This window comes from Vitis vinifera, chromosome 7 (assembly GCF_030704535.1).
Source record: "Vitis vinifera cultivar Pinot Noir 40024 chromosome 7, ASM3070453v1".
NCBI classification, from domain to species: Eukaryota; Viridiplantae; Streptophyta; class Magnoliopsida; order Vitales; family Vitaceae; genus Vitis; species Vitis vinifera.
The window spans coordinates 27,100,632-27,158,007 of record NC_081811.1 but is presented as its reverse complement, the minus strand read 5'-3'; the positions used below and the strand labels follow the sequence as shown (position 1 = coordinate 27,158,007).

At 37.0% G+C, this 57,376-nt stretch overlaps 6 protein-coding genes across 12 annotated transcripts; 3 read left to right on the top strand and 3 right to left on the bottom strand.

The window, feature by feature from the left end:
- Positions 1 to 5,494: 5,494 nt before the first annotated feature.
- On the bottom strand, positions 5,495 to 7,092 carry LOC132254050 (uncharacterized acetyltransferase At3g50280-like). The gene has a single exon (XM_059737774.1). The coding sequence runs from the start codon at positions 6,956 to 6,958 to the stop codon at positions 5,612 to 5,614; it is 1,347 nt and encodes a 448-aa protein (XP_059593757.1). The 5' UTR covers positions 6,959 to 7,092; the 3' UTR covers positions 5,495 to 5,611.
- Positions 7,093 to 11,054: 3,962 nt separating this feature from the next.
- On the bottom strand, positions 11,055 to 12,700 carry LOC100245729 (uncharacterized acetyltransferase At3g50280). Its single transcript, XM_019221009.2, has one exon. It carries the CDS (start codon positions 12,561 to 12,563, stop codon positions 11,238 to 11,240), a length of 1,326 nt encoding a protein of 441 aa, XP_019076554.2. The 5' UTR covers positions 12,564 to 12,700; the 3' UTR covers positions 11,055 to 11,237.
- A 7,712-nt stretch (positions 12,701 to 20,412) lies between these two features.
- On the top strand, positions 20,413 to 23,953 carry LOC100268130 (protein IN CHLOROPLAST ATPASE BIOGENESIS, chloroplastic). Of its 2 annotated transcripts, none has more exons than XM_002278274.4 (11): positions 20,413 to 20,635; positions 20,921 to 21,004; positions 22,055 to 22,129; positions 22,232 to 22,274; positions 22,355 to 22,412; positions 22,503 to 22,670; positions 22,747 to 22,809; positions 22,895 to 22,989; positions 23,120 to 23,201; positions 23,334 to 23,444; positions 23,560 to 23,953. In XM_002278274.4, the coding sequence occupies exons 1-11, from the start codon at positions 20,512 to 20,514 to the stop codon at positions 23,698 to 23,700; spliced, it is 1,044 nt and encodes a 347-aa protein (XP_002278310.2). In that variant the 5' UTR covers positions 20,413 to 20,511; the 3' UTR covers positions 23,701 to 23,953. The 2 variants fall into 2 exon arrangements, with proteins under 2 accessions (XP_002278310.2, XP_019076850.1); XM_019221305.2 differs by having other exon boundaries at positions 20,886 to 21,004.
- Positions 23,954 to 24,155: 202 nt separating this feature from the next.
- Positions 24,156 to 31,078, bottom strand: LOC100262983 (filament-like plant protein 7). 2 transcript variants are annotated; one of them, XM_010654491.3, is made up of 6 exons: positions 30,771 to 31,078; positions 29,971 to 30,125; positions 28,660 to 28,804; positions 25,976 to 28,502; positions 25,819 to 25,879; positions 24,156 to 24,976 (listed from the first exon to the last, which is right to left on the bottom strand). In XM_010654491.3, the coding sequence occupies exons 2-6, from the start codon at positions 30,067 to 30,069 to the stop codon at positions 24,434 to 24,436; spliced, it is 3,375 nt and encodes a 1,124-aa protein (XP_010652793.1). In that variant the 5' UTR covers positions 30,070 to 30,125; positions 30,771 to 31,078; the 3' UTR covers positions 24,156 to 24,433. The 2 variants fall into 2 exon arrangements, with proteins under 2 accessions (XP_010652793.1, XP_010652794.1); XM_010654492.3 differs by having other exon boundaries at positions 28,660 to 28,798.
- Positions 31,079 to 34,756: 3,678 nt separating this feature from the next.
- LOC100257852 (OVARIAN TUMOR DOMAIN-containing deubiquitinating enzyme 7) lies at positions 34,757 to 44,743 on the top strand. 4 transcript variants are annotated; one of them, XR_009466251.1, is made up of 13 exons: positions 34,757 to 34,879; positions 35,080 to 35,186; positions 35,277 to 35,352; positions 36,284 to 36,433; positions 37,488 to 37,549; positions 39,161 to 39,245; positions 39,358 to 39,507; positions 39,699 to 39,819; positions 41,720 to 41,847; positions 41,934 to 42,028; positions 43,622 to 43,764; positions 43,873 to 43,924; positions 44,465 to 44,743. XR_009466251.1 is itself a non-coding variant. In XM_059738683.1 (11 exons), exons 1-11 carry the CDS (start codon positions 34,829 to 34,831, stop codon positions 43,749 to 43,751), a joined length of 1,158 nt encoding a protein of 385 aa, XP_059594666.1. In that variant the 5' UTR covers positions 34,758 to 34,828; the 3' UTR covers positions 43,752 to 44,743. The 4 variants fall into 4 exon arrangements, 1 of the variants encoding a protein (XP_059594666.1); XR_009466249.1 differs by having other exon boundaries at positions 34,758 to 34,879; positions 41,931 to 42,028; XR_009466252.1 differs by lacking the exon at positions 34,757 to 34,879 and having other exon boundaries at positions 35,070 to 35,186; positions 35,270 to 35,352; positions 41,931 to 42,028.
- A 483-nt stretch (positions 44,744 to 45,226) lies between these two features.
- LOC100252430 (probable E3 ubiquitin ligase SUD1) lies at positions 45,227 to 56,433 on the top strand. Of its 2 annotated transcripts, none has more exons than XM_010654486.3 (9): positions 45,227 to 45,608; positions 50,543 to 51,208; positions 51,430 to 52,194; positions 52,301 to 52,512; positions 52,635 to 52,997; positions 54,110 to 54,303; positions 54,394 to 54,557; positions 54,643 to 54,789; positions 55,478 to 56,433. In XM_010654486.3, the coding sequence occupies exons 1-9, from the start codon at positions 45,408 to 45,410 to the stop codon at positions 55,871 to 55,873; spliced, it is 3,108 nt and encodes a 1,035-aa protein (XP_010652788.1). In that variant the 5' UTR covers positions 45,227 to 45,407; the 3' UTR covers positions 55,874 to 56,433. The 2 variants fall into 2 exon arrangements, with proteins under 2 accessions (XP_010652788.1, XP_002278365.1); XM_002278329.3 differs by having other exon boundaries at positions 45,244 to 45,608; positions 54,113 to 54,303.
- The last annotated feature ends 943 nt before the right edge of the window (positions 56,434 to 57,376 follow it).

The window sequence follows — 57,376 nt, the reverse complement described above, 5'->3', positions numbered from 1 at the left end:
GGGAACCCTAGCCGGATAGCTTGCTCTAGATGTTCTCCTGTTGGTGATTGCAGCAAGAGCCCTACTCCGGATCCTGATGATCGTGAGGCTCCATCGACCCGCAAAGTCCACCACTCTTTTTCACCTGGTTCCTTGCGCTGGATAGGCCTTCGGGAGTATTCCAGCAGAAGTCAGCCATAACTTGGTTTTTCATGGACAGCCTGGGTTGGAACTCAATTCCATATTCGCTTAACTCTATGGCCCATTGAAACATTCTTCCAATTAGGTCCAGCTTGTGCAAAATGTTGCGAAGGGGCTGGTCAATTAGGACAACCATCGGGTAGGCTTGGAAGTAGGGGCGGAGCTTCTGGGCGGCACTTCGAAGAGCTAAGGTCGTTAGCTCCATTTTTTAATACCTGGTTTCTACGTCCGCCAATGTTCTACTGACGTAGTATATAGGTTTCTGCTCCTTGGGCGAGGGGCGGCGGAATAGAGCAGCGCTGATTGCCCACTCTGATACAACTAGATATATATACAATTTTTCTCCAGTAATGGGGTTGCTCAGGATGGGCGGTTGCATGAGGCAATGCTTAATTCTTTCAAAAGCGCTTTGATAGCTGTCTATCCATCCGTTGGCTCCAGCTTTTCATATTGCCAAGAAGAATGGTCGCAGTTCATCAGTGAAGCGGGCTATAAAACGCCCTAGCGCGACAAGCTTGCCTGTGAGGCGTTGTAATCCCTTTTTGTTCTTGGGGGTGGTGTGTCTATGACCGCCTTTACTTGATCCGGGCTAACCGCTATCCCCCTTTGGCTGACCATAAATCCCAGGAATTTGCCAACACTTACGCCAAAGGCGCATTTGGAAGGATTTAGCTTTATGTCATACTTCCTTAAGAGTTGGAAGACTTCTTGTAAATGAAGGACATGCTCCTCTCGAGTTTTGCACGCTGAGCCTATGAGAGGTAATGGAGGGATGAATTCCCTTCATATCAGAATGTGCCCATGCAAAGACGTCATGGTTTTGTCTGAGGGCGTTTTGCATGTTCCGGGTCTCTTCTGGTGTCAGGAGGGAACTGATACTAGTAAGGTGAGTACCTTCTTCCGAAATTTGGACCGTCTACAATGGATCCGCTACCGGGGGGTCTTTGTCCGCCGGACTCAGTGATTGCTATTGGTCCCGCGCGTTAGAGGATTCAGGGAGGCGTTCGTCCTCCTGACTGATTCCTGTCTCTCGTGCTATCTGGTAACATTGGCGAGCGGCTAACTGGCTGCCATATAGGTCTATTTGCCCATCTTTGGTAAGGAAGCTTACCATTTGATGATACGTAGAGAGGATGGCTTTCATGTAGTGTAGCCATGTGCGCCCCAAGATGACATTGAAGGGTGATAAATCTTGTACCACCGAAAATTGCACGTTGAGAGTGACTGGGCCAACTTGGACCGGCAGTACAATGTCTCCCAAGGAAGTAGTTGACGACCCGTTGAATCCAGACAAGATTCGCCCAGGGTTTTCGAGGCCTGTGAGACTGTGTCCCATGTGGCTAATGACCGATGCTTGTACAAGATCGGCCGAGCTGCCCAGGTCGACCAGGATGCGCCTCACGTCGAAGTATCCTATCTCTAGGGACAGGATGAGGGCGTCGCGGTGCGGCTGCAATATCCGGGTGGGGTCTGCTGGTGGGAAAATGATTGTCCCATCTATGGGGTAAGCCCCCTCCCCTCCCCTCCGGTTATCCCAGGCCGGATGGAGTTGACACGCTCGCGCACCGATGCTGCTCGTAACAACTTTTGTCTCTTTCATTTGGAGTCGTACTTTTCGTCAAACGGGCCTCCGTTAATATAGTTTATAACGGCTTTGGGGGCGGCTGGGGCCTCGGGGGCTCCAGAGTTGTGATTTCAAGAAGCGTTTCTACTTCCGGCATCTGAGCGGAGGTATTGCTTTAAATGTCCCGCCTTTATGAGCCTTTCGACCAAACACTGGAGGCACCTGCATGTCTCCGTTGTGTGACCATGCTCTTTATGGAAGGCACATCTTTTACTATGATCTCTTTTGGATGGGTCTGTTCCGAGGGGTCTAGGCCACCTGAAGTCGGACATGTCTTGGATCATAGGGAGAAGCTTCTCGTAAGATATGGAAAGGGGTGTGAGGGGTGGCCTTTCCGGGCGACTTGGCCCTTCCTGCCTTCGATCGGACGGCCTTGGCCGGTCCAGAAGTTTGGCACTTCTTTCCACACCACTTCTGGATGTCTGCCCCGCAACCAAGACTTGTTGGGTGGTTGCTTGCACGTCATCCTCGAGCATTGAGTATTTGTTCGCACGCCGGAACAAGTCGTCCATCGTCGCAGGAGGCTTTTTAGCGAGTGATTAAAAAAATGGGGTGCCTGCATAGATGGTTCGCTTGAAGATCTGCAGGACAGCATCCATGCTGTAAGCCTCTACCTGTAGTATGGCCTGACCAAATCGCCTCACGAACTCCCTTAAGGATTCGTTATCCTGCATTTTTATGTTTTGCAGAGTGCTGATGTTTTGCTTATGTCGAGCGGAGCATAAGTATTGTCCCACGAAGGCCTCTGATAGGTCTCTGAAATTACCAACAGGGTTGGGAGGTAGGCGATGAAACCATAAGAGGGTCTGCCCTTGTAGGCTGGCGGGAAATACTTTGCATAGCAGCACGTCGTTGCCTATATCGAGAGTCATGAGCTGTCGATAATGCATGATATGATCGAAGGGGTCGCTAGACCCATCGTATGTGGAGAATTTGGGCATGAGGAATCCCCTTGGGGGCTCGTAATAAATGATATGAGAGCAGAAAGGCATGGAGAGCATGTCGTCCAGCCTTTTGCTGATGGAGCCAATGGGTGGCTCATTTGGGAAGTTTTTCCCAGCTTGTCGTACCGCTAGGTGCGGTTGAACATTCTGCACCATAGGGGTGACCATGGGGTCACGGTGCGGGAAAACGTTCTGCACCATAGGGGTGACCATAGGGTCAGGGTGTGCTCCCCAGGTTGTGGCTACTGGCAGCCTTGGCCTCCTAGGCTCTTGTGGGCCTAGTCTCGCGCGCATTGAGTTTGACAACTGGGGTCTTTTATCGCGTTGTCTTTATCTGAAAAATGAGTAGAGTCTAAGCCTTCCTCATGGGGAGCTCGGTGCATGGGAGTGTGTGGCTCATGTGGCCTAACGTTGCTTGTTTCTGAGACGGCTCTTGCTGTCCCAGAGTATATTGACTCTGGTTCTGGCCTTGAGTTTGCTACCTGGCCTCTTGAACGCTGACGACGGGGAGGCTCGATCGTTGAAGCCTGGATGCGTAGCACCGCGTTTTCTTCTCTTAGCCTTTCTGTCTCCTGGAGGAAAGCTTGCAGTTGTCGTTCGCTTGCCAACTGTCTTCTTTCGATGGCTTGGCGCCATTTAGAATTATCTTCCTCTCCCCTACCAAATGAATGGCTTCGGGAAGGTGTGACTATCTTTGCCGGTGACTGAATCAGCGATTTTCCCACAGACGGCGCCAATGTTGAGGCCTCGCGTCCCTGGTGATCCTCGTAGTTACCAAATGGATGGACGCACGATCTCAACCAATATAGATTCCTGGTTCAGTCGTTCCTACAAAAGGCGTCCGGACAGGGTGTTCGGACATACCCTCCGATGGTTTTGTTAGCCATGGTTAGATAAAATAATCAGTTGGTCTTTTACCAGGTATAGCAAGCTTACCTTTCTCTTTGTGCGAAGGTCCATATATATATCGTATCAGAAGCTCTGTCTCCCTCTTTAATGATAGGGAGATATTTTAGCTTGTCATGATGCCTCTAGGTGGTGACAAGACCATCATCACTCGTAGGGCGGTTGTCAGAGATCGTGAGAGGCGCCGTAGCTGTCAGAGATCGTAGGAAGTGACTTGTCATCATTCTTGTCATTTCACTCTGTAGGTGGCGGAACGTGGGCCGTGACAGGTTGTCGGAACGACGTAGTAAGACTTGCTTACTTTAGTCAACGATTCGGACAAACATATCCGAATAGGATATGTCGGTCGTCCGGATGTAATATGACGATCGTCCGAATGTGATGTTTGCGAGTGTCGTGTGCTTCTCCCTGAGGAAGTCCGGATAGGAGAAGCGCGTCACGTGTCTCCTTTAGGGGAAATCCGGATGGAGTTAATTTGGATAGAAATGTGTGTCACGTGTCATCAGGGGAGGGGTCCCTACACTATGGAATAGGAAAAAAGAATGGACGATCGGAGGAACGTAGGCAGGCTCAAGGATATCGGCCACGGTGACGCCATGGGCAGCTGCATGGATAAACTGAGCTCCGGTCGGGGCCATTACAATCGATGAAGAAATAAATGGTATTGTCGTCGTTCACGGAGGTGCCAAGGCGGTCGGAAAGTAGGTAGAAAAAGTCTAGATTGCTAGAAAGGGAGGTTTTCAAATGATCTATGATGCTATGGTCTTGTGGTTGGGGTGTTGGCTGGAGAAAGAGAAGACCCTTTTGGATGGGACCGACCAGAGGAAACTGAAGTTCCATGGAGTAAACTCAATCCTCTTAGTTGACTGGTTCGGACTCGCAGGTGCAACTGTAGTTGTGGAGATAATACCAATTTCTGCCTTATGGGTCTTTTAAAAAGAAAATCAAAATCCCGCTCAATGCTTTACCTAATCTTTATTTTAATTCGACTGACTCCGGCCACTTGCACACTGCCGGTATTTGCTTTTTATCAGGAAGGCACTAGTTGTCTGCCACTTGAGCATATTCTAATTAACAAATATAAAGAAATGGGTTTTGCTGAGCTTTGGTACCCACAATGACAGCCACAGCTGGCAAGTTGAAGAAACAAACTTTCAGCCATTTATTTTATTTAAGATTGAAATAAAATATTACGTTAAAACAAGAAATCATAGATGATATTTATTTTATGTTATCTTAAAAAAAAAAAAATTATTATTATTATTTAATTAGAAAAATTGAAGATTTTAACAAAGAAATAATTAATTAGGAAATTGTGAAAGAGAAATTATTAAAAGTTGTAAAACACTCGTATAAAGTTTGATTGATAGGGGTTTTTGAAAATAATTTTAAAAAATAGTTATATAGAACAAAAGTTTATTTAAAAATTTAAAATATTTTTAATCTGTTTTAAATATATTTTAAAAATAATTGATATATTTGATGTTTATTTGTATAATTATTTTTTAAAACAATTATAAGAAAACAAGTAAAAAATAATTCAAAGATATTTTTTGAAAATACTATATTTTATATTCTTAAAAATAAATTCAACATATTTTTTTTTGCTTTGAATAATAAAAAAACTCTATGTCGTTAACATGACTTCTAATCCCAACAAAGTATTTGGAATGGTATCAAATGAAGTATGGGCTTACTATTGTGAAAAAGAAAAGAACATTGACCTCCATCTAAAATTATCTATTATCGATCATCTTGTATGGCATGTTAATGCTAGAGTCTATCTTTAAATTAGTAATATTTAGAAGGAAAATTATAATAGGATTGGAATCTATCCCTATAAAAATGCTACACAAGAAAGGTCAAAATAGAACTTGAGTCAAGAGAAAAGCTACAAGAAATCAAATGAAGCAAACTCCCCGAAGGCAAGGGCTGAGATTATAATTAAACAAAAAAATTAGATGAAGCTAGCAGTGACAGCTTCCATGAAGTCTGCATCTTCCAACATAGCCTGCAAGGTCTCAGGCGATGAGCAAACTTCAATATCAATGCTCCCTTCTTCTGCTCCTTGGGAAATGGTGGTCTTTCCATCCAACTTGATCCCACCTCCACTTCTAACAGCAACTGGCCTTCCCCAACCAAAATCAGTGCCGTACACGTTGAACCGCGGCGAACTGGCCATGATAAAAGCATTACTCATAGTGACGGTGCTATATGAAATCGGCTTAGGGTCTTTCGCCCAAGATTCCAAGAAGTTGGTGGCTTCCACTTCAGTGAAGGTAGAAATCATCTTATTCATTTGCCAAGCCACATGACCCAGACCCATCCCCAGCAGCTCCCCCACTTTCATGGTTAAGGTCCCGCGCTGAAGTGCAACCCCAAAGTATTGCTGGGGCATCTGTGGACGTCGCCTCGTTCTCATATCTATGCATAAATGATAGCTAGTCTCTTGATCTTCTGGGAGACGCCTAGTACGAATTGTGCAGCGCCAAAGATGGGCCAGCAGCGCCTGTAAAGAAGAAATTCGGTCGATGCCCATTTCTGCATTTGCTCTTGCTTTCAACCCTGCAATTTTTTCTTTTGCGGAGCGAAAAACCATTTCTTGAACTGGTGATGATGTGATGGGCCGATCAAAGACCATTGCTGACCGAGGAATTCGTATGGGGTAGTCGGTATCATCCCCAAACCAACGCTTGAAAACAGGAGATACGGATATTTTATTGGGACCCCGAGAGATTTCCGACCACGAATTGAAGAAATGCCAGAAGGACTTTCCATCCCCCACCACATGATTGAGGGAGCAACCAACAAAGATCCCGTCCACCAGCTCCGTCACTTGCACCGCAAGCAGCGGCTGTGTAACGCCGTGGTAGTTCTGAACTCCATCAAGCGGGAAAAAAGAAGACACAATCTTAGGAACATAGACAGGGTCCAGTATATCTGCCACGGTGACACCACCGGCCGCTGCATGGATAAACTGAGCTCCGGCGCCGTTGCAGTCGATGAAGAAACAAGTTGTGTCGTCGTCTTCGTTTACAGTGGTACCAAGGCGGCCGGCGAGTGGGTAGAAGAAGTCCAGAGTGCGAGAAAGTGAGGTCTTTAAATGATCTACAATAGCAGTTATGGTTTGTAATCCATTCTCCTCTGGTCCGGGTGTCGGCTTGAGAAAGAGAAGGCCCTTTTTGATAGAGCCAAGTAGAAGCAACTGGAGGTCCCATGGGGTTAACTCGATCCTCCTGGTTGACTCCTCCGGACTCGCCGGTCTAACTGTAGTTGTGGAAATGAAACTTATAATTCCTTCCATCTTCTATACCACAAACCTCAAAACTCAGTCACATCTATGGGAGGCTTGGAGCTATATATCTGCCTGCCTTTTCTGATCAGATTCTCTGATCTCTGTGTTTGTGTCACTGGCCTCATCTACCCTTCCTACTAAGGTTTAAGACGTCACAAGTAAAATCTATTGATTAAGTTAATATTAATTAATGGATGGATCAATAAATAGTGAATATTAGTCAAACGCACCCTTAGAATCACACACTCCTCAAATTTTAAAAATTAAAATTATTTTTATTTAATTAAGAATTTAAAAAATAAAAAGTAAAAGCATATTTTCCCTAAAAAATAACTTTGTGTAAGAAAATAAAGTATATATTGTATAAAAATAGAAAATTTGATAACAATGAAATTAAATATATTTTATACATTTTTTGTTAGTTTTTAAAATATTAATTTTGCTTAAATCTTAATATACATCCTAAAATAAATTTAATAAATTATTTTTTTTTGTAATTTTAAGGAAAATTTTAAGAAAAATTAAAAGAAAATAGGAGGAAAAAGAAAAAAAAAAGAGGAAAATAAATAAAGTTAATAAATTAATTTTATATATTTTTAAAATTCATTTGGATATTTTATTTTATAAAAAAGTTAAATGATTTAAAAATATTTAATTTTTTTAATTAATTTTATTTATTTTAATTTTTTGTATTTTCCATACTAAATCAAACCGAGAAAATGGGCGTTTCACCTTTTCTATTTTTCAGAAAAATGAAAAAGAAAAATATTGTCTTGCATTCTGATTTAATTTTTGTTGGGTTGCGCTTGGGCCAGTTCTAGTCCAGCCCTAATTCACTCTTCCTCTAGGTTGCGGAGAGGACGCAGAGGAAGCGGGGGCGTTGGCTGGACGACGGTGGTGGTTGAGGATGAAGATGAGGGCTGGCGGTCAAAACCTAATCTTTTTATTATTATTTATTTATTATTATTTTAATTATATTATATACGGATATGATGGGGTATTCATTTTGTAATTGAAAAGAAATTAGAACCAACGACTTTAATTTGATGACTATATATTTAGTGTGAGATATAAATCTCATCAAATAATCAAGATCATAAGCCCAGCAAAAGAAAGCAAATACTAAGAAGTCAAACCCTAATTTAAGAAGTATGAAATTAAGATCAAATGGTGAGAGTTTCCACGAACTCTGCATCTTCTATCATAGACTGTAAGATTTCAGACACAGTAGTGATATTCTTTGTTTCTATCTTCATCTTCAGATTCCTATCTAATGATCTGGGACGTAATCCTGGGCGTGAAGAATGAAGAATAAAAAATAAAGGCATTTTCCTTACTTGATTTTCAAATTTTCATCGGATTTTATCTATTCCTTACTTGATTTTCAAATTTTCATCGGATTTTACCTATTCCACACCTTTAACTATGAAATTTTTTTTATTTGCCTTGCCTAATCTAATTTCGGGGAAGGAAGATTTCGTAAGATGGGCCAAGAGGGCTTGCAAAGGGGAAATTTGGTGGCTGCGTATTAACTCTTGCTTTCAGCACTGCAATTTTTGCTTTTGTGAAGTGGAAAATCCTCTCGCATTGGCGCGATTGTGGGCCTAGCAAAGACTAGTAGCGACCAAGGGATTCGGATGGGGTAGTGGGTATCATCAACAAACCGGCGATCGAGAACAGAAGATAGGGTTATTTCATTGGAACCCCGAGAGATTGCCGACCATGAATTAAAGAAATGCCAGAAGTATGTGCCGTCCACAATCATGTGACTGCTAGTGCAACCAATAAAGACGCCATCAACGAGCTAAGTCACTTGCACTGCCAGCAACGGCTCCGAAACGCCATTGCAGTTCTGGGTTCCATCGAGTGGGAAAAAAGAATGGACGATCGGAGAAACGTAGGCAGGCTCAAGGATATCGGCCACGGTGACGCCAGGGGCAGCTGCATGGATAAACTGAGCTCCGGCGCCATCACAGCCGATGAAGAAACTGTTGTTCTAAGGGCATAAAATAGAAGAGGACTTGACCTAGCCCAATACACGCAAGCAAAGAACAGAAAGAGTAAATGGAAACTTATAGGTATAATAGGTTAATGCGTGACAATGCATCGTCCTTAAAATAAATTCATCCTCTTTTAAGATGAGTTTGGTGCACCAGTGAATAAGTGATTTACCTTTAGGATTCAATAATTCATGGATTGTTAAATCCTTGGATTTGGCCTTGGGTACACTCTGCAATCGAAATATGTACAGTTCGGATTCCAAAATAATCTTCTTCCTTATAAATGTAGGAAGGCAAAAAAACCAGAATATTGAAAGACTTAGAAAACTTGTTATAAATTAGTTTTTTTAAAGAGTTGAGGGATGAGACCCGTTGGGTGACTTGGCCAAAATAAAAGGCTAACTCAAACTGAAATAAAATTAAAAAAATAATTTTATTTTGTTAAAAATAGTTGAACTCGCACGTACGCAAGGGAGAACCCTTGCATTAAGGAATTTTGGCCCGATCCCAAACTCCACTCAAATAGACTCGACCCATGGATGTGTGAGGCTTCCCTGCGCCTTTCCACAAGCCCATTAGATTAAGGAAAGTTAGTTAATATACCCATGTTGCTATCTTTAAAAACACATTTTGACTTGACTATACACTCTTCCTATATAAACAAATGGTTTGTCCTCGTTCACGGTGGTGCCAAGGCGGCCGGCGGGTGTGTAGAAAAAGCCTAGAGTGCGAGAAAGGGAGGTTTTTAATTCACTGATCCATGATGCCATAGTGTTGCGGTTGGGGTGTAGGCTGGGGAAAGAGAAGACCCTTTTGGATTGGACCAATCAGAGTAAACTGGAGTAAACTCAATTCTCTTAATTGACTGTTTCGAACTCGCAGCTGCAACTGTAGTTGTGGAGTCATCTCTTTTTCTCTTAGGTAAATATGCTTTATAATATTATCACTAGTAAAAAATCGACCGTTCAAAAAATTAGACCATAATTATTAATTCAATGTTATCTGAAACCAAAAATATAAGGAAAATAAATTATTTATTTCATGTCGAAAAATATTAGACTACCGTTTGAAAAATAAATTTTATTATTATTTAATTAGGAAAATTGAATTTTTTTTTATCATAACGAAGAAATGAATTAATTAAAAAATTAAAAAATGTAAACATGAATTTCATTGAAATCAAGAGAAATTATTAAAAATATTAAATATTGTTGAAAAAGCAAAGGTATAGAATTTTAGGAGATAGTTATTAATTATAAACTAAATTTAATGTAGAAAATAAAGGAGCTTTCAAACATGTTGGAATTTGTTGATCTAGAGAATCTAGAAAAGTATAAGTTATATCATTGTTCTTGCAGTGGCCATGTGCAATAATTCCTGGATTGTCGGGGATACTGGAAATTAACACTTCTATCCCCGATAATCCAATAAAGTAGTTTAGATGCTTTCAATTAAAGTAGAGGTTGTACCAACCTGCTACTCTTTGGTTTGTGCTCAGAGTTGTAGAAAATATAATAAAATCATTTCAAATATCTAATATTTTTAAAACTTATAAGATAATAAGATATATATAATTAATTAATAACATATTACACTTCAATTTTCTATATGTAATATTATATATGTTTTATTTAATAAACTTTAAAATATTGATATATTTATATAAAAGATGAAAAAATAAATATTATTGATTTTTAATTTAATTGTATTTATAATTTTTAAAAATTATTTTAATTTTAATAAAATATATATTTATGATGTAAAGGGTACGATCGTGATTCAACCATCGGTCCGATTACCGAATCATGAATTAGTAACATTTTTTTGTTCGTTGACAAATCCGATTCTAAAAACATTGATTTTTATATTCTTTTTACATGAGCTATAAGAATCTTACATTGAGATATACTATAAACAAATTATATGGATCATAAGTTTATTTCTTTTGCTCATTTTCTTCATTTTTAAATTTCTTGATGTTTTACTAATTTTGTAAAACAAAAATTTTGATTAAAAAAATTATATTTTAAAAAAATTTTGATTAAAAATATGTTAATGGTATAGCATGTTAATGATAGACTATATATTTAAATTAGTAATACATATTTTGAAGGAAAATTATAGGATTGGAATTGATCCCTATGAAAATGCAATCTAAACCGTTGAAGGACAAGTAGGAAATGTAAATACATAGATGGAGAAAAGCAAAATCAAAGCAAACTTCCTGAAAGCAAGGCCTAAGATTATCGTGAAAGAAAGAAATTAAGATGAAGCGGTGACAGCTTCCATCATCCCATGAACTCTGCATCTTCCATCAGAGCCTTCAAGGTCTCAGGCGATAAGCAAGCTTCAATATCAATGCTCCCTTCTTCTGCTCCTTGGAAACTGGTGGCCTTTCCATTCAACTTGATCCCACCTCCACCTCTAACCGCAACTGGCCTTCCCCAACCAAAATCATTGCCGTATACGTTGAACCGCGGCGAACCGGCCATGATCAAAGCAATTCTCATCATTATGGTGCTATCTGTAGCCGGCTTAGGGTCTTTCGCCCAAGATTTCAAGAAGTTGGTGGCTTTTACTTCAGTGAAGGTAGAAATAATCTTGTTCATTTGCCAAGCCACATGACCCAGCCCCATCCCCAGCAGCTCCCCTACTTTCATTGTTACGATCCCGCCCTGAACTGCAACCCCAAAGTATTGTTGGGGCATCTGTGGATGTCGCCTCGGTCTCATATCTATTGCTAATGTACAAATAGTCTCTTGATCCTCGGGGAGATGCCTAGCACGAATTGTGGAGCGCCAAAAATGGGCCATCAGCGCCTGCAAAGAAGAAATTCGGTCGGTGCCCATTTCTGCATTTGCTCTTGCTTTCAACCCCGCAATTTTTCCTTTTGAGAAGTGAAAAAACATTTCTTGAACTGGCGATGATGTGGTGGGCCGCTCAAAGACCATAGCTGACTGAGGAATTCGTATGGGGTAGTGGGTATCATCCCCAAACCAACGCTTGAAAACAGGAGATAGGGATATTTTATTGGAACCCCGAGAGATTTCCGACCACGAATTGAAGAAATGCCAGAAGGACTTTCCATCCGCCAGCACACGATTGAGGGTACAACCAACAAAGATCCCGTCCACCAGCTCCGTCACTTGCACCGAGAGCAGCGGCTGGGTAACGTCTTGGTAGTTCTGAACTTCATCTTGTGAGAAAAAAGAAGACACAATCTCAGGAACATAGACAGGGTCGAGTATATCGGCCACGGTGACACCGCCGGCCGCTGCATGGATAAACTGAGCTCCGGCGCCATTGCAGTCGATGAAGAAACAAGTGGTGTCGTCGTCGTCGTTTACAGTGGTACCAAGGCGGCCGGCGAGTGGGTAGAAGAAGTCCAGAGTGCGAGAAAGTGAGGTCTTTAAATGATCTACAATAGCAGTCATGGTTTGTAATCCATTCTCCTCTGGTCCGGGTGTAGGCTTGAGAAAGAGAAGACCCCTTGTGATAGGACCAAGTAGAAGAACATGGAGGTCCCATGGAGTTAACTCAATCCTCTTGGTTGACTCCTCCGGACTCGCCGGTCTAACTGTAGTTGTTGAGATGAAACTTATAATTCCTTCCATTTTATTTTCTCTCCCACAAACCTCAAAACTCAATCACATATGGCGGAGGCTTGGAGCTATCTGCCCCTCTTCTCTTTTCTGATCAGATGCTCTAATCTCTGTGCTTCTGTCACTGCCCCCCTCACTTTGTGTCACACAACATATCTTTTACGACAATATCTTAAATAGTTTTTAGATAACGATAATCATGCAACCATACACCATCAATAGACCAAAATATTGTTTTTAGAACTTTGCATTTACTTCTTCAAGTCTTGATGTAAAATGGAAAAATTATTACCATTCATGTACTTTAACAGTGTTTATGAATTTATTCCAAAATTGCCCCCAAAAAATTTGAGGGTAAGAACACCGAACACATTAAATTATATTATCAAGAACACCTATCACCTTTTTTTTTCTTTTTTTTTTTAATTTCTACATCTCACCTTTTTTCAATTATTTTTTGGACATATTAACGTTAAAATGATAATATATAATAAATACTTGTAAACCCCTCTTTTGGATAGGAGGGTGGAGATATTCTGTATAGAGAGGAATGAAGGTCGGTCAACAGTTGAAGGAATATTCTCAAAAGTAGTTTTTTCTCTTTTTGGGTTGGTTACGGAGAGAGAGAAGATAGGCCATAGAGAGGGTGACACGTGGAAAGGGATTCTACAGGCTGAGAGAATTTTTTTTGGAAAGTTCTTAGTTTTTTTTTGGAGGGGATATTGAGGGTTCTTAAGGGATTTTGCTTAGAGGAAGGAGAAAAAACAAAAAGGAATGAAAGTAAGTTGAACGTTTTTCAGGGAAGAACTGATCATATTTTTGGGTGAGGAAAGATGGTGAGTTGAGCATTAGACAAAGAAGATGGAGCGGATGGATTGAAGCAAGGTTTTAGAGAGAGAGAGATAGAGAGCGTAGGAGAAAGTTGGGTTTAGAAAGAAGAAAAACAGAGGAGAAGAGTCTTGAAGGGAATAACATAGGTATGATTTCTATGAGTTGCCTGTTCCTTTGTTTCTGTATAGTTCCATTTTGTTTCTTGTATATATTGGGATTCATCTTGATGCCTGAATGCGAGCATTGGAAACTTTTGCATATTCTTATAGAATAGGAGTTTGTTTGTATGCATTTTATGCTTGATTTCTAGCCTATATCTATGGCTCTGTTTTGGGATTCTATATGAGATGCTTGCAATCATGTATTGATTTTCATTTGGTCTCATTCACCTACACCTCAACTCGTTGATAACTCATGAAACGAGGCTTCGCTTAATAAACCCTCGGTTCGCATTCTTGCTTTGTTTTTAGCAATTTTCTTCTCTATACTTCTTTGCTCCTGTGTATCTAGCTATGGAATGTTTTGGTTTGTGAATTGTCACCTGAGAGTACAAGCCTAGGGAGTGAAAGATGTGGCTACGCAGTCATATGCTCCAAAGAGTCCTTGAGGAATATCTTAAGCAGTCGATGCGTGGTTTAACACCTCATGTCAAGAGATAGTGTCTTCCTTATTGAGTATATTGAAACTGCGTCGGATTTTTGAAATGCCACTTAGGATTCTTTTGTTACGCTTGATGGACGAGGTAATGCAACAAGTAAAAGTGCCTCTGGAAGCTGGGGAAGCAATCCAATGATGGAATCAGTCTCATACTATTGACCCATCATGCAGGGCCACTGACCAATCCTGGAGAATCACAACCAGATGGTTCTTCTGTGCCCATTGGCTAGTGTCTAGGTGCTCATTTGCCCTTTGGTACTATGCATGATGTGTCTCTCGTGAAGGTTCATTTGATTTTGTTGGAAATTCATGCATATGTTGGTAGAAATACTCATAAACTCGTTCACCTAGACAATGGTCATGTTATGAAACATGAATTGGATTTTTGCTGTTGTTGTGAAGATCAAATTGGTGGTGTTAAATTCAAGATGATGGATTGGCTATCATGGCCTTAGAAAAAACCTCAGTTGTCATATTTGAGCACTTAGGTAAGGTGGTTTGGCCATAAAGCTCATGTGCATGTGGTCTCCATTTTCATGGCTATCGTTGCATAACAAGGAGAGAGAGAAGGCAAGTGATAGTATAGCTTTAAAAATGTCTCCAATGGCAATGCATAAATGGTAAGGAGATGCTTCTTAGAGTTGATCCTGCATTAAAGATACCAAGGACGGGTCCAACAAGAAAGGTCAATGAGGGGAATGTTCCAATATGATTTCTCATCTTGGAGGTTTCTGAGAAACGAGAATATGTTGATTTAGCTGGTGCACAATGTCCTACTAAGAAAATGAAATCAGGTTCCAACTTCTAAATATATGAGGGCTATGATGTATTTTTGGGTAAGGCATTCTCTATTTAATGCACTTGGTGGGTTAACTTCTCAAGCCAATCACTCCTCATACCTATCCCACTTACCCCCTCCACCATCTCCTCAACAAGTCCACCAAGATCCTTCACCCACTGAACCCATCACCATACCAACTACCTTCAATTCATCCTCCACTCATTTCTTGATCAAACCCACTTCTCTCATTTCCTCCACTACTCATTTCCTACCCATGTGCAAGGGAACTATGAATCCATGGCCACCGTTCATACCCACCAATTTCCATTCTTCACATTCACCAAACTCATACCATATCCACCAGCTTTAGCTCCACTCATCATCTAACCCACCAAACCCACTTCTCTCACTTTTTCCACCACTTATTTTGTAATGAATGGGTATTTTAGGTTACGTTAGAATTTTAAGTTTGAAAAGTCTTTTATTGGATGGTGGTTGAAAAGTAAAAATAAAAAAAAATTGATTGGAGAACACGTGTCAAATTTGGATTGGTGGATTTCAAAATATTTTGTTGGTCAATTAAGCAAATTGAATTTTTTGTATCATGTCGGCTTTATGGTAAAAAATTTCTTAGGATCATAGAAATTGAAAATTTTTTGAAAACGAAAAATGAAAAATGAAATAATTAAAATTAACTAGAACTAATTAAGTAAAAATTAAATTAAATTACTTAATAATAAATTAGAGAAAATTAAAATTTTTGGGATGGTGTTTGATAATTTATTTTGTGTATTGTTTAAAAAAAATGAAGTGGAATGAAAAATGAATTAAAAAAAAATGAAATGAATTGAGAAAATATCAACTATAAAAAGAGAAGAAAGAGAAGAGTGGCACAAGGGTGGGAGAGTTAGCGACTGTGAGAAAGGAGAAAACGCCATCCACTTTTGGGCAACTGTTTCGACGGCTAAACGAGCTCATTTTTTGTGTGAAATTTTGAGAGAAAGTTCTAAAAAAAGCATATCCATACATATACGACTCATACAAAAAAAAAAGTTCACACATATAATTAAAATTATGATTATTTGATTAGAAGAGTCATTGAAAACCCAATTTTAGAAATTTAATCATTCATCTTTTTTTTTTTTTTTTTTGGTTATGTTTTGATTAAAATACTGTTAGAAATTTGAGGGCTACTCCAAACTATGGTAATCACCCTAGAAGAGGGGTGAATAGAGTGATGGTCTCTTTTTCATAAATTTAAACTTTGTAAAAATAAGAGACAATTATATACAAGTATATAATAAACAAAATAAAGACAATTGCATATAATTTAAAGAGTTAAGGAAAAGAGAGTGCAAACACGAGAGTTTATAGTGATTCGACACTTCTTTGCCTATGTCCACTCTCCTCAACCTCCTAACCAAGCGAGGGTTCCACTATCTTGAAGTTTCAACCAAGCTTCCAATCTCTTACAATTGGATTATGGTTCCAATTCACCCTCTTGGACTTTTGGCTCCAAGCACCCTTTACACTTCTTCAAGAGATATCCCTCTCTTGAACAACCTGTCAAGTGATACCCCTCACTTGAGAAAATTCCTCATAAAGATATACAAATAATGATCTCACAAAAATCCTAGTAATAGAACTTTAGGCTCAAAGATACAAGAAAAACTAGGATTGAATGGTGCACTAAAGATATGCAAGTTATGAAACAATGGTGCACTCAAAAACACTCTTCCAAGGCTCAAGTATAATCAAGAATGATTTTGGAAGGTTAAACTCATGAAACAATGAAGTTTGGAGCCTTTTTATAGAAGAAAAAAGTCAAACTAGCCGTTGGGAGTTCGACCGGTTGAGCTAGGGGTTGACCGATTGACTAGTCATTAGGAAAAGTGACCGTTGGGCCTCAACCGGTTGAGGTTTAACCTTGACTGGAAAGAGAAGGTCACTAGGAGAGAGAAAAACTTTTTGGCCTCTCTCAACTGGTCCTTGATCAGACGAGCACAACCGGTTGACCGGTTGAACCGGTTGAGCCATTTTTTTGGCTCAATACTCAACCTTTTTCAACTTAAAACCTTTTAACATAAGTTTGAAAATCATTTAACACAAGGTTTTAGTTGAAACATGAAATCATCCAATTCTTAAGATATTTAAAACAATATTACTCTTGGATGATTTTGATGCATAAATAAAGAATGAAATGCATGAAAGTCTTAGTGCACCAACAACCTTACAAAAATATCTTAAGAAGCTTTGGTCTTGAAAAACTCTTTTCTTTGAGGTGGTCTTCTTCTTCATGATTTCTCTTTGGCTTGATTTGTCTTTGGATTGCCACTTTGGAAGTCGTCTTGCCTAATCACACTTGAAATATGATCATTAGTTCTAAACCTTGTTTTGTTATCATCAAAATCAAAATTAATCAAACCTTGGTTTCACAAATACCATCATTCTTTTGTTATAAAAATAATATTTTTTTTTAAATTATATGTAAATACTTGAAATAATTAAAGGTATTTATGTCAAAAATAAGTTACTCTTTAAATAAAAACACGAGAGAGATGAAATGGATTATTTCATCCATTCTAACTAATTAATTCTTAAAATTATTTAAAATTTTAATTTTATTTATTTATTTTTATATTTTCCATAGAAAATCAATCCGTGAATTAAAAATTGAAAATGAAAAATATCATGTGTTTTCTCAATGTTTTCAAAATCAGACCGATCATTGAACTGAAAAAGTTATCGGTTCACGGTTCATTAGTCGGACCAACGGTCAAATCGGTGACGTCATAAATATATAAATTAATAAATTTTATCTAAATTTTGATAGCAAAACATCTAAACATATTCCTTTTAATCATCAAGCAATGTAGTAAGATCTTGATCTTGCACGCACACGTCTACCCAAAGAAACTCAGAAATGATCAAAACATGAGAAAATGAGCTTCATCATGTTCCCAACCTGTGTGTATTCATCACATCTATCAATAAGCTGGTAACCCAAGCCATTATTTGATTTCAAGTTAGGGATCTACCCCAATTAATGATGTCCAGCAGCAAATAGCAGAACAATCGAAATGAAAGAATGATGGAGGTCATGGTTACAGTGGTACCAAGGCAGCCGTCGAGTGGGTAGAAGAAGTCCAGAGTGCGAGAAAGTGAGGTGTTTAAATGATCTACAATAGCAGTCATTGTTTGTAATCCATTCTCCTCTGGTCCGGGTGTAGGCTTGAGAAAGAGAAGACCCCTTGTGATAGGACCAAGTAGAAGAACATGGAGGTCTCATGGAGTTAACTCAATCCTCTTGGTTAACTCCTCCAGACTCGCCGGTCTAACTGCAGTTGTTTAGATGAAACTTATAATTCCTTCCATTTTATCTTCTCTCCCACAAACCTCAAAACTCAATCACATATGGTGGAGGCTCGGAGCTATCTATCTCTCTTCTCTTTTCTGATCAGATGCTCTAATCTCTATGTTTCTGTCACTGCCCCCCTCACTTTGTGTCAATAGTTTTTAGATAGCAATTACACCACCAATAAAAAAATTAATAGTTTTTTAGAACTTTAATAAAAATTAAAAAAGTTTCATCAAAAATGTCAAAGAAGTAAAAGTAAAGTTCTAAAAACTATATTTTTTTATTAGTGGGGTATGGTTGCATGATTATACCCAAGGATGAAAATATCGGTAATCACGGATATATCGGTACTTCAATTTTACGGATATATCGGTGGATATTTTGGAAAAAAATATCAATAAGCTTAAAATTGTTAAAAACTCATGAAAATGTAAGGAAAACCTTATAATAATATAATTAGAAGTATAATAGATATTTTAAAGTTATTTTATTGAAAATTTTGATATATGTATATCATGATTTATCATATTTGTTAATAATATCTTATGCATCGATAAAAATATGAATTTTATAAGTGTACATTTATTATTAAATTACACCTAATATTATGATATTTGATTATAATATGTCTAATTTTAAAATATATATTAATATTAAAATATGATCCATTTAATTCAATTGTATTAAACAATATAAAATAAATTATGATATATTTATAATTTTTTTAATATTTAATTAATTATTAATGATATTAAAAACATTATGAAGAAAATTATATAATTTTTATATTTTTGGTAATTAATTAAAAGATCTTGTATTTAATTATAAAATAATTATAATTAATTTGCTCTTTAAAATATTCTTTTAATATTTTCATACTGAGTTTAAGTATATATATATTTTTTGCACATTATATATCAAGGGGCTAGTTAGCTCAGACGGTAAATGGCTAAACCCCAAAAAAGCACTGATATTTCTCCATGATATCCTTCGATACACGATATTTCGGTGAAATATCGCAACATTTTCTTCCTTGATTATACCTAAATGTTTATTTATAAGATTCCATTGGATATGTTCTCATTCAAATGATTACTTCTATCCCATATGTAGTTCACTTGCATTTTATAATCATAATTCATAAGCAATTTGACTAGCTATGATTTTACCACATATTGAATCGGTCGGTAACATCATAAAACCTATGAAAAGAGAAAGTAAGTAATTTTTTCGAGGCTATGTTCTCAAAATGATATCAATTCTTTATCTTGTCCATAAAATTAAGTATTTTAAAAAATTTAATAAACACCTTAATGTTTATAACAATCTGCATGCTGCTCCTAGATAGCGTGTGTGTTGAACTCGAAAGGTCTTTACAACTTCAAAATATGTTTATATCGTGACATTTTCTTCCTTGATTATACCTAAATGTTTATTTATAAGATTCCATTGGATATGTTCTCATTCAAATGATTACTTCTATCCCATATGTAGTTCACTTGCATTTTATAATCATAATTCATAAGCAATTTGACTAGCTATGATTTTACCACATATTGAATCGGCCGATAACATCATAAAACCTATGAAAAGAGAAAGTAAGTAATTTTTTCGAGGCTATGTTCTCAAAATGATATCAATTCTTTATCTTGTCCACAAAATTAAGTATTTTAAAAAATTTAATAAGCACCTCGATATTTATAACAATCTGCATGCTGCTCCTAGATAGCATGTGTGTTGAACTCGAAAGGTCTTTACAGCTTCAAAATATGTTTATATGATAAAAAAGCAAATCCATACATATATGACTCATACAAAAAAGAAGGACATACATATAATTAAAATTAGGATTATTTGATTAGAAGGGTTATTGAAAATTCAATTTTAGAAATCTAATCCTTTATCTTTTTTTTGTTGTGTTTTGATTAAAATATCATCATTCTTTTCTTATAAAAATAACATTTTATATAAATACTTGAAATAGTTAAGGACATTTATACAAAAAATGAGTTACTTCTTAAATAAAAACATGAAAGAGGTTAAATTCATAGGTATGGTGATTATCTCATCCATTTTAACTGATTAATTCTTAAAATTATTTAAAATTTTAAATAATTTTAATTATATTAATTTTTTTATATTTATATTTTCCATATTATTTCAAACCGTGAATTGAAAACTGAAAATGAAAAATATTGTGTGCTTTCTGTTTTAATTTTTCTTGGGCTGGGCTTGGGCCAGTTCTAGCCCAGCCCTAATTCACTCTTCGTCTAGACTGGGGAGAGGACGCAGAGGAACTGGAGGCGGTGGCTGAACGACGGTGGTGGTTGCGGATGAAAATGAGGACTGGCGGCGGACTTGTCTATCAACGCCCACGCCCCACCGCTCTGTACTCGCTATTTCCGAGCCATGGCAGACCCAAGTTTCGGTGCTCTTCCTCTTATTCGTCATCCTCTGGTAACTTAACGTTATCATCATCTTCTCACTGTTTTTTCTTTTTTCAACCTGTGGAGCGCTTGGATGTGGATATAGGGACTATAAAAAACCAACCCATTGTGTGTTTAGCGGTTATTGGATGACCCATTGAGCAATTCTTTGAACTTATGGTGAAATAATATTTGATTTCTAGGATGGGCACAATAAATAATTGATGGGTTTACTGCACAAAAAGAGAACTTCAATTGGGTTTCATCACTTTAATTTGCAGATTATGGATTGATCTCACAATTTGGTGCTTTCCAGATCATGTATCGTTCATCAAAGATGTGGGTGCAACTTCACCTCCAGAGCATTTGCCGCAGCTGTTGAAAATGCTTCAAGTAAGAGGTATAAGGCCTCCTGGAGTCTGCATATACAAATTAATCTCTTTCTTTCTTTCTTTCTTTCTTTTCTGCATTGGAATTATTTGGTCTCAAAATCTCTAGTTGCTGTTGCTAGGCTGATGCTTTTGAAATTAGAATCATGGTTTTTGTTATTTAGATATATGTCAATGTGATCACTTCATACACTATATGACCCAGTTGATGTTGATCTATTGCTCACTTCAGATTGGTTTATTCTATTGCAAGATAGGCTTATTTTTGTTATCATTTTTTCCACATTGCCTACTTGGGCAGTTTCAAAAGGTTGAAGCAGCTGTCTTAGCATTGGTGTAAATAACAGCACCATAATTTATAAAACCAATGACAGAAAGTTTTGGAGGTAGATAGAAATATTGTTGGGATGGTTTGAGGCCCTGTAGAAATGGTCTGCAAGAAGCATTCCTTAATGGTTATTCAATATTCATTAGCGTGAGTGATCAAGCTACTTCCAATCTGTATTCTCTTCACAATCTTCTTTGTCATGGGGCTTTGGGTTTCCTCTTACTTTTTTTTTCTTTTTTTTCTGCTAAATGTGTATGTGTCGGCTTTCCATCCATCTTATTATTTTTGCCCTTCATTTGTCATTTTATTTCTCAAAGATGAAAGGTTATTTACATTGTAGATTGTAAGTGTGTCCTGCTCATGTGATGGCCTGGTAGTCTAAAATTAGCATTAAAAGTGCCAAAATCTAACCACTAATAGTATGGCTAGTGAGTGTTGTGCACACTGTTTTGTTGTTTTGTTCATTTGATTATCCATATATCCTACTTCAGAACAGATTCATGAACCTAACTTCTACAGAACTCATGTTCATGAAGACAGTTTTTTGGCATGCTTGATATTTCTAGCTTTAATCTGCAACTCTGCCAATTGGCAATGATGATTTACCATATCAACTTTTATACATGTACAAGAACATCAGGACATTCAAACATTAAACATACCCTAACTCCACCCTACTGCATCGTTGGAAATTCTTAAAAAGTTTCTTGGCATATTTCTTGTTTTGTGACAGGTGAATCCGTCATTTCTCCTGGAGCCAAGCAAGGGTTGATCCCCCTTGCGGTTCCTCTATCAAAAAACAGATCAGGTATGGATTAAGCAGTGGCTTTATTTGGAATCAGATAATTCTGAGAAGCAATGGAGATGAAGCTGTTATCCTACCTGTATGTAATGATTTACTTGTTAATAGGTGCTGTAACTTCACTCCTGCGATGGCCAACAGCTCCTCCTGGGTAGGAACTCTGATATTGCTGGTCAGTCTTTTTTATGGAAAGTTTGCTTTTGCCTGATCTGTCTTCTACAATGTTCACAGGATGGAGATGCCAGTGGTAGAGGTCCGTAAACATGGAGTTTGGCTTTTAGCCAAAAATGTAAGTTAAGCAGCGATTGAGTTGGAGGCTCTCCATGTTCAAATCTTCTGTCTTCATTTGTGGATTTTACACCTTTGCTCTCAAATACAGGTAGACCAATATATTCACAGAATCCTGGTTGAAGAAGATGCCAATCACTCAGAGAAAAGGAACGATGAGCTATTTCATGCTTCGGCTGATGCTGGGAAAAAACTTTATAGAAAGGGTGGCTTTGCTGAATCTCAGCTTTTAAACCTTGATGTCTATCTTCTAAGAAAGGTGCTAAAGTCATGTCTAGATTGTACTTCACAATAAGCCTTTCAATGAAATGTGATAATAAATGGTTCATTTTCAGGTTGGTTTGTTTCCAGACGTTCTAGAACGTAAAGTGATGCACCATTTTGAGAAAGGGGACCATGTAAGAAACACATGATTTGTGTTATTTTTTAGTAATGTTGGTTGATGAGTTTACGTTGTTAATTATTCATACATGCTCATGGAAGGTTTCAGCTTTAGTGACTGGGGAGTTCTATACAAAGAAGAAACATTTTCCAGGATTTGGACGGCCATTTGTATTTAATGCAGAGGTTTTGTTGAAGTTCGTATAATTTTTCTCCAATTAACTTTGTATTTAATGCAAAAATTTACTTTGTAGAAATTTGTCGAGCTGTTGGTCTGAAATATTATACCAAGAGTTCTTCTGAGGATCCTTTGTGTGCAATTGACAGAGTTGGACGCACTCTAGAAGCTAAGGATGCTGCTAGAGGGGCACTGAAAACACCATGGTGGACGTTGGGTTGCAAATACCAGGTGTGAAACACAGATTATTCTGTTCATGCTTTGCCTTCCCTCATGATTCTACTCCTCCACAACAACACCACACCTTCCCACACTCCAGATTATTTTGGTGATATTAAATGGGTTTGCTTGGTTCCTATCCAGGAAGTTGCTGATATGGCACAATGGGAAGATGAGCAAATTGAATACATTAAGGAGAAAGTGACAGAAAAGGGCAAGCAAGAAGATCTACAGAAGGGAAAGCCACCTGCTCAGGTTTTGTATCAATTGATTACCTATTTATTATTGGTAGATCAGTAATATATAGACTTCATTACAAACCCATAACAAAAACGAAACCTTATTTCTTTTATTTTAATCCCATTTTCAGATTGCATTGGATGAGGCTGCTTTTCTGTTGGATTTAGCTTCTGTTGAAGGGACCTGGAATGACTTTGTGGAGCGGATTGCTGAATGTTATAAGGAGGCTGGACTCCATGACATTGCAAGATTTGTGCTATACCGAGACTGAGTATCAAACATGGGATGGGGCTAGCTAAGTTAATTTTGTAATATCCATAGATATCCAATTTTGGATGCCAATTTTGTTTACTAGGATTTAGAATTTACACCTTTCTTCTTAGACAACTTGTCTCGTTTGGGTGTTAGCATCGGTCAGATGGCTTCTATTCCATTCCAGTAATGTTAAAGTGATTGGCCTAGATCATGAAATGTTAAAACAAGAAGGAAAAGGAAACGGAAACGTATTTGCTTTTGCCCTTGGATATTCATAGAAGGCCTTCCATGGTCCCCATCTTGTTTTATAAACTGTTGTCTAATAGTATATGGCTAAAACTTTCAGAAAGGGATGATTTCTTGCTTTCCAGAATGTAGGCATCTAAGGTCATACCTGCCTCCCCATTAGAGGATTACAGGATTGACTCTGGAAAAGAAGATAAAATAATAATAAAGACATGAGAACCAATAAACTCTCTCAATAAGCCTTCCTTCTTATTCATTACATCACAAGAACCACTTCTCAATAAATCCCCTCTCTTATTCACTTATTATAAATTCTCAATTGTTTTAGTTTCAGCAGTACAACACAACATTCAAATGTCTCTATGTCAAACAACTAATGGAAGCCAAACCTTGTTATTCCCTTCTCCCAATGTGGAACAAAAGAAAAAAGAAACAAGCAAACAAAAAACCACTGTCACAACCAAATCCTGTGCATCAACCTCATTATCACTTTATTGTATCAGTTATGCAGCAACAGAGAGGGCCATTTTCTTGCTGTTACCTTTCTTTCTCCCCCACAACAGCTTTCTCAACAAACCCCCACTGCTCCGCTTCTTACTAGGCAAAATAGCAAGAGAACCAACTGCAGTGTCATCTGCATCACTCTTGATTCCATTTAAACTGACAAACTTCTTCGGAAGCTCCAATGTCCCATTTGGACTGAAGGTGGGTTTGGTGTTGGCATGCAGGCGGGTGGGAGACTTCTGAGGGTCTAGAGTGCGATTACTTTCTTTGGTTTTTGGGGATTTAGGATCCTTAGTTTCAGCATCATCCTCAGCTAGCATTCGATCAAGTAGAGAGGAACGTTGGGACATGTTTTTATTCGTGGCGATGGATGTGGTGGTGACTGTTGCTGTTGTTGTAATTGTGTCGGATGGGGTTGAGATGACATTATCGACAAGGGATGCTTCTATAGGTGAAGCCAAGGCCTTCAACTGCTTCCCCAGGTTTAGGATGGTTTCTTGGCACTCTGCCAGCTTTTCTGAAGCTGCTGTAATCTCCCAATCCTACAAGATTGATTAAAAGTACTTGATTCAGTACTCGGTGATGAACAGAACTGTAATTCAAACAGTCAAGTAACGATGTGAAAATTTGGAATCAAACTGCCAAAAATGATTTAAAAATTTAATTTCATTACTTCTCTAAACCACAAGGCTATATTTGGTTCCCAAAAAATTTGCAGAAAAAAATATGAGAGAAAGAAAATAGAGAAGAAAAGTATAAGAAAATAAAAAGAAAATAAAAAATAAAGGAAAACAAAAAATGATTTAAAGTCAATAAATCATTATTATATACTACTTCAAACTTTTTTCACTTATTTAACTCTTTTATATAAAAATTAAATTTTCTTTCACATTTTCTATGTAAAACCAAATATGAGGAAATCATTTACCTTAGCATTTTTTTTCTTTCCCTATCACTTTCCAGAAATCAAACATAACCTGAATATTATTAAAAGTAGAAAAAGATCCTAATGATTGCTTTCTATTTTAATTTTTTCTTTCAAATATGATGCCTCTGGGTATCATTTAGAAGAACAAAAGTGAACAGCATACTGAAGATAACATTCAGATTTTTGTTTATTATCATATGGTGCTGCAGGTGGAGAAATTGTATTTAAGTAGGTCATTCTCTCTTTCTTGTTATGATTCAGAGATTTGTTTTCATAATGCGTCTCTTTTATATGAAGCATCATCTATACCATGTGAAACTTGTATGGTTTCAACTTCAAAGTTTGCAAGAATCAAGAGATTCACACCTTAGCTGATATTGATTCCAGAATGTGATGTGGATTTATTAAATTAAAAACAAGACATTTTAGCATATAATAAAGATAATGGGAACTTACGGTTCGCAGTTGGTTTTCTTCTTGATCCATATCATGGTTCGGAGTTTCTTTCTTTGTTATTCTGAACACAAATATCAAGAAATATTAGATTCCTCAACAGGGAAGAAAAAAACTTGCTAATTTCCTGAAGAGCAGACGCATAAAAAGTTAACCGTACCTATCTAGTTGGAGCTGTAGTTCAAGGCACGTGGCCTCCAAATCTTCACAACAGTTATTTCTGCTCTCCAGTTCCACTTCCAGAGATGACAACTTTTGGAGAGCCTCGTTCAATTCTGCTCTGGAAACCGTAAGCTGTGTGTCAAGATCTTCATTCATGAACTTGTGGTGTTCACTTTGATCCTCAATCATCCTCTTTGATTCTTTTAACATTTCCAACTCCTTTTTCAAACTTGCGATGGTTTTTTCTGATTCCTGAAGTTGAACCATTAGGGATTCGCTCTGATCAATTGCAGGCCGAAACCTCCTGCCCAAGTTTTTCTTTCCAGATTCCATGTCCATCAATTCATCTTTCAATCTTTGATTTTCTTCTCTCATATTAGACAGAACTTCTTCAGTTTGGAAAAAATCATTATGGCTATTTGGAGCACGACCAGCAGGCAAACATGATAAATGTTCCCTGGGGAGACATAAATTATTGACTTCTGAAAATTGACTACTTGTTCCAATTTCCACTTCATTTTCACTTCGCGACTCATCCCAGTCAAACTGCTTCTTGATTGCATCCTTCATACTTGACACGTCTTGAAGGGAAAAGCAGTGATTCATAATCCAATCCAAAGCAGAAGTTAATTCTCGGGCAAATTTTTCAAGATCAGCCTTTCCATTCAACAAATCATCACAAGAATGAACAAATTGGTTTAAAACAGACCTGAGTTCAGAAGTCTTCCATTGGAAAACACGAACCACGTACCCTGTAGGTGTCTCTGAATTTTTATGTGGAAAGAAACTCCCATCCTTTCTAGAAAAAGTTTCTTCAGTATCATAATCCAGGGATGGTAAACTGATTCCTTCAATAAGCTCAACCATTTTACATATTGATTTGCTCAGATCTGACTGGAGCTTCTGGTTGCTCGTCTCTGATGATGAATTGTCAACACCTGTTACTCTATCAGATGAACCCATTACCGAAGAAACATTTGGAGTTTTCGGAGATATGTAGCCACTAGGAGGGGACAGAATTGATCCATCAGGATGGTCTGCACTTTTCCTTGCATCAAAAAAATCACCAGTGTTTAAGTGATTTATGTGTGCCATGGCAACTCTAATATCCTCAATTATTTCATCAGGGTTTCTTTGTGAAACATGGATTTGCTCCAAGATAACTTTCAATATATCCTGAAGCCACCCAGGAACTTTTCCAATTAATATATTTTCGGACTGGATTTCCTGGTTTGAGAAACTGAAGGCTGACTGAGATCCAGATACTGGAACTATCTCCCTGCCCTTTGATTCTGAAGAAGCTGACTCTTTATCCATAGTACCAATGGCTGTATCAGCTTCCTGTGAAGAAGGATGTAAATTTCCAAGAGGTTTATTCACAGAAACTATCGCTAATTTTTCCATCTCAACAAAATCATCCATGAGATTTATGTCAGAAACTCTAACAGTTTTTCTTGATGGAGTCCGGTTGTGTTTTCCATTTTTGAAGTGCTCCAATTCTGAAATCAAAGAAGAAGCCCATGATTCAGCACAGCTAACCTTATCATCACTGCCAACATCGGACATTGATGCCAGAGAGAGATCATGTGATGCAAGACTAGTCCTTGTTGGCTCCAAAAGTACATGACCATTTGGTGATTCTTCAAGCTGCACCTCATCTTGTGAGAGTTTGGAGGTTGTGCGAGCGTACATGATTCTCGAAAATTGGAGTTCATTTGCTTTTTTAACAAGGGCTTCCTTGAGAGTCTTGTTTTCTTCTTCCATAGAACATAACTGCTCAGTCAAAAAATTGGTACTTTTGCTTGGAGTGTCAAGGGAGTTGTATGCTACAGAGTCAACCATTAAACCTGTTGGACTTGAACTCGACTTTCTCCTCCTCATTTCACTTGGATCCCTTCCCAGCATCTCCACTTCGTTTTTCATTTTTGCCAAAGCAGCAGGACCAGGCAACCTCTTTCGGACCAGTAGACGTAACCTTTGACATTCCGACTCTAATTTTGCAATCTTCTTTACACTCTCCAAGTGTTGCTTGTGTGATGCATCAGCTGTTCGACGATTAAATTCTCTCTCCTCATTCCGAATTTCAAGCTCCTTCTCAAGCACTCGAACCTCATATTTGAGAGAAGCATGATCCTTCTCTGTGGAATCTAGTCTAGTCATTAGTGCATTAAAATCTGCCTCTGTCTGCTTCCTGCGATCACTTAAGTCTCCTATTAACTTTTCCTTTGCTAAGAGAGCCTTACTGAGATGAGTATTCTCTGCACCTAATTTTGCAAGCCTTTTACTGGTCTCAGCTAACTTCTCCTCTAAAACCATCTGGGTTTTCTCAAATTCTCTGGCTGTCTTCATCACAGCATCGTGGATCCTTTGCTCCTGCTCTTCTCGAACAAAACGTAACTGCTGCATACATTCCTTCAGGGCAGCGTCCAAATGAGTTAATCGCTCTTCTCCAGCTACTCTCTGCCGTAATGCTTCATCTAGTTCTTGCTTTAGAGTCACCACTTCTGCTTTTGCCCTCTCCCAGCCTTTAAAAAAAAATCATTTAAAAATGGACAGCTAAATCGACAAACTTCTATAATTTAAAAGAACAGGAACAACAGCATGATTCAAAATTTTGGAACATAACACACTGGCTACAAAGTGCATGGGGTAGCCGACCAAAAAATAATCACAGTAAATCACCTGTAATAGCTTCTTGTGCTGTTTTAGCATGTTTCTTCACAAGATCATCTTTCACGTTATGCTCAGAGACGGAAGAAGAAAGCTTATCATTTAAACTTTTTAGGTCTCTCTCCAATTCTGCTTTATCAGCCAGAAGGGTCTGTATCTAATAAATAAAACATTAGTGATGGCTTAAAGCATAAAAAATTATTTCTAAATGAAAAATAGTTCTATAGAAAAAATGCAGCAACTTAGATGTGTGCCATTTGCCCAAAATGGAGCATATGGATGAATGAAACTCTCTTGTGGGAAAGTTTGGTCCTAATTTATAGCTTTACCCAAATGGAGCATATGCATGAGGGCTCTATCAGAGAAAAGTTAGATTGAAAATTTCCTTCCATCAAAAGATTCGGTGTTTCATTTGCAGCCTTCTCTCACTTGCATGTAGGCTCAATAAATGAGGGAAATAACCTCACCATATTAGACTACCGATTAACACAAAAGCTTAAACCATTAGGTAATGGTCCAACAATATGAAGTTAACTTCAGCTAAAACCCAAATAATACATCTGGTATCATCGCTTGGAAAAAATTGCTTTAAAGACAATAAATCTTTGTAAATGTTATCTAGATTGTACTAACTTTAATTTCTACAGAATTTTTTGATACTCTTATTTTTCAACTGTTCTTTCAAGCATAATTTAAACTTCGATATGGCAAGGAAGTCTCTACTGAACTGTCTGGATAGAAGGGGTGGGTCATCCTCATGATTCAGGCAATAATACAAAAGAGGTGAACAATCTGGAAGCCAGAGGCTTCCAAATTGTGATTCAAATTTCACGAGTTGATGAGTTTCTGCTTTATACTTGTAGGTGATGCACAGGCCACAGAGCCCATAGGAAGCCACTAAGACCCACGCCATGTTCTATTTTTTTACTCCAAATGATGAATGCCATTTACCACTCTACATTCAGCCTCTCACCAATTCCCTTGAATATTTGGCAAAGAAGCATTTTTGCAACTATTTGAATAAGACTTGAAATCCCCCAAAATCATTTTGGTACCTTTATTATCTACTAACTGATTTCTTGAGGTTTAACCCTATTATTGACCTACAAAAGAGATCAAGGAGAACAGACTTACTAAAATAACAGGAAACAGAATAAAAACACTCTTGGACTGGAATTCATAAAATTTGTATGAGAACTGAACTTACAAGTCATGAAATTTATAAATGGCCCAATTCGCAGGAGATCATCCACATTAATTTTGCAGGAGTGTGAATACAAACTAACAAAAATGGAAGATGGTAATTAGTCTAGCTTTGAATACCTCTTCTTCATTTCCTTTGAGTGGGACATTTACTTTGTCAGCTGCACCTATGTTTTTCTCTGTAGATTTTTTCCTCCAAAGCCATGTTTTCTGATCCATTGTTTCACCAGGTCTTCCAGATTGAATGATATACAGAATTTAAAACCAGGAAAAAACTGCACTAGGAAAAAAAAAAAAAAAAAAAACAGAACAAACTTCAGTTTTGATTCTCTATCAGCAGCCACTACTGATCCCATATATGCTTAGGAGAAGCAAGTTTTATTTAGTGGAACTTTTCCTACTAAAAAATGCCTATTGAAAAACCAAAAGATAGTTGGATATTATGATATCATTGCCAATGCTTGTACCAATTATGAGGATTAGAAGTACGAACTCTATTCCATCATTTTCACCTATAAAGGACAATATCTTGAGCTCAATGGTCAATAATCTCCTCAATGGTGATGCCATTTCATTCATTCACACAACAGAGCCAAACAATCCGAATCAATTATCTCCATTATGCACCTATTGGAATTACCATAACCATCTCTGATACACAAAACCAATCCACATGTTTATAGAAAAATAAAATAAACAAAAACTCCTTGCCTTTTAGATGGAAACCAGGATTTGACAATGCATGAAAAAACAAAATTCATTTCTAAATCATACACTCTCGGTCGAAATTCCGACATCAGTTAATCAAGGAGCTTATATGCCAGAAAATCAAACAGAATCACACAAAATAACCTAGCATCACAAATGCCATGATAAATAATTTACAGTGGAAAACAAGAACGCAGTCGTTTCGAACTCACCTCCGATAATTTCACGCAGAGCTGCCGATCAGTTTAGGAACACGGAGAAAGCTTCAAAGTCTGAAGACAAGATTGAAATTGCAGAAAATGAAAAGGAGCGTAGAAGATAAAGCTATTAACAAGAAGCAGAGCGAGATATGAGGATAGAAAATGAGAGAAAGTGCGCGAGAAAGTTGGTAAGCGAGGGAGTAAAAAGAGGGAAAAAAGTGAGCTCAGAGAGCTAGAGAGAGAAGTTGTCGGCGTGGATCTGACACTCGGAGAGTAGAGACGCGTAGGCGCGTGACCGTCAGTGTTCGCGGTTGCTTTGACCGGACCAACCGGAAGAGCGGGTGTCCTTGTCATCTCCTCATGCTTCCTGCCTCCAGTGACGTCTACAGATTTTACAGGTCAGAGGTTGACGTTGATGTACGGTCACGGTTTTCCTATCATTATTGTTGTTCTATATTCAACTTAAAAATCATTTTAAAAAATTATATTTTTCTTTTTTAAAAATAGTAACAATTTTTATATAAGATATAAGAATTTTAAAAAATTATTAAAAAAATTAATAATTTTAAAAACAATAAATTAATTCGAAATTTATATATGTTTATTTTTTGATAAGTGTCTAAAAAGATCCCGATGGTATTTGCCTTATTTAAAAAAACAAAAATTTAAATAGAAACACTATATCAAAATCATTTCCAAACATTGTCGGATGCACGTGGTTTTAAGGAGCTAATGTTGGAGCACTTTGATATTTATATAAATGTACGCTTTTTGTCCAAATTTGTATCATATGAGTTGTTTATGCATAGTCATATGGTTTACTCTTGGAATCATTCTAAGCTTTTCTTTAATTTGAATTTAATGAAGATGGTAATGATGATTATTCGGTCGACTAGTTGTCTTTTCGGCTGGTGTGTGTCACCTACTACTCTTTATTATAAAATAATAATGCTTATGCTACACTCTATGTATATGTTTATTTAAATTGGATGTATGTCCAAGTGGACAAACACCATCTAGCAAATTCCCACTCGTGATACATTTTATAATAACAACACTAATCTAGCTCTTGGAATGCATTCTGATATATATATATATATATATATATATATATATATATATATATATATATATATATATACAAAATATGAAAAAAAAAAAAAAAGGTTTTGTTTTGTAACCGTTTTCAAAAATAGTTATAAAAAATAATTTTTTAAAAATTATTCTCTAATGATTTATAAAATAAAAATTGTTTGGGATATTAAAAATATGTTTAACCTATTTTTTCTCGTATTTAAAAAATAAATTTTATTTATAGTGTTTTTCTTTTAATCGCTGTTTTATTTTATAATTATATATTAAAATAATTATAAAAAAAAAAAAACAAATGTAAACAACTACAAATATTCTATAAAAATATCATATTTTTCTATTATCATTATTATAACTTGCTTTAAAAAAATTGTCAAATAAACTCTTATTTTACATTATTGATTTTCTTTAGATTTTAAAATTTTATAAATATTTTTTAATATCTTTTTGTACGAGTATCTATATACGTATTTTATACAGGATTTTTATTTTTAAGAATAAAAAAACGACACTTAATACTAGAAATTTAGGATTTTTTTTAGTTTAGATATTATATATTTTTTAAAAATTTTAAATATTCATGGATTAAATTAATATAAACATAGATATATATTAGAAGCTGTATGGGAAAGGTAGCCAATGGGGAGTTGAGGTGGACAATGTGACCAAGTGGTTTAGTTGTCTCCCGAAAACCGTCATGAGCTTGACTCTACTCCAACTGGTCGGAGTGGGGCCTTCCGAGGTAGTTTATCCATCGCTTTTAGCAATAGTCCCGATACTAATTCCTTTTAAAATAAGCTAGCTAAAGTAACTCTTTCACTAATCTGCTTCGTTTGGACGCTTCTGATTCAGCAACCCTTGGATTTGGAGCTGTGGTGCAACCAAACGAACCTACAAGTGCAGCAGAGAGAGAATCAGCTACTAATGAATTTTGGGTTTAAGAGTCTGTATTTTTTAAAGTTCCATATTTAATAAAATTTTAAAAACATTTTAAAAGATTTTAAAATTAGATTATATATATTTTTTTAAAACATGTAAATTACGGATAATTCAAATCATGGCACCCATCAAATTAAGTTCCGATATAATATTAAATTATTAAATATTTTTTAAAATTTAAATTTATAAAATTTGAATTTAACCTGTATATCATAATGTTATATTGTTTATAAGGACAATTATGTTTTAGACTTAGTTAAATAAAAAAATTAAGTTTTAGGCCATATAATTTCACTATTCAAGTCTAAAACCTAGATGAAATTTGAAATTTGAGAAAAAGGATATGAATTTTTTATCTTTTAAAAAATAATATTTATTAAGTATGAAAAAAGAGAGTAAAAAAATATTTTGTAAACCTCAATAAAATTTAATTTAATTTAGTGATTTGAAAAAAAATACACCATTTTCCAAAAAAATAAAAATAAATTATTATTATTATTTAAAAATCAAACATCTTAAAAAATATATATTTTTAAAATTATATATATAAAAATAACTAAAAATATGTCAAATTTATTTTTTTTAAATGATATATTTTTAAAATATATATATATATATATATATATATATTTTAAATCATTTTTCTAAAAATAATAAATTTTCATAATAATTATTAACAAAATTAAGATAAATTTTTTTATCAAAATAGAAAATACTCAAAATAGTTTTAAATGGTATATTGATCTTTTCACATTTTATATCATTTCCATAAATTATATAATTTTCATAAGTCAAATTTTAATTTTTTGACCCGAGGTGGTTCAAAACATAATTATCCTTGTTTATATCCTTCTTGCATTTATTTACACAATTTAACCTTGATCTCATTTATCGTGTGGTTTCGACGGAGTAGACGTTACCACATCGATCCGACTTAACGACCTTACCATTTTCCGTTACATTCGTTACTTCCAAATGAAAAACTGTAGTATCGTTTTCCATCCACCGTGAAAAGAAGAGCAGTCACATCACCTAATGAGCTCAGCCAACTACTCCTATTTATTTTTTCTCTCTTATTTGTTATTTCTTATGCCAGTTTAGATACTTCTTCACTTTGCATGAGGCTTTTCGTGTCTTCGATTGCTTGTTAGTTGCTTACCAACCTCCCATCATCCCATGGCCTATCTCTTTAACAAAGTACACATACACTATAGGCCCCGCTTGGCCAAGTAAAAAGCACTGATGCTTGTTTAGTCTCTTGTTGTTCCTTCACATCTACTAACCTCTTTTCCTTTCTTTTTTTTTTCTTCTTCTCTTTTTTTAAATTTTAGTGTGATCCCCTTATCCAATCGTTTTCGGTGCACCAAACTTTATTATATATTATCCTTATTTTCAATTAAGGTTTGGTTTTGATATCATCGATTATAATCTTAAGACTATTTATTCGTATGACTTTAAAATACATCTATTGTCTCCTACTGGGATATTTAATAAGTTTTAGTCCCTAATGTCACCACATGACTAACCTTCTAAGCACGATCTCAATTTTTGTGCTCCATGTGTCTAATGCCCTACCATCACAAGAAAGTCATTAATAGAACGAATAAATGGGCTATGGGACCATGGGCCACCACAGATATAAATGGGTGCTTCGAGAAGTAGACCCACTTGCCCATTGGCCTAGGTCCCCTAAGCCAGGGCATCGAACAATCTCTATCTCATTTGTTCTGTCGACTTGGTATGTTTAATGCACGCACTCACCAGACCCATCACACTCTGCACGCATATGGTTCTGCTTCGAAATTCCAACCTGGTGGGCCGAACTCCATATCGTGCTCAACCCTTCCGGCAAAACATACGATTGGGCTTGGGCCACACTTAACCCAATTCAACTTCAACCCACTACCACTCTAAAATCGGTTTTTCCGGAAGAGTGGCCGCGGCCACGGCACTAGTACAATAAGCCAAAACCTAGAGTATCGAAAACGATGTTACAGGGAAAAAAATAAGAAAAAGAAGAAGAAAAAAAAAAAAAAACAATGGTTCAAGCAAAGCATCAACAGAAGTCTAAAGCCAAGAAACAGCCCCAGGTAAATTCTTATTCTAGATTCGATGATTCGTTCTCTCCTAAAATCCACTGAAAACCTCAGCTGATACTATTCGGCTTCATCTGGCTGTGTCTTGTTGTTTTAATTTCAAGTTTCAAGAGATGCTTTAATGGTTGTTTTCATGGAAAATTGCTTTCTGGTTCAGATAAGAATTACTGAATGTAAGTTTGTTCGGTGGACAGATGAAAAAGCAAGGAAAGCAGGCTGACATTTCGGAGTTCCGGGCTCAGCTCGATGCGTTGGGCTTGAAAATTATTCAGGTGACTGCTGACGGAAATTGTTTTTTCAGGTCAGTCTTTAGTGGATTAATCTGAAATGGTCAATTTGATATTGTGTGTGTCTACTGTAATTTGATTTGATCACTCTTGTTAGTTTGCAGGGCCCTGGCAGATCAATTGGAAGGCAACGAGGAGGGACATGAAAAGTACCGCAGCATGGTGGTGCGGTATATTTTGGTAGGGGGGAAGATTGATTGTTGCAGTTGTATCTGTAGTCGTTGATTCTGTGGCAATATCATTTCAACTATTTTTATTATGAAACCTTATCCGAATGAGTGTACTGGACTTCTGAAATAAAAATGGCTGTGGACTTCAATATTGTGGTACTGAGAATGTAGCCCCTTAGGGTGCTCAGTTGGCTAGGGTTAATGTCAGGATGCGGAGTAGACGCACATGGTCCTAGGTTTGATTCCTGTTGCTGGTTGAATGCCCCAATTACCCAGTGCTGTTTGTGGTGGGCATGGTTAGCATTTCGAGGTTTGGGTTCCCACGGAGAGTCTGAACTCGGTTGTCAAACGTATATATATAGATATATATTACTCTCAGTTGGCCCAATCTGTGCCCATATGTTCCTGTAGTGTTAACTGTTTAACGTATTTCATTTTAAATCATTGGGCGAGTTCCTAAAAGAAACTCCTGTTCTAGTTGGCATATATGTGAGCAAGCAGAATGTAGAAGGGAAGACAACCAGTGATATGTGCGAGCGTTTGTCTAATATATTAGAGTTTGTCTGTATAGACAGAAGAAATTGACCTTTAGATGGGATTTAGGTGTGGCTATGGTTCAAGCGATACAATATTTACTGCTTACAAGGATTTATTCATGGATAAGTCTTGTTCTAATGCCTCATATAATTCTAAGCGGAGTGTAAGTCAGTTAGATGTGTTTTTTGAGGCATGCCTAAGGCTGATGCACAAGAAGAATGCATCAATGAAACCACAGAGGCAACCTCTGGTTACTTGACTCAATAAATCATATCTTGGCAAAGAATCTCTCTCTCTCTCTCACACACACACACACACAGAGAAATAACTCCCAATTGCTGTTTTTTATTCCTTATTGAAAAAACCAACTTGTGGATGAACCTTATATTGGTTATCTTGAACAGGAAAACCGTGACATGTTTGAGCCATTTATTGAGGATGATGTGCCTTTTGATGATTATTGCCAGTCCATGGAAAAGGATGGCACATGGGCAGGACACATGGAATTGCAAGCAGCTTCTCTTGTTACTCGTAGCAATATATGCATTCATCGAGTAAGACCTTTTAATATTTCTGTTTGTTGGATTTACCACCTTAAACAAATATTTGTTTTATTAAAAATATTTATTTTATGTAGTGCCCTGCTTTTCACATTTAAAGTAATTGTTTCCAAACCTGGACTGCTTCAGGTTGAAATGGTATTTTACTGTGGAAGCATTAGGAGGAGAAGAACACCTAAAGAAAATGGCTGCACCTGCTCTAGCTTTTAATGTTATGATATTTAAATAAAGATTAAATGTACTAAAAGGGTTAGAGAGAATGAAGGATGGAAAGAAGTGTAAGAATGAAGAAGAAAAGAAGGAACTGCTCTAGCATTTAATTTTATGATATTTAAATAAAGATTAAATGTACGAAAAGGGTTAGAGAGAATGAAGGGTGGAAAGAAGTGTAAGAATGAAGAAGAAAAGAAGGAACTGAAGGATTTGATTTTTGAAAGTGTTCAAACCAATTCTACCAAGCCACTTCCATCTAATCAATCCCTGCCTTCTGCTTGATAGAAAAGAAAGAGAATTTTATACATACAAAATGTAATGATAGGCTTGATAGCTATGTAGCCTATGAGTATGCATACTGTTAAAAGTGTCCATTTTTTTTATACATTTATTATTAGTGCATCAATTATGAAAAAAACTGCAGACTAAATGGTAGTCAAGACATAAAATCTTAAAATGCTCCAGGGGCTTCCATTGATCTGCACAGTGAAATGTAACTAGATCTAATTAGGTATATGTTTGACTTTTGCTGCCTTGTTTACCTCCTAGCATTATGATTACATAGGATCCTAGGCTTTAGGAGGAATTGATTTCACTGTGACAGTTCCATTTTGATTTTATTTTAATAATTTCTATTTAATGGTTTTATTATGGCACTGGGAAGAATTTTGAAATCTCGGTGATTATGATATTGTTGATCAATGTGAATATGATAAATCTACGATGGATACTTTTCACTGAAATCAGTATGCACTCCCCAAAAATGTGGATTTCATGATTACATGAACCTACTGTAAAATAAGGTTCCTCATCCCTGCTTCTTTCCTCGATACAGCATATGTCGCCTCGCTGGTATATACAGAATTTTAATGCCTCTGGAGCTCGGATGATCCATTTGTGAGTACTCTAGAATCCTTATCATGATATTGCTATTACTTTTTCTTAACATAATTTAAGTCTAGACTAAATAATTGTTTTTGTTGCACATATTGATTATGAAATTTTTATTCCTTGTTATTGCATATCTATTTTCATGAGGCTCTGGCTTTTTGGTAAAGCCAAATGGTGAAACAGGATTTGTGTAGCTAGCTGCAAGTAGATTTAAATAAAGCTTTGTTTAGTTGAGCTTATGAAGCACTCGAATTAGCGGTCATGTAATGCAGAATGTACAAGCTAGAAAGCAGAACAATGTTATTGACAGATTTTTGAAGTGGAAATTTTGTTTCATAATCATTGTGTTTTTTATGTGATGTGCACTCATTAGATTAATGTGATGGAAACATTACAATGTCCATTTCCTTGTATATGGGAATAAAATTAACTGTGTATTTATTTTATGTTTACTCATTGACAAACATAGGACTACACGGGTAATAAGCAGGCTAGATGGCTATTCTATGATAAGCTCACAAGGTCTGGTTCTCTGTTGAGTATTGACATGGAAAATTACAAGGCTTTAATGTGGAGAAGAGATCAAGCAGTTTAGAAATTTTAACATCCACAAAATAATGTTGAATCTTAACACATCAATGCAGGTAAGAAGCTACCCATGTCTTCATTTTAACTATTCTAAAATGATTGAAAAAGGCAGTAGAACATGTATTATTTTGTAGGTAAAAGAGAATATAGTAAAGGGCGTTTAACAAAAAGGGGCACAATAGCACTACCCAAGTGCACCAAGAGTATGCAACATGCACCACTAGGCAGGAAAATAAAACTGTAAGACCTTAAACAATCCATAGAATCCAGTAAGGACATAAAACTATCGATAAAAAGACTTTTGAGACCAAAGATAAAGAGAAATGATGGAAGGCTTATTTAGCAATAGATATGGATGGTTTAAAATTTCATATGTTTTAAGATACTGAAAGTTTTTAAGATGCCCTCTTCCAAATGGTCCAAAACAAACATAACAGGGTTGTCCTCCAAACTTTCCTGTGCTTCTTATCAATAAAACTTCCATGCTATCCAAACAACACCTCCCTCACCTTCCAAAGGAACATCCAGAATAGGTCAAGTATAGAGAGTAGGGGATGCCACAAATTTTGAGTTTCACCACAATGGAGCAGAATGTGGCTTGCTGATTCATCATCTCTCTTGCATTAATCATGTTTTATCAATGAGTTCTGTTAGCATTTCTTCAAAAATTCATTTGAGCCTAAACATCTTCTCCTGTTAATACTGACCACACTCCACTGGCACTTTCCTATCCCAAAAAAATGCATCATTTCTGTTTCTAAGGCAGGGTGATCATCCTCCCATGCTAGGCTGCTTCATCAAACTTGAATTTCATATTGTTAAGAATTCTTTAGTATCGTCAGAGGCACTTTAGGTCTGACAATTTTCTGTGGGTTGTTAAGCTTTAAAATATATAAATTGTTAAATTTTCTTTGCCTTGGAATTTTCAGTGGCTGTATCAACATTGTTACATTGGTTGCTGTCAATTAGCTTTATAATAGAAATTCAACGTTTCATTTCTACAGCATAATTTGCTAAAGTTTTTTGTAGATCTTATCATGATGGGGAACATTACAATAGTGTGCGGTTAAAGGAGGATCCTTGTGATGGACCAGCTAGGCCAATCATAATCAAGGTTTCTTATTTTAAACTTTCTTTGGTTGTTCTTATGACAAAACAATATGGTCTACTGAAAGTTACAAAATTCACCTGGTAGCAGCATTCTAATAACTTCTACTTTGTGAAAGGCTGATACTGATCTTTCGGTGGCATCTCATCAAGTAAAAGGTGCATCCAGCAAGTCTAAAAGTGGAGCTGGCAGGAATATCATTGATGCAGGATCCATCAAATTGGTCATGGTTGGAAGCGGTTGTGAAAATGCGGAAAAAGTTGAACAGGTGACGAGCCCCCTGCTAATTTGCATTTGTTTTGCCATTTCTTTTATTACTAAAGTTTCTCTTGTTATAAGATTGTAACATAAAAAATTTAATCTTCTGACTCCTATGTTGTTGGTTTTGCAATGAAACTTATCAGACATGGAGCTCCTGACGATGTTTGTTTTGCTGTTATTATTGGTGATCTATTCCAGGTTTTGGTAGAACTAAGCGGTGATGTTGATGCAGCAATAGAATATCTGATAGCTGAACGGGAAACAGAAGAGGACTTGGTTGAGAATGATAAACTTCTTTGTCAGACAGATACTTCTTATGGTAATGGCCGGTCAGTACCTTTTCACATTCCAGATAAACTTACGAGTGGCCACTGAAACATATTGTTTATTTTGTTAGTTTGTCAATTCATTCATCTCTCAGGGGCCTTTTTTGTTCTTTCATTATGCCAGATTTTTGCAGTCCTATCCTCTAGATCTAAGGAAACAGTTACTTCTGATATGCCGGTCAATTCCTCCTCCATGTCTTCTTGGGATTTCAGCTTTGCTTTCTCAAAATAAGGATTAGAAATCAGATGAAAAATGTTTATATGTTTTCTTTTGAGCATAATCCCTAGATATTGGACCTGTCCTCCCTGTGTGCAATGTTTTTCATCATTTCATGACCTCAGCACTTCACTAGGCTTCTAGGTGAACCTGGCAGGTTAACTCAATGCAGGGAGAGCTATTTTTGTAAAATGGGGGGAAATGCTTACTAATATATAGCAAAAGTCTCTTCTGGTGTGTTCACATGCAAAACTTTGTTTCTTGCATTTGCTGAAGAAGCCTTCTGAACTTGGCCCTTGAGGCCTGCTGAGGTTGCAAGTGGCTGGGGTAGGGATGGAGCCCTAGGTTTGGCTCCATGTCTGCACTTTTAAGCTTGAATTGTAGTCCTCCAAAGGTAGTTGGAAAGTGAGTGCCTCCAAAGGTAGTTGAAAAGTGAGTGCCTCCAAAGGTCAAAATTTCAGCCTGCATTGCTTGCCATTCAGCACATGGTTAGGCAGATTATAGATATGGCCCTGCTTGTCCTCATCAGGGCATATCTATAACTTGTCCATATTCCTCCAAGATAGTGATCAAATTCACTTATCAAATCCATTAAGAAGAAGGGTTTGAACCACTGGAACATGCTTTCTTCTATCCATGAAATTACTTGATGAGCTATTTGCCTTCCTTACACCATGCTGCTGAGTCCCTTTGGTTGTTAGTTTTGTCTTTTTTCTTTTTTGCATGGGGTGGGGAGAGAACAGTAGGTTTTGGTGGTACTTGGCTAGCAATATTTGTTTATTATTCTTTGCCCTCTTGAAGGTTATTGTATGCTATATTCTTTCCCGACGAATGAAATGTTGGTGTTTCCTGCCAAGAAAAGGTTATTCATATGGTCAATTCCCTTGAGGCTAAGCTCAAGGTGACCTCTAGATCTGGTAATAAGAGTTGGCCTTGCTAAGAGTGTGGCAGCCATGGAAGAACATTTTAGAGGGCATTAGTAGCCACCTTAGGAGTTGGAGTTGGGTGGAGGAGGTGTTGTGTTTGGTTTGCTTATATTTGTTTTATTTTGTTTCTTTACTGAAGGCAAAATATCTTGTCCACTTCTACATTTTCTTTTTCTTTTACTTTTTATCTCTTCTTAATACAATCAATTGTTGCTTAAAAAATGCTGCATTTTCCTTCATAAGGTTGCATTTAGTCTTTGAATGCCATGAATGATGACTCTCAGATAGCACATCAACTTTAAGGGACTGATAAATACTTGTATATCTTATTAAGTTCCATCAAGAGTAATCTGATCTTCATTAATAAAGTTGGGGGATCTACTAAACTTTATGATTGTACTTCCTAATTTTTGTTTTTATCTGTCCTGGCTCCAAATGGTTGATATTTGTAGGAGGGTGAGTCGATGGAGAAACCTGTTATTTCATTTAAGCAGAGCACACTTTAAGTCAGTAAAGAAAAATATGTCAGTTTGCTTTTTTTCTGCCAAAAGTTTCTGTTATCCAATTCCTATTCTTTTAATAGTACTGTAAGCTGGATTAGAACTGGGATACTGTACCCGGTTTTTCATCTTTGCCTGACAAGTTTGACTAATATTTCAATGGCATTGTTAAATGTTTTCCTTGCTTTTTGCACTTTGCAACTTTTGAGGTGATTGCTTTCTGCCTTATTTTAAGATTTCTGAGGTCTAGGTGAAAATGACGATCGAAAGGTTGAGCGAGGCAAAGAGATACTTGAAAATAACAGCTGCAAGCAAGATTCATCTAGTAATAGTATTGGACAAGCTCATGATGATAGCAGTTGTAGACGTGATGAAAAGGTTTTCCTTTTTGCTTCCCCTATTTTGAATTGGTTTGAAAAGAATGCTTATTATTTCCTCATCATTGTTTTTGGTTCCTGTAGAAGATCCCAAGAAACCAGGTTTGTCCATGTGGCTCAAAAAAGAAATGCAAGACTTGTTGTGGATCAGTTGCTGGGAGACCCTCTACTAAGTTTTTAGTGTATACTTCTTGAACCTTTTTTCTTTGTTCTTTTTCTTTCCCTTTCTTTCCTTCTTCTTTTAGGGGGTCAATTTGAATAGATGTTTGTGCATGTGTGTGAATTCTAAATCCAACTTTGTCTGAATTGCCTTGTGACGGTACACTTGTTTACTAAAAAGATTCTTTTTTTAGCATATAGAAACAATGGAATACCTCTTACACGAAGGTCCGTGCATCAATATAAACAGCCCAACATGTTCGTTTGCCTGACAATCTAAGATAGACTGATGTTACTGGCATAGGAAAATCTAATAATGAATGTTCCACATTGATTATGTGATACATTGGACTGGGGTTGTTCTCTATATTGTTCTCTTTCATTCTTTCTTTTCTTATTTTTCAAAAGAATTGCTGCTATTTTTTCTTGTTAGTTGTTGCTATCACTGATTAGCTAATGAATATTCAATTCAGTCATTGAAGCATCTTCCTTGAGTGTCTTTCTTACAATCTTTATGGTTTAAATATCCATGCTTGTGCTCTGTCGCCTTTGAAAATTAATTCAGGAGACATTTGGATGAATATAGAAATATGAGGAGGTTGAAGGTACAAAGTCAAATGTAGGCAACAATTAATAAATTATTTTGGTATCAGAGTGTATCCTTCATTGAGAAGGGCTAATATTTTTGAAGGGTTAATTTCACTTACCTTCTCTCAGGTTTTGGTTAAATACACTTGGTCTCTATTGTTTTGAAATTTCATCAAATATCTTCCTTATTTTGAGTGAGGGAAGGTGAGGGAAAATAATAAATGAAAATGATATGAGAGGTATTTGATGAAATCAACCCTATTTTTGAAATCAAATTCTTGAATGAAGACCAAACTGAAGCAAGCCTGTTGTAAACCCTAAACTGATCCTGAAAAATTATTGGTAGCATTTAGGATGATGAATAGACACTAAAAATCTTCTTATTAAACAGTCTATTGCACTTTCTGAGGATGCTTTAACAGGAACCTTGTTGATAAAATAAAATAATAATAATAATAATAATAATAATAATAATAATAATAACAATAATAATAATAATAATAATAATAATAATAATAATAATAAAAACAGTAGTTAAACATTTGCAATGCTGCTGAATAACAGTGGTGATGGGGGATTTGCCTGTTGATTGGCCAAAGGAGAAGCATATTTAGAGCAAACTCTTAGCTGGACTGCCCATGAATGTTTGATTGATACAATTCAACATTAGAAGAATGTGAACCCAAGACCGTGTTCTTTATTTGTGCAAGCAGTCCCACTGTATGTTATTTCTAATTTGGTTCCATCAATAAAATATAATGTTTTAGGATCTCGTTGTCTGTTGTAAAACCTTAAGTCAAGGATTTAGAAGACTAGGGTACTGGATACTGTAGTTCTGTTGACCATGCAATCACTTATGTCTTGGTTGAGTCTTTTGAGTTCAAATCTTATTTATATGCTTCAATGCATTATCTGTTTTGTGGGTAATTAACAAAAAAAAATTCTTAACTAGTTTCATATCTGATCAGAAGCTTCCCCGCTTCATTCTCTATTTTCTGATCTGTTGTCGTTGTTGCATGTTGCACCAGTAACCAGACAGTTGACTCTAGTAAGGGTAGAAAGGAAAGGAAGCAAGGGAAGAAAGGTAGATCTGCTAAATTTGTTCCCTCCGCTAGATCTAGTGAAGGGCCACCCGACGTGGGTGCACTTTCTATTTGATCAGGACCCGAAGGTATGATACCACTACTAATTGTATTATCTATGTTCATCCACATCTATGGAAATTGGTGAGTATACATTTGATAACTATGGTTCGTGTTTTGTCTTCGTTCAACCAAAGGTCTTCATTCTGCTGTCACCAGAAGAGAAACAGATACTAGACCAAATCAAAGGTCAGTGATAAATTCTTGTGAAATTTTTTGTTCATTTCTCCATTATGCTTGCATACTGAAAACTGAAATTTTGTTACATATTACCTTTTCCTCAAATGTACTTGGATCACTTGTCTGATTTGCATGTTGACACGGGATGAAAGAAGTTTCCCTCCAGACTGTGAACCAAAATATAAATCTAAAACTTCGACTGAATGATCTCATCGATTCTACTTGTTCTGGTCATCCTCATCTTTTCTCCCCCGCAAAGTCCCCTTTCATTTTCTTCCAGTTCAGAGTATAATACCGGAATCCAAAACATGGTGTCTTGAGACTTTACTGTATCCTCTCATATTAAATTTCTCACCATGAATCCAATTTTGAAATATGCAACTCTCAGAGGGTGTTTGACGGTGATTTTAGGAAACATTTCTAATCTTTTTAATACTTGAATGATAAAAAATTTCAAATGTTAAAAATGTTAGAAACACTTCCTAGAATCACTACCAAACGGGCTCTTAGTTGGCGTTTATGACTGATAATTTGCCTCTGGCTTTGTAGGTCTCCTAAATGCTGGCGCGGGTGCTCTTGCAAATGTGTTTATACCAAAAGGCGAAGGAGGATATCTGCTGTCCACTGCTGAGAACTTCAACCATTGTAGAAATCAGTCCCAGATTATGGCTAATGCTTTGCCGTCCAAATTTAATTTTATTTCTGAAAGCAATCATGTAACATGGACCTGGTTGGTGGACAACGTTTGTGCATTAGAAGTTTAAACAAAATGAAATGACGGAAATAACAAGAAGAAAAGCAATGAAAGTGTCATGTATTTTTATTTGAGATTCTGTTGGGACTGTCTTCTTCTATATACGTTCATAGCCTGTAAGAGACAATTTTTGGCTAAAATGTATTAGAATGTTATTTCAGGATGAGTGGGCTGAGGCCAAATGTTAGAATTCAGGTTCTGAAACTTGGAACTTAAATTTAAAGTCATAACCGGGATTTTTGACTAATTGATCATGGGAATGCCATTTTAAAATTATTTTAGGAGATGATTTAATTCTATTTTTTAAAAATAAATTATTTTTGCTCACCGAGCTTGGTACGAATTAATGATTCTCACCAACTTGGCCTTACACGTCATTTATGATGATTTGTTTATGAGAAATTAAGCCTAAGATAATAAATTTAAATTGTTGGAATATAGCGTGAAGATATTTGAATAATTTATTTATTTTTCAAAAAAGTTAAAACATAATTAAAAAGCGGAGATATTTTTTCTTTTAATTTTAAAAAGAGTAAATTGAGACCGCATCCAACGGCAGCTTAATTAATAGAAGAGCTTTAAAGACTGGCAAAATAAAATTCTATTATTTTTCCGTCCGCGCGCCGGGTAAGAGGTGATCGCAGTCTTATCGATCGACTCTTCTCTCCTGCCCGCTTCGTCTTGCAGGGAAACCTCCTCTGAATCCCTAACCCTCTGTTGCTGTCGGCGCCGGCGACAATGGAAATCGCCGGACCGCCGCTGGCTTCCGATAGTGAAGATAGAAATGAGGAGGACGAGGACGTGTGCCGAATTTGTCGAAACTCTGGGGACTCTGATAACCCTCTCTATTACCCGTGTGCTTGTCGTGGCAGTATCAAATTTGTTCACGAAGATTGCCTCCTTCAGTGGCTTGACCGTAGTAAAACTCGCCGTTGTGAGGTACACTAGCATTTGCCCTAATTCCGTGTATATGCGGACGCACTGTATTTCTCTTTTAGCCGTTCGCTTGTCGAATTTTGGTGTATATTAGGGTTATTGTGATGTTAATTTGTGGAAAGTGGATTGATTTTCAAAACATGCTGTTTTTTTTTTTTTTTTTTTTTCATAAGTTTCAAAACATGCTTGATGATATCTGACAAGACTAGGAAGAAGATAACAACAACAGATTCCTACTGCTGGTAGGAATAAAATCCAGAGAGTCAAGTTTCAGAAGTTCTTTTGGATGCCCAATAATTCCTTTCTCCCTTCCCTTTATAGAGAAGCACATCCTTATTTATGCTAATATTCCTACAATTAAGCCAATTGCTAATCTCTAATCCCCTGATTAAATATTATGCTTCTCACTTTATGCTCCACAGTCCATGATTACTTTTTATTTGCTTTCTTTGCTTCTCTGCCTCCACTTCCCTAGTGATCACATAACAATCCACCCCTTTTGATATTAGCCTTGTCCTCAAGGCTTAAATTGAGGGAAATGATACTGGATATCTTGTAAAATTTTCCCATGCAGCATCCTTGGGATATGAGATAGACCAATGAATCAATAATTGCGTGATTGCTTGGTTGTTTTTCTTTATCATCCGATGGTCCAAAATGGCAACAGGTTCAACCTTCAATCACCCTTCATCATCTAGAGGAGGAAGTGCACTCCATGGAACCACTGTGCTTTCCACTTTATTCTTTAAACAAGAAACATGAAATACATGGTGGATTTGGGATCCCTCTTGAAGTTGAAGTTCATAGGTCACTCTACCAATACGCTTTATGACCAGGAATGGGTTGGAGATGCAAGTAGGCCATATCACCCTCCTTGAACTCTCTATTAGCAATTTGTTGCATTTGATATTGTGCTTGGTAGAGGTTTTCTTTGAGCAGACAGATCATGGAACCACGAGCTAGCAAGGTGTTTTCTACAGTGGGTACAAGTGCTTCTCCTTTCACATGTGGAATATAAGGTGGTGGGGATTTTCCATGCACACCTTCAAAGAGTGTGATTTTGGTGGAGTGAAATGAAGTATTATACCACCATTCTGCAAGTAAAAGCTATTTGAACCATTCGTAGGATGACCACCTATGTACAACATAGATATTGCTCCAAACGATGGTTAACTACTTGAGTTTGTCCATCCATGTGGGATGGTAGGTCAAACTCATCTGCCACTTAGTTCCTTGAGGCAAAAATATATTCTGCTAGAATTTACTTGTAAAAATTGGACTAACAATTGTATTAGGCAACCCATGTAGCTTGAAGACATTATCCATAAAGAGTTGTGCAACTTTGGCATCAGTGTACAGATGACTTAGGGCCATGAAGGGAGCATATTTGGTGAGATGGTCCACCACAACAAAAATTACTTCCTTTCCATGGGATTGTGGGAGTCCCACTATAAAGTTCATGGATGTATCACTCCATGTTTTTTTCGGAATTGGGAGTGGTTGTAACAGTAATGGTGCAGCAACATTTCTAGATTTATTGGAAAATGTCACAATTAGCTACATATTTGCACACATCCTTATGCATTCCATGCCAATAGAAAGTTCGTCATATCCGATGGAGAGTTTTATAAACACCTAAATGGTCTCCACTTTGAATATCACAAGCCTCTTGGAGAATGGATTCCTTGAGGGCAGAATTTTTCCTGAGCCATAAGTGATCTTGGAACCTTAATTACCCATGTTCCCATGTAAAATTTTGATAATTTGATGGGTCAGTTTCTATTCCTATAATCAATTGCAGAAGTTTTGGAGCAATAGCCCATTCAAGCTATAATATCTCCATCCACTTTTAGTAGGCGTGGAGAAGGCCATGATAGACATGCATTCTTCCAATTGTTGAGATAGCCCATCTCTTACCTTTTTTTCTTGACCAGCACGATATGAGATTTCAAAATCAAATCCAATGAGTCTAGATAGCCACTTATGTTGCACAGGAGTAGTGATATGTTGTTCCAGCAAATATTTGAGGCTATAGTGGTTTGTCTTGACCTTAAAGTGCTGTCCCAACACTTGAGGACTGTAAAAACTATCACAAGCATCTTGTTTTTGGGGGTAAAAAGGGCTTGATTCTGAAGGGATAAGGCTTTGCTTACAAAGGCAATGAGTCTTCCTTCATACATGTGTACTGCACCTAATCCGATAACAAAGGCATCACATATCACAACAAAAATCTTACCAAAATTGGGCATTTCAAGAACTAGTGTCATTCTCTTAGTGTGTTTGAGCGAGTGAAGGGCTTGTTTTGCTTCAAGAGTCTAGTTAAAATTATCTCACTTAAGCATTATGGTTTATAGCTAACTTATCTTTCCATAATCCTGAACAAATTGGCGATAATAACCAGTTAATCCCAAAAGCTCATGTAAAGCCCTAGGAGAGGCAGGCTTTGGCCAATCCACCATGCATGCAATTTTAGCAGGATCTGCAACTACCCCTTTTTTTGAGATGAGATAGCGAAGATATTCTACTTCTTTTAGCCAAATAAGCACGTAGACAGCTTTACATATAACTGTTTGTCTTTCGATATGCCTAACACAATGCTGATATGATGAGTATGATCAATCCAACGATGGTTATATATTAATATATGATCAAATAACACAAGCACAAATTTATGAGGAAATTATTTGAAGACCTCATTCATAAGGTTTTAAAATGTAGAGGGTGCATTGGTTAGCCCGAATGGCATAACTAAAATCGTAATGACCTTCATGTATCTGAAAAGCAATTTTATGCACATCATCAGGGTGTATTCTTATTTGATGGTATCTAACCCGAAGATCCAACTTTGAAAAAAATTCTGTACCATTAAGTTCAACCAACAACTCATCAATGGTTGGGATGGGGAACTTGTCCTTGATGGTATCTTGATTCAAGGCTTGGAAACCAACACACATTCGCCAAGTGTTATCCTTCTTTTTTAACCAGCAAAGCTAGAGAAGAAAATGGGCTCAGACTAGGGCAAAGACTTACAGCTGCTAACAATTTCTTCACAATCTTTTCGATTTCATTCTTTTGGTCATATGGATAACGATAAGGTCATACATTGATAGGAAACAACCAGGTTTCAATGGAATGTGATGGTCATGGGTTCTAGTGGGTGGAAGCTCCTTTGGCTCAACAAAAACGGATTGGAATTACTCCAATACAACAAGTAAATCTGGGTGGCTAGTGTCATGGAATGAGGCTTGGGTGGATAATAAGGTAACTTGGCTGGTATTTGGTCGGTAAGGATTTGTAGAATGGGGTTGCATGGAGAACAATTGCCCCAAGTCACCATGACTTGATTGCTTCAAGGTTCTTTGCATCTGTGCAGCATTGATTACTCTTATAGCCCAGTTTTGGCTCCTCATGGCACATGGCCCTTTAGCATAAATTCCATGTGAAGATATTTAAAATCCCATGATATAGTCCCAAGGCTAGAAAGCCATTGTATGCCCAATACCATGTCACACCCTCCTAAAGCAACCTCATATCCATGGCATAAATGAAGCTTTGCATGGTCCATTGCAATTGTTGGCACACAACAGAACTTGTTATTTTGGTACCATTAGCATCAACCACCAAAAGGGTGTTGGATTGTTGTACAACACAACCCTCTCTTTTAGCTACATCTGGGTCAAGGAATTGTGTGTGCTGCCTGAGACAATAAGGACAGTCATTGGCTTTTGTTTGATGTACCCACTCAGTGACATAGTGTGGTAGATATTAGAATTGGCCTATGCATGAACGGAAATCACTGGATCTTCTGCTTCTGTATGATCAATTTTTGAATCTTCATTATCCACATTACATTCTTCTTCTTCACCTTTTATTAAATTTAACTGGCAATTATTGCATCGATGTCCAACTTCATGCTTTTCATCACAGTTATAACACATACCCTTGGCTTCAAATTGTGAAATTGGCTTGATTGGGGGACTGTGTTGGTTTGTGCTGATTTGCTCAATGTAGGTGTGCTAGATTTGAAAGAGTTATGAGCCTTGCAAATTATAGCTTTCATAGTTCCCTTTTGAAGGCGCACCAATCCAATTGCCTGAGTTAAAGTGATGGGCTGTAACATCTTAACACTACTTTGAATTTCCACTTGTAAACCACTCGGAATGTATCTCACAAAGAAATCTTTAGGTAGACCTTGGACATGACCTAGGAGGGACTTGAATTGCTCCAAGTACTCTTTGGCTTCAGCTTAGTAAGTTGTCCTAAAGCATCATTGTATTTACCTGGACCAAACCGACTGATAACATCTTCAATGAAAGACTCCCACCCAATATATGACTTGGTGACTTCATAACCTTGATCCATTCATGGGCCCTTCCTTCCAAATGAATGGAAGCAATATAAACCCTGTCCACATCATCTGTGTTACTCAAAGAGAAAAATCTGTTGCATTTATAGACCTTACCAGTTGGATGTGAGGAAACTCAAGCTTACCATATTTGGTTCAAACAAAATCTCTACCTGCTAGTTGATGTGGACCACTGTGGCTCATAGCATCTCCATAATCTCCTTCACCCTATTTGCTTACTAGATGATCATATTTGAGGTTTATTGCTGCCATAAGTTGAGACATCTCAAAGGAAAATTCCTTTACTCTGTTGCCCAAGGCTGGAGAATGGAGCATTCTCTTGAATAATGAGTTGCTGTCACCATCTTGTAATTTTTATTTGCCCTTGTTTATCATTATTTAAAATGAGCAAAAAAATTATAATAATAAAAATAAAGTAAATATAAAATTCGTTGATTTAATGTATTGAGCTGTGAATTTGCATCTTCAGCTTGTGCTATAGTTTACTTTAGGTTTCCTCACCTGGTTAAGGAAAAAAATGTTATTTCTTTTACAGTAGACAGGCTTGATGATGCTTTTGACAAAATTGCAGGTCTGCAGGCATATGTTTTTGTTCTCCCCCATTTATGCCGAGGATGCACCAGCAAGGCTTCCTCTCAGAGAGTTCATAACTGTGATCACATTCAAAGTGTTCGATGTGCTGCAAATCTTTCTACACAGTGCCTTCTCATTTTCTGTTTATTTCCTGCTAATTTCGTTTGGTACATATTGGATATGGCAATTAGCTTTTGTGAGGAGTTTAAGTGAAGCCCAAAAATTATTCTCAAGTCATATATCTACTAAAACGATTGCTATCAATTGTTTTCATGGCTATCTACTTTCTGGCATCATTAAATTTGTCTTTCATGGGTTCACATTTTTGAGAGATTTCTTTATTCATCTGTGGGACCTAAGAAGACAGAACCTTGAGGGAGAAAATGGGGGCAGAGATGGTGTTCATGCTGCCAGAAGGCCTCCTGACAATGCTGATAGAGATTTTGTTGGTGGAGGTGAAGGCATTGCTGGGGCTGGTCAAATAGGTAGAAGAAATGCAGAAAATGTAGCTGCCTGGTTGGAGGTGCTGGCAGCTCAACTTGAAGATCATGTTGGACGGATGTTTGGTAGACCGAATGGTGTTGGAATTATAGAATTTTTTCCGTTTGATATGCTTGTACGCATACAGGTCCCTGTGTTTCGTTTACTTGAAAATTCATTTTCTGTGAGTATGCAAATTCTTTTCCCATGTTTTATCGTTTCTTGATCTGTTATTCATTCAGGGCAACTATATTGTGCCTAAATCATGATTTTATTTTTTTAAATATTTTCCTAGGTATTGAGCCTTTCATAATTCTACACATACCTGTTGCAGCTGTCTAGTTTTTTATTGTTTGTAGTGTATAGCTTAGATATTATATGCTGAAAAACTATGATTCTCTGCAGGTTCTTTTCAGGAACACGATTTTCCTTATTGTTGTAATTTTTATCCCCCTTTCCTTGGGACGAGTTTTCTCTCTGCATCTATTATGGCTCTTCTCCTCTGCTACAATTCCTGCTTTATCATCAGTCATTCCACCAACTCAAACTCATGCCTTAGCGAATAATGCATTAGGCGCTGATGCAAATTCATCGTTGGAAAGTCGTAGAGATGACATGCAAAACCAGGTAACAGCGGTGGTTGCGGGGATGTTAAAAGAAGACTCGACTGGACTGGAAGATGTCTCAAATATAATTAGCAAAACACTTTCAGCAAACCTGTTTAAAGGAGAAATTATCAGAACATCTCACTTGTCTAATGAGATGACTCTTGCCATAGGTTACATGTTTATACTATTGTTCTTCTTGTTTTGCCTTGGGCCACTTTTCTTGATTCATTATTCTCGAGGTCAGCGATTGAACTGGGGGAGGTTATTTCATATTGCTTATATAGCAGAGGCAGTCCTGTCCATTATAAGAAAATTCTGTGCAGTCTTAAGGCATTTTATGACTATGGCTAAGGTTGCTTTCATTCTGGTGATTAAGTTTGGGTTTTTCCCTTTGATATGTGGCTGTTGGTTGGATATTTGCACCTTAAGGGTGTTTGGGAAGACAATTGTTCAGAGGGTTGCATTCTTTTTAGAGGATCCTGCAGCAAGCTCCTTCTATCATTGGATCGCTGGAATTCTCTACATGCTACAATTCAGTTTTTCGATGAATCTTCTTCAAGGGGTATGGTTTACTGCATTGTCTAATCACGTTCATATGTTCAATTTCTCTCATCGCCAGTTTTCTTCTTGTGAGATGTCTGACCTTTCAGATTGCCTGCTTCTGATAGGTCTTGCATAATGGAGTCTTGAACTTTCTTCAAAATCTAGCAGATCCCATTTACATTTTGTTCCACAGTTTGGTTGAAGACCCAGTGCACAAGCATGCTGGCAACATTCTTTTGGCTGTTGGTATTCATGGTAGCTTGGTTGTGATGCTGTTCTTTTTACCTGTCAGATTAGCCGTGCTGTTTGTACCTTCTTTATTTCCACTTGATCTTTCGTAAGTTACTAGCTTATGTTTTATGGGTTCCTTCCATTACCTATAGCTTTTCTTTGTCAGTTGTGCACCTTTTTCTTTATGTCTCCTATTGGTTAACACGTTGATGTCCACTTGCTCTGCAGTTTGTCAGATCCACTTACAACCAGGTTTCTGTTTCATATCTGCATCCCATGGGCTACTCGTTATTTTAAGCTGCGAGCAACGGTTAAAACCCTTCTGTGCCAGTGGTTTACTGTTGTTGGCCGGGAACTTGATTTAACTGATGTCTTACTGCCTAGACCTGAGGGCAATGGCATGGAGGAAAATGCGGATGTAGAGCCAGAGCAGCAGCAAGGACAACATGATAGACAACTACATGAAGAAGTTGGGCAACGAAATAGGGATCTAGGTGCACTTGCAAGTGCTGAAGATTCAAATTTAGGCATATGGGCATCTGGGAACTCTGATGTTGAAGAAAAGAATGGTGATGAACAAGCTGATTCTGAGTAAGTGTTGACATGCATCGGTAATTTTCAAGATAGGGTAGAATTTGGGAAAGGAATTTGATGAAAGTGAAACATGGCATTCATTTTGAGTGTCTCCATGAGTTGAGGTCAAACTTTGCTGGGTGTAAAGCATTGCTATTACAAATCATCCTCACTTCATATGGAAACCACACTAAATCAACCTTTTTTTTATTTTTTATTTTTTATAAGAGCGTGAGAGTATACAGGTCATATACAAGTAAACCAAGCAAAAAACAGAAAAAGGGGGTTACAAAAAATATACTCCCTCCCTCACCCAATACCCAACCACTCTATGAAATCAATCAAATGCGTATATCCACCGCTATATATACCCTAACCCACATAGAGAAATTGCTTAGGAATAAACATTTTAGTCTTTGATCAGACAATTCCTCATCATAAAAAAATCTCCTGTTTTTTTCCTTCCAAAGCGTCCAGAAAATGTGAGTAGGAGCAGCTCTCGAAGCTTTAATGCACCTTTTCTCTATAAAAGTCCCATGTCACCCTTGGAATGTTTCCCTAACTGTCTCAGAAGTAACCCACTGAACACCAAAAATGGAGAACACCATCTGCCATGGTAATTTTGCATTGTCACAATGAAGAAGGATATGATCCATGGTCTCTAACTCCCCTTTGCATAAAACACACCTGTTGGCCAAAATCCACCCTCTTTTTTAAAGTTGATCCAAAGTCAAAACCTTTCCCCAACAAACCTCCCAAGTGAAGAAACTCACCTTTGAAGGAATCCAAGGGTTCAAGGGTTCCACACTATCTTTAAAGGGAAAGGCTCCACACTAAATCAAGTTTTCCTTTCGTTTGTGCATAATATCTATTTTCGACATTGAGTGTTGTCTCATCCATATAATGCTTCAACCTAGAGTTCTATACTATTTCTTTTTTAACTGGAATTAAAAAAAAATATTGGTTTATGAATTTGACATGTGTGTCTGCATGTCTGCCTATTTTCATAGCTGCTATTTTTTTACATTCTTATATATGTTTAGTCAGCTACTGCACTTTTCCAGCAGTAAGTTGTTTCAATTGCCACTCACTCTGTTTATGAATCAGAAATGTGAATTGTTAAATTTTAGCAGGTACCACCTTTTTCTACGCATTTTGCTGTTATTGGTGCTGGCATGGATAACTCTGCTTCTATCTAACTTGGTCTTGATTGTTGTACCAATTTCACTTGGACGTGCGCTCTTTAATGCTATCCCTCTTCTCCCACTAACTCGTGGCATCAAGTTCCCTCTCTTCTCAGTAACTCTTGACATCAAGTTTAATGGTAAGATCATTGTTTGTACTATTTTCTTGAACACACATTATCATACTTGTGGAATGGAAATTTTGATTTTTCTTTGACTTCTTTTAACAGATATATATGCATTCATTCTTGGAAATTGCATTATACGGACTGTCGTAACTGGATCCAGGTATGTTGTACAACATGTCCAAACAGGAAGAGCTGGGGTTCTTTTAAAACAAATTTGGAAGTGGTGTGGCATTGCCCTCAAAAGTTCTGCACTTTTGTCAATATGGGTAGGCCATTGATTTTCTTTGGTCTGTTACTAATCTTTTGATTTTTTTTTCTTTATTTCATTATAACTGCTGAAATAATGTTCAGATCTTTGTCATCCCGGTATTGATCGGTCTGCTGTTTGAGCTTGTGGTGGTTACACCAATACGGGTGCCGTTGGATGAAAGCCCAGTGTTTATCTTATATGAGGACTGGTTATTGGGACTCATTTTTCTCAAGTTCTGGACTAGTCTGGTGGGTTCGGATCATCCTTTTTATATATAACTTGAAAAATATGGAAATTTTAATTATTATATTACATTAACAAAAATGTAGGGAGTTATGAAAGAATGGTTATTAGGCTTGTGAAGAAGTTGCAATGTTAGTGCACCTCCTAGATGGCTGCTTTGCTGATTGTAGCTAACTGTCCTTTTGCATATATCATCTATGTGCAAAGGATCACCATAAACTTGGCATGGATGACATGGTTGTCTTAGAATCCTTGTTTCTGGTGTATGGATTTTTATTGGATGACTATGATCATATTCTGGTGCTGGTGTTCTCAAACATGGAACCATCTACTTGTTGCTGCTATATTGTGGGACACTGCATCAGTGTTCACCACTGCTGCAGTTATGACCATGGGAATGGTCTAACAGGATTGGTTATAGATGTGCCCTCAAAACAAGAATTATGAAATTTAAGAAAACAAGAATCAAGGGTACATATTTTGTTTGGCCCCTCTGCCCAATTGATTTCTTCTTGTATGTTGTGGTTAGATTGGGAATTATTTTCTCTTTCTTTGTCTGGGAAATGGTGTGGTGTTGTTTAAAGATGGCAATTAGAAGCAAAAAATACTTGTAGTTTCGGTTGTCGGGGAAAGTACACAGTCCAACTGATCATTTTGTATCATGAATTTGATCTCCTTTGCTCTGTCAAATAGGTACTGCTAGATGATGAGGAGCTCTTTGTGGACAGGAGTTGGCGAGTAAAGTTTGAGAGGGTGCTAAACGATGGTTTCTCCCAGTTGCAAGGCCTCTGGGTGATGTCGGAAATTATAATTCCGATCATGATGAAGCTGCTGACAGCTCTCTGTGTTCCTTACATGTTTTCCAGAGGGTTATTCCCCATGCTTGGGTATCCATTATTGGTCAATTCAGCTGTCCACCGTTTTGCCTGGGTGGGCTGCCTTGCCTCTATTTTCATGTGCTCTTGTGCTAAAAGAATCCATGCCTTGTTCATTAGGATGCATAATGCCATTTGGAATGAGCGTTATCTGATTGGCCAGAGACTGCATAACTTTAAAGAAGTTTCTGGAAGAGATGCAAAGCAAGGCTAAGAATACATCAGAATTGCAAGTGCAAATTTTGCTGGTGCTGTTTTAATCCAGCATTAGAAAGCTGTTCTACATGTGAGGCTCAGGGCATTCATGACTTTGGTCCCAAAATCAGAGGCTGGTTTGGTTATGGTGTTGGATAAAACCTTTAATTTTAGAATCAAATACCTCTCTCTGCTGCTGCTTCTTTTGTTGGAAATGCAGGTTAAAGAAAGAAAAAAAAAGAAAAAAGGAAAGGATAAAAAGGAAAAGAAAGAAGGAAAGATAGTTTCCTCATTGAGCCTCTGTGCAGATGAGAAAATGCTGTAGAGATTATTATTTAGAAGGTTAGTCACCAAAGAACAGGTTTGTACACAGATTTTCTTGGATCGTTATTCCCCATTTCACTGTTGGAAGTAAGGTGGTTTAGCTATCTGTATATATATGTCTTGAAGGTAAATATAACAATAATGTACGAGATATTTAAAAACCTGGATTTAGCATAAATTTCAAGTTCTGAATCATTGAGAATAAAGAGTTGAATCTTCTGTTGTGAAATAAAATGAACCTTAACATTAGTCTGACATGTTTGTCTGATTTGCCCCCTATGTATATTGAGTTATTTGATGGCATCTGTTTTCAGCCTTCATCTGACCCCATCAAACTTGTAGTATCCTCCAGCAGTTAAATAAAAGGCACAAGTGGCTGAATGCGATACTGAACTGTGATCTGGTAAGTTGACTGATTTGTAGAAACTCCACATCGTAAATCAAAAGCTTGTTTATGGTTCAGTGCTGAAAAATCTTCGAAGGTGGACTCCTGAACATTTTTTTCCATCCCATGAAAGTTAAGATTGAGTGCACATCATGTTTATATATATCATTCTATCGTATGAGTTGGTGGTGCAATATGGCAACATCTCTATACTATGCCCCCAAAATGCAGTACTTCGGACAGTAATATAAGGGTATTGTTCCCCTTGTGAAAATCATCGATTCAGTCTTGTTTTCCATTGCGTTTGCAGTCAACAATCATCATCCATGATAGCTAGTTCATAAAATGAAGTTTGCCCTTGAATATCTTTTCCACAAATCCCAGTTTGACAGGCTGCATTCTCCCATAAAGTCTGATTGACCTCTCTTGTCTGTGGTTGGGAAGCTTCAAATAATGTGGTCCAAGTGCAAACCCATGAGTGCGGTGGAGGATGATAAGTCTACCCTTCATACATGTCCTTAGAATTATGGTGCCAAAGTCTCTGATGTAGCAATAATGGCTTCATCAGATTTACGAGTGTCATAAGGTACAAAGAATGACTTGAAATTTTATGTACAGAGGAGTGGACTGATTCAATTTCCATTTAATGGTTGTTTGAAAACTTAATAAAAGTTACAGTGAAGCCATCAAAATGGGCTGATTCTTTGCCTTACTTTCTTCAATGGGATGTGTCATCTTCACTTTAAACTCTCATTGAATGCGATGTTGCTCTTTAGCCCGCCCAATTGACCTTGAGGATTGAAGACATCTTGG

Coding starts and splice junctions, on each gene's coding strand:
- LOC132254050 (XM_059737774.1), bottom strand. CDS start 6,958: ATGGAAGGAATTATAAGTTTCATTTCCACAACTACAGTTAGACCGGCG.
- LOC100245729 (XM_019221009.2), bottom strand. CDS start 12,563: ATGGAAGGAATTATAAGTTTCATCTCAACAACTACAGTTAGACCGGCG.
- LOC100268130 (XM_002278274.4), top strand. CDS start 20,512: ATGAAAATGAGGACTGGCGGCGGACTTGTCTATCAACGCCCACGCCCC. Junction 21,005..22,054: donor GAAAATGCTTCAAGTAAGAG/GTATAAGGCCTC, acceptor GTTTTGTGACAG/GTGAATCCGTCATTTCTCCT. Junction 22,810..22,894: donor ATTTTGAGAAAGGGGACCAT/GTAAGAAACACA, acceptor TGCTCATGGAAG/GTTTCAGCTTTAGTGACTGG.
- LOC100262983 (XM_010654491.3), bottom strand. CDS start 30,069: ATGGATCAGAAAACATGGCTTTGGAGGAAAAAATCTACAGAGAAAAAC. Junction 28,503..28,659: donor AGCACAAGAAGCTATTACAG/GTGATTTACTGT, acceptor TTTTTTTTAAAG/GCTGGGAGAGGGCAAAAGCA. Junction 25,880..25,975: donor CTACAGCTCCAACTAGATAG/GTACGGTTAACT, acceptor ATTTGTGTTCAG/AATAACAAAGAAAGAAACTC.
- LOC100257852 (XM_059738683.1), top strand. CDS start 34,829: ATGGTTCAAGCAAAGCATCAACAGAAGTCTAAAGCCAAGAAACAGCCC. Junction 34,880..35,079: donor AAGCCAAGAAACAGCCCCAG/GTAAATTCTTAT, acceptor TTCGGTGGACAG/ATGAAAAAGCAAGGAAAGCA. Junction 39,820..41,719: donor TCAGACAGATACTTCTTATG/GTAATGGCCGGT, acceptor TCTGAGGTCTAG/GTGAAAATGACGATCGAAAG.
- LOC100252430 (XM_010654486.3), top strand. CDS start 45,408: ATGGAAATCGCCGGACCGCCGCTGGCTTCCGATAGTGAAGATAGAAAT. Junction 51,209..51,429: donor TACTTGAAAATTCATTTTCT/GTGAGTATGCAA, acceptor GATTCTCTGCAG/GTTCTTTTCAGGAACACGAT. Junction 52,998..54,109: donor GATGAACAAGCTGATTCTGA/GTAAGTGTTGAC, acceptor GTTAAATTTTAG/CAGGTACCACCTTTTTCTAC.